Here is a 72089-nt window from a genome sequence, read left to right on the forward strand (position 1 = left end):
TTCGCGAAGGGTACCACCCCTAATGCTTCGCGTTCACGAAGAAGAAATTTCCCCTGCCCCCATTTTACCTTTCGCGTTCGCGACACTACTTACGCAAAGGCGAAGAAGGGCACACCAGAACAGCTGTTGCAGCAAATATCTCAGATTTTCTAAGTGCAAATCACCCCGTAGCCTATCCGAAACTCACCCGAGCCCTCGAAGCTCCAAACCAAACATGCACATAAGTCTAAAAACATCATACGGACCTGCTCGTGCGATCAAATTGCCAAAATAATACCTAGAACTCCGAATTTAGCACCAAATCGAATGTAATTCTCAAGAACACTTTAAAATTACTATTTTCTCAACCAAAGGTCCGAATCACGTCAAATCAACTCCGTTTCTCACCAAATTTCTCAGACAGGTCTTAAATATCATAATGAACCTGTACCGGGCTCCGGAACCAAAATACGGATCCGGTACTAACAATGCCAAACATCAATCAATTCTTAAAAATAATTAATTTTCAGACTTTTAATTTTCATCAAAAATTCATAACTTGAGCTAGGGACTTCCGAATTCGATTTCGGGCATACGCCCAGGTCCCATAATTTGATACGGACCCACCGGGACCTTTAAAACATGGATCCGGGTCTGTTTACCAAAAATATTGACCGAAGTGAACTAAAATAAACTTTAAAGGTAACAATTCTTATTTTCATTAGTTTTCAACATAAAAGCTTTCCTGAAACCTGCCCGGACTGCGCATGCAAATCGAGGAGGGTAAAAATAAGATTTTTATGGCTTAAAAGTGTAGATTCGAGTTCTAAAATATAAGATGACCTTTTGGGTCATCACAATCTCCACCTCTAAAACAACCGTTCGTCCTCCAACGGACATAGAAAAGTACTTGGGCTGGTGAAAAGGTAGGGATATCTAATCCGCATATCGGACTCAGACTCCCAAGTAGCTGCCTCAATAGGCTGACCTCTCCACTACACTCGAACGGAAGGGTAAATCTTTGATATCAACTAGCGAACTTGCCGGGCTAGAATTGCCACCGGCTCCTCCTCATAAGTCAATTCCTTGGCTAACTGGACAGAGTTGAAATCTAACACATGGGACGGATCACTGTGATACTTTCGAAGCATGGACACATGGAATACCGTATGAACAGCTGCTAAACTAGGTGGTAACGCATTCATGTAAGCCACCTCTCCCACTCTCTCCAGAATCTCAAAAGGTCCGATATATCTAGGGCCCAACTTGCCCTTCTTTCCGAACCTCATTACACCCTTCATGGGTGATACCCGAAATAACACTCTCTCTCCGACCATGAATGCAACATCACGAACTGAGCTGTGCGGAGTCGATCATGAATAATCTTGAAGTTATCCAAGGCATCCTGTACTAAGTCTGTGCCCAACAACCGAGCCTCTCTCGGCTCGAACCACCCAATTGGCGACCGACACCGCCTACCATATAGTGCCTCATAGGGAGCCATCTGAATGCTCGACCGGTAGCTGCTGTTATAGGCGAACTCTGCAAGGGGCAAGAATTGATCCCACGATCCTCCGAAGTCTATAACACAAGCGCGGAGCATATCCTCTAAGATCCGAGTAGTACGCTCGGACTGCCCGTCCGTCTGAGGATGGAATGTTGTGCTCAACTCAACCCGCGTACCCAACTCACATTTTACTTCCCTCCAAAAGTGCGAGGTAAACTGCGTACCTCGATCAGAAATGATAGACACAGGCACACCGTGAAGACGGACGATCTCACGAATATAAACCTCTGCTAACCGCTCCGAGGAATAGGTAACTGCAACAGGAATGAAGTGCGATGACTTAGTCAGCCTATCCATAATAACCCATACGGCGTCGAACTTCCTCTGAGTCCGTGGGAGTCCAACAACAAAGTCCATAGTGATACGCTCCCACTTCCACTCAGGAATCTCCATCTGCTGAAGCAAACCACCGGGTCTCTAATGCTCATATTTTACCTGCTGACAATTTAGGCACCGAGCTACGTAAGCAACTATATCTTTCTTCATCCTCCTCCACCAATAATGCTGCTGCAGGTCCTGGTACATCTTGGCAGCGCTCGGGTGAATAGAATACCGAGAACTGTGAGCCTCCTCAAGGATCAACTCACGAAGCCCATCCATATTAGGCACAGAAATACAACCCTACATCCTTAAAACTCCGTCATCTCCAACAGTAACCTGCTTGGAACCACTGTGCCGCACTGTGTCTCTAAGGACAAGTAAATGAGGATCGTCATCCTGTCGATCTCTGATGCGCTCAAACAAAGAAAACCGAGCAACTGTACAAGCTAGAACACGGCTGGGCTTAGAAACATCTAACCTTACGAACTGGTTGGCCAAAGCCTGAACATCCAATGCAAGCGGTCTCTCACCAATTGGAATATATGCGAGGCTACCCATACTGACTAACTTTATACTCAAAGCATCGGCCACCACATTGACCTTCCTGGAATGATACAATATGGTGATATCATAGTCTTTCAATAGCTCCAGCCACCTCCTCTGCCTCAAATTGAGTTCCTTCTGCTTGAACAAATACTTCAATCTCCGATGATCAGTGAATACCTCACATGGCATGCCGTAATGATAGTGCCTCCAAATCTTCAGTGCGTGAACAATGGCTGCCAACTCTAGATCATGAACATGGTAATTCTTCTCGTGAACCTTCAGCTACCGTGAAGCATATACAATAACCTTGCCACCCTGCATCAATACCGCACCCAGACCAATACGAGATGCGTCAGAATATACTGTATAAGTTCCTGAACATGTAGGTAACACCAATACCGGTGTCGTGGTCAAAGTAGTCTTGAGCTTCTAAAAGCTCGCTTCACACTCGTCTGACCACCTGAATGGGGCACCCTTCTGGGTCAATCTGGTCAACGGGGCTGCTATGGATGAAAACCCCTCCACAAATCGACGGTAATAGCCCGCCAAACCCAGGAAACTACGGATCTCTGTAGCTAATGTGGGTCTAGAACAGTTCCGGACTACCTCAATCTCCTTAGGATCCACTTGAATACCCTCTGCTGATATAACGTGACCCAAGAAAGCAACTATACCAAAACTTGCATTTTGAGAACTTAGCATATAACTGACTGTCTTTCAGAATCTAAAGAATGATCCGGAGGTTCTTCTCATGCTCCTCTCGACTGTGGGAGTAGATCAAGATATCATCAATAAACACAACCACAAAGGAATCCAAGTAGGGTTTGAACACCCGGTTCATCAAATTCATGAATGCTGCTGGGGCATTTGTGAGCCCAAATGACATTACTAGAAACTCATAATGCCCATACCGAGTCCGAAAAGCTGTCTTAGGAACCTCGAATGACCTAATCCTCAACTGATGGTAGCCAGATCTCAAATCAATATTTGAAAACACCTTGGCACCCTGAAGCTGATCTAATAAATCATCAATCCTCGACAATGGATAATTGTTCTTGATGGTGACTTTGTTCAACTGCCGATAATCTATACACATCCTCATCGATCCATCTTTCTTCTTCACAAACAACACAGGTGCACCCCAGGGCGAGACACTAGGTCTAATGAAGCCCTTATCAAGCAAATCTTGCAACTGCTCCTTCAATTCTTTCAACTCTGGCGGGGCTATGCGATATGGAGGAATGGAAATAGGCTGAGTGCCTGGAGCCAAATCAATGCAGAAATTAATATCCTTGTCGGGTGGCATCCCCGGCAGGTCTGCAGGAAACAACTCTGGAAACTCACGAACAACTGGCACCGAATCCATGGAAGGAACCTCCGCACTAGAATCATGGACATAAGTCAAATAAGCTAGACACCCCTTCTCGATCATATATCGAGCCTTCACATAAGAGATAATTGTGCTGGCAGAATGGCCAAGATTCCCTCTCCACTCTAATCGAGGCAACCCCTGCAAGGCTAAGGTCACCATCTTGGCGTGACAATCTAATATAGTATGATAAGGTGATAGCCAATCCATACCCAGTATGATATCAAAATCAACCATGTCGAGAAGTAGAAGATCTACACGAGTCTCAAGATTCCCAATGGTGACCACACACGAACGATAAACACGATCTACAATAATAGCATCTCCCACTAGTGTGGACACATACACAGGAGCACTCAAAGAATCACGAGGCACAACCAAATAGGAAGCAAAATAGGATGACACATAGGATTAAGTAGATCCCGGATCAAATAGAACTGAAGCATCTCTACTGCAAACTGAAATAGTACTTGTGATAACAGCGTCAGATAACTCAGCCTCAGGCCAGACCGAGAAAGTATAACACCGTGGCTGGGGCCCACCACCCTAAACTATATCCCTAGGACGGCCTCTAACTGGATGGTCTCCACCTCTAACAGTCTGGCCTCTACCTCTAGCTGCCTGACCCCTACTTCTGGCTGGCTGAGCAGGTGGTGCAACAACTGGTGCCGGAACCATGGCACGAGAACTCTAATGTTGTGAGCTGCCCGTTGCTCAAGGACAAAATCTAGAAATGTGCCTCGGATCACCACAAGTATAACATAACCTCGGCTGATGTGACTGTTGACCCTGAAACTGACCCTGTCGACCTGAATAATCACCCTGATAACTTTGGAGTGGAGGTGCACTAATAAGAGATGGTGGTGTTCTGTAGGCTAGCTGGTCGGAATAATGCATCTGAGGGCCATGACCACCTGAGGCACCATGGGATGCCTGGAGTGCTGAATAAAATGGCCTGGGAGGATGGCCTCTACCAAAAGGACTCCTGCCTCTAGATGAGGCACCTATGAACTCACCGGAATGACGAGGTCTCTTGTCAGACCCCTGACCTCCCTGAGTAAGAACCATTTCGACTCGTCTGGCGACATTAGCAGCTCCTAAAAAGAAATCTCACTCCCAGTCTCCTTAGCCATTTGCAATCTGATAGGCTGAGCAAGTCCATCAATAAACCTTCTCACGCTCTCTCTCTCGGTGGGAAGCAGAAGAATAGCATGACGGGCCAAATCCACAAAACGGGTCATCATACTGAATAACAGTCATACTACCCTGCTGGAGATGCTCAAACGGACGGCGACGCTCCTCTCTCAATGTGATAGGTAGAAACTTCTCTATGAAGAGCTGAGAGAACTGGTCCCAAGTAAGAGCAGGCGACCTAGTTGGTCTGGTCAACAAGTAATCTCTCCACCACTTATTGGCGGAACCAGTCATCTGAAATGCAGCAAAATTGACCCCATTGGTCTCCACTATACCCATGTTTCGTAGAAGCTCGTGACAACTGTCAAGATATTCTTGGGGGTCCTCTGAAGGAGCACCACTGAAGTGAACAGGAAAGAGCTTGGTAAACATGTCCAATCTCCATAAAGCCTCAGAAGACATAGCTGGCCCATCTTCGACCTGTGTTGCAATAACCGTCTGAACTAATCTGACTGGCTGAGCTGCTGGAGCCTGATACTGGGGAGTTATCTACTTCAGAGCGGGAGTGGTAGGAGTCTGGGCTCCTCCTCCAGCCTGAGAGACTGCTGGTGCCATGGGAAATGCGCTAGTCTGGGCTATACTCTCCATAAGGCCCACCAAACGGACCAAAGCGTCCTGAAGTACTGGGGTGGCAATGAACCCCTTCGGAACCTGAGCTGGTCCGGTAGGAACAGTCTGGGCTGGAACCTCCTCGTCAATCTCTATCTGAGGCTCCACTGCTGGAACTGCTACTCGGGCTCTAGGATGAGCCCTGCCCCTGCCTCGGCCTCGACCTCTGCCCCGCGTAGAAGCTGCCACTAGAGGCTCTGGCTGATGCTCAGCTGAGGAAGCAGTACGTGTTCTCGCCATCTACGAGAGAATAAGAGTAGAAGAGTTCAATCAGTATTGAGAAAGCAAAATCGCACGACAAAGAAGAATAGAAATGAAACTTGTTTCTAAACTTCATAGCCGCTGGAAGATAAGCACAGGCGTCTCCGTCCCGATCCTCCAAACTCTACTAAGCTTGCTCGTGAATCGTGAGACCTAGGCAACCTAGTGCTCTGATACCAACTTGTCACGACCCGAAGTTTTCCACCGACGAGACCGTGATGGCGCCTAACATTTCACTTGCTAGGCAAGCCAACGTTAGAAAATCGTTAAACCAATTCCTTATTTCCATTCAGTAAATAACAATAATTAACTAAGATGAAATATAATAAGTACGGAATATTATAAAACTGTATTAATTACTACCACCCGGATCTGAAGTCACAATTCATGAGCATTCTAGAATTTGCTACAAGTAATAGTGATAAAGAAATACAACTGACCTTGAGTCTACCTTGAGTCTCCGGACAGCGGACCAATAGCAAAATCTCGATCAACCCGACCTGGTATCAAAATCTGCATAGAAAGTGCAGAGTGCAGTATCAGTACAACCGATCCCATGTACTGGTAAGTGTCGAGACTAACCTCGATGAAGTAGTGACGAGGCTAAGGCAAGGCACCTACAAATCAACCTGTACAATTTAACAATGTATATGCAAATAACAGAAATAAAGACCTAAACAGGAAATGTCAGGAGGGGAACATACTGAGGGGAATACAAGATAAAGAACTACAACAGAATGATCAGCAAAGCAGTCAATATACCATAAATCAACAGAAATAGTGAATACAGTAAGGAAAAATGCATGGAATCACCCTTCGTGCTTTTACTCTAAATCTCACCATAAAATTAATAGAAACGGCACGGCATCACCCTTCGTGCATTAACTCTCATATCATGACACGACATCACCCTTCGTGCATTAACACTCACAATATGGCACGGTATCACCCTTCGTGCATTAACACTCACAATATGGCACGGCATCACCCTTCGTGCATTAACACTCATAATATGGCACTGCATCAACCTTCGTGCATTAACACTCTCCCTTACCATAATGCAATGCATAAATAACAACAGAGAGATAGAATAACAAGTACAAGCCTTATTTCAACGTTTGGTTCCATAATATCAATCTCAACTTTGAAATAAAAACTTAATTATCACCATAAAATCCGTAAACTTGATAAGAACGATAAATCGAACAACACTAGTATAACATGTAGAAATTTGGCATACGAATGAGACAATATAAGAAAAATAGAGAAACATGGAAAACAGGTAAATTGGCGGCGCATAAGTACTCGTCACCTCACATATACGCTGCTCACATGAATTTCACTTAGCAAGTAATCTAAGGTTCCTAATTCCCTCAAGTCAAGGTTAGACACAACACTTACCTCGCTCCAAAGGCCATTTAATTCTCAATCACAGCTTTTCCTTTGGAATTCACCTCCAAACCACTCGTATCTATTCAAAAATGATTCAATAATATTAAATATTGCTAAAGAAATCAATTATATTGCATAAATTAAATTTCCCAAAATTTCCTCCAAAAAGTCGAAAAATCAACCCCGGACCCACTTGGTCAAAACCTGAGGTGCGGACCAAAATCCTTTTACCCATTCACCCCCGAGCCCGAATATGTAATTAGTTTTGGAATCTGACCTCAAATTGGGGTCTAAATCTTCAAATTTTCGAAATCCCTAGTTTCAACCTTAATCCCTAATTCTACCATGAAACTCTAGATTTTAGGTTGATAATTCAAGAAATGTAATGGGTAATTGAAATAAAATGGTTTAGAATCACTTACCAGCACTTTGGGGAAGAAAATGACTCTTGAAAATCGCCTCTACCCGTTTGGTTCTTGAAAACTGTTGAAGAAATGGCTTAAACCCGTGTTTGGAGTCTGTTTTAAGTCACTGGACAGGCCTTTATCGCATTCGCGAGAGGCATGTCGCGATCGCGATGCACAGCGGCCTAAGGCCTTCGCGTTCGCGAGTCTTTCTACGCATTCGCGTAAGGCATCCCCCCCAAGCCTTCGCGTTCGCGACCCAGTGGATGCGTTCGCGTAGAAGAACATGACCCCCTCCCCCAGGTCCCTTAAACTATCAAGTTCGCGTGAGACAGATCACGTTCGCGATGGGTACCACCCCTAACGCTTTGCGTTCGCGACTAGTCCTTCCTGTTCGCGAAGAAGAAATTTCCCCTGCCCTCATTTTACCTTTCGCGTTCACGACACTACCTACGCGAACGCGAAGAAGGGAACACCAGAATAGCTGTTGCAGCAAAAATCTTAGATTTTCTAAGTGCAAATCACCCCGTAGCCTATCCAAAACTCACCCGAGCCCTCGAAGCTCCAAACCAAACATGCACATAAGTGTAAAAACATCATACGGACCTGCTCACGCGATTGAATTGCCAAAATAACACCTAGAACTCCGAATTTAGCACCAAATCGAATGAAATTCTCAAGAACACTTTAAAATTACTATTTTCTCAACCGAAGGTCCGAATCACGTCAAAAAATCTCCGTTTCTTACCAAAATTTTCAAACAGGTCTTAAATATCATAATGAACCTGTATCAGGCTCCGGAATCAAAATACGAACCCGGTACTAACAATGCCAAACATCAATCAATTCTTAAAAATAATTAATTTTCAGACTTTTAAGTTTCATCAAAAATTCATAACTTGAGCTAGGGACCTCCGAATTCGATTCCGGGCATACGCCCAGGTCCTATAATTTGATACGGACCCACCGGGATCGTCAAAATATGTATTCGGGCCCGTTTACCAAAAATATTGACCGAAGTCAACTAAAATTAACTTTTTAGGCAAATCTTTTTTATTTTCATTAGTTTTCAACATAAAAGCTTTTCGAAAACCTGGCCGGACTGCACACGCAAATCGAGGAGGGTAAAAATGAGATTTTAAGGCGTAAGAGCACATATTCGAGTTTTAAAACATAAGATGACCTTTTGGGTCATCGCACGTATAATGGTGATCGTAGGGGTAACAGGTCTGGACGAAACCCTGTGAGAAGTGAAAGGAGAAGCTATCGAGGTCAAAATAACCGTGGACTCATGAGTAAAACATTTTTGACGGGCCAATCGGGCCAAAGAAAGTGCCGAGGTTATCAGAGTACAACTTCAATGTCGATTTTGTTGTTATTGTATCTACCATCGGACGCATCAAAGACACCAAGTGGCCTCGACCTATATAGTTTGATCCAGTCCAAAGGGATCCCAACTTAATATGTAAATATCATGGAACTCACATCCACAGAATAGAGGATTGCCGATAATTAAGAGATAAAGTAGCTCGGCTATTCAACAACAGACATCTCCGAGAGTTCCTGAGCGGCCGAGCCAAAAAACATTTCCGGAATAGAGATTTTCGTAAGTAGATCGAGGAGGAGGAGCCTCAGCACATCATAAACATGATCATCGGTGGGGTCGATGTTCCCTAATGATCGATGTTAAAGCGCACCAACGTATCCATCACGAGGGAAAAACATTCTCGAGATTACATACCAAGAAACATTGTCTTTCAATGACGAGGACACTGAAGGCATCGTACAGCCTCACAACGATGAATTGGTAATATCTGCACTAATAAATAAATCTCGAGTTAAGTGTGTGTCAATTGATCTAGGTAGCTCGGCCAATATCATTAGATCGATTGTCGTGGAACAAATAGGTCTACAAGACCAAATCTTGCCCATAGTCATGATTCTAAACAGATTCAACATGGCATGTGAGACCACTAAAGGGGAGATAACATTACTGGTGAACATCGCTGGAACCATTCAGGAAACAAAGTTCTGTGTGATCGAAGGAAACATGAGGTACAATGCTCTGTTCCAGAGACCATGGATTCACAATATGAGGGCCGTATCCTTGACGCTGCACCGAGTGCTGAAATTCCCGATGCCAAGAGGGACCAAAACAATTTATGGAGAACAACTGGCCGTAAAAGAGATATTTGCGGTCGACGAGGTGATCACGATATCCGCACTTTATACATCGAAGGGTCTAGGTCCGGTGGCCAGAGACGAAATCAAATAGTAATTACCGATACATGCCTCGATTGAGCCGGAGAAGTAGGGGACGGATGAGGACGATGATGACAAAGTTTCTAGGTCTTTCATAGTCCCTGATGATTCTGACGCCCCCAAATCAACAGCCAAAGAACTGGACCAAGTCATATTAATCGAACACCTGCCTGATCGTAAGGTACACCTGCACACAGGGCTAAGTCCCGAGCTTAAGAAAAAACTCATTCAATTCCTTATATATAACATAAATTTTTTCACTTGGTCCCACCTCAATATGACAGGGATTCCGCCAGAGATAACTACTCACAATCTAAGCTTGGATCAGAAGTTCCATACGGTCAAGCAGAAAAGGATGCCTCAGTCCGAAGTCAAGCATGCATTCATCAAGGATGGGGTATCTAAACTCCTTAAAATAGGGTCCATCCGGGAGGTTATAAAGACTTAAACAAGGAATGCCCCAAGGACTCTTTTTCTCTACCAAACATAGATCGCATGATCGATGCCATCTCCTACTCCGGGTACAACCAAATTGATAGACCCGGACGACCAGGAAAAATGCCTTTCAACACTAAATACGGTACCAACTGCTATACGGTACCACTTATCAACGCCTAGCAAATCGAATGTTCGAAGAACAAATAGAAAAATCAATGGAGGATTACATTGACGATATGTTGGTTAAGTCCCTCCGAGCAAATGACCATTTGAAGGAAACCTTCAATATATTAAAGAAATACAATATGAAGCTGAACCTGAAAAAATGCGCATTCGAAATCGGGTCCGGGAAATTCCTCAGATTTATGGTGTCCAATTAGGGAATTATATTAATCCCATTGAGGACATCACCATTGTGGATATTTTCAAGACCGTTCTAAGGTTAACCGGGCGCATAGCCGCTTTGGGTCGATTCATCTTGAGGTCCTCCGACAAGAGCCATCGATCTTCTCACTATTGAAGAAGAAGAATAACTTCTCATGGATCCCGAAGTGCCAACAAGCCTTCGAGGAACTCAAATGATAACTCTCGAGCCGACCTTTGCTTTATACTCCAAAGGCAGACGAACAATTGTACTTGTACTTGGCGGTATCCGAGGTAGCGGTAAGTGGAGTCCTTGTCTGGGAAGAGGAAGGTACGCAATTTCCTATATATTATGTTAGAAGAACCCTAGGCGAGGCCGAAACTAGGTATCCTCACTTAGAAATATTGGTGCTCGCTTTGCTAAGGGCCTCTAGGAAGCTAAAACTATATTTTCAATGTCATCTCATATGTCTTGTGACTACTTACCCATTAAGAAACATAATGCATAAGCCCGAGCATTCGGGGTGATAGGCCAAATGGGTCGTGGAGATCATCGGGTACGATATCAAATATCGATCCCGAACCGCCATCAAATCTCAAAGGCCTCCATCAAATCTCAAATTTTGCCGGACTTCGTGGCCGACTTCATACCGGTCCTAATTCTTGTAGTCGAGAAGGAGTTATTGAACTCGGGGACATCTTCCGAAATCTGGACCCTCTTTACGGATGGTTCCTCGAATGAAAAGGGGTTCGAATTTGGCATCGTATTGAAGCCACCTACGGGTAATATAGTTAGGCAATATATTAGAACTGTATAATTGACTAATAACATAGCCTAGTATGAGGCCATGATTGAAGGTCTTGAACTGGCTAAAAGCCTGGGGGCCGAGGTGGTCGAAGCTAAGTGTGACTCTGATATCGCCCAAACTCGCACCTGTAATTTAGGTTGCGAGGCAGTCGATGCAATAATAAAAACCCAACGCGAGTCAGGGTCAATTCCACAGGGAGCTTGATGTGGGATTAGGTATATACCTAGTGTGAATGTATGACGTGCCTAAGATTACACTTCCACATTTTCAATTGTTGTTTCTACTTTTACTTTTATGCTAATGCTTGTAATTGTAAAGCCAAGAGACAATGTTTTGGTTTTGGTTGTTTTTCAAGTTATAAAAGATCTAGGGTTGCGACTTCTGCCTAGTTGGTTACCTAACAGATTTATATCTTTAGGGCATGTTTGGTTTATCGGGATACAATATAGCAATCACACGTAATTACTCACTCTATACCTCTCGGTAGTTTGAGTGATTTTTCCTATTTTGGCTTTATCAATTCCAAATGGGTATCTCACGAAACAAGTGATAAATGCTCAAGTCGGGTCTTACTATCTCTAGATTCGACCCTTTAATTGGGGCTATCAATTTTTTGAATTTACCCCAATTTCTTGTTAGCCAAGATTTCCTAGACTTAGTCTCACTTTCTCAAGTATAGACTAAGTCAATTAGGCATGAATCAATATTTGCAACCATCAATCCTCAGATTCAAGCAAGAACTAGGCAAAATATCATATACCCAATCATAAATAAGCCCTAAATCAATCACCCATTAAGTACCTATATTAGGGTTGGGTCACAACCCTAGCTAAGGGTTTAGCTATTCATGGAAAATGAAGAAATTAAAGAATAAACTAAGATAAAATGCATAATAATTGATTAAGGAAAGAAAATCTAATGTTTAAATGCTAAAGTAGTACAAAGTTACCCAATACAGTAAATAAAAACAACTCTAAGCGGTCAGGTGCACCAAACTTAACCTAAAAATAATAAAGAGATCTATTTATATCCAGCTGAAAATATCTGAAAAAATTACCCTTGCGAAGGTTGTGAGGCTGCATAATTTTGTGTGCGGTCTGCACTTTGATACTGACTAGCCATGTTGTCTTTCTGCGGTAGCATAAAAGTGAGATGCGGCTGCACTTCCTCTAATTGCGCGGACCGCACATTTCTAAGTGCGACCGCACTCTTGCTCTTGGACTGGATATGGGCTTCATTTTGCGGACCGCACATTTATGAGTGTGGCCGTATTTTGGCATCCCGCGACCGCACAATAATAATGCAGTCCGCACATCTTCAAGCTACCAAACTACAAGTCTCTGAATCTAGTCTTCTACGGTCCGCACTCTTTGAAGAAATTCTATCAGTGCATCTTCAGAGTTTGCGGCCGCACACAGTATTGTGCGGTCCGCACTATAGCCATTTTTGCCTTGTTTTGGTTCTTGTCAAATCTTACTCCTTTTTGAATTTATTTTCACTTCTTTGGCTCGTTTTCCAATATTCCTGCAAGAAAGCACATTTTATTAGTTCTCGGGAATACCTTTAAGTATTTTTGAGCTAAACCGTAAGTAAAAGAGAGCAAATAAGTGGTCAAAATCCCTACTTATCAACTCCCCCAAACTTAAGTTTTTGCTTGTCCTCAAGCAATTAAGACAATTTCCCACCTCCACTAGAAAAGGGCTATTTCAGCTGGCCTAAGTTGAATCAAACATAAATCAATTGGGATCAACAATTACCCACACACTCATGAATCATTAACAAGTCAATGATTTGAATGTTAAAGCACAAATGGCTCTAATGTGACGCTTGAGCATCAAGGGTTGACTTTGTTGATCAAGGAAGCTCTCACTTTCATGCATGTCACTGTGGATCCCATACTCCTCCTCCTATACTCTCCGGAAGCTCATCTCACTCACGAATGAAGAACTCAATTCAATGACTCGAGAAAGATTCGCTCATCACTCTCAAAAGAATGTCACAAGCCCGGCTCTGAGTACCATATGCTTACCCCTCATGTAGATCACCACTAATGTAAGCTTGCTCGGCTTGAAATCACGTAGGGCTTTTTCGGCATGTAATGAAATCTTTTGGACTAAGGAGGGAAATATCGGAATAGAATTGGTTCATCTTTCCTTTAGCACTTCATATTCTCTTTTTGGATCTTATTTTGCTGACTCTTTGAGTCATTTTCTTTTCCTTTAGGGGGATTAAAGAGACTTGACATCACTCTTTATTTGTCATGTTATTCATACTTTCCTTCTTTGTTTTCTCCATGCTTTGAACTTTTGCTTTCTTTTGCATCTTTTCAACCATTTCACATTATTCACTTTCTTTTTGTGTGTTTTCTTTTGTTCTTCCTTTCTTTTTCTTTGCCTTTCCTCTTCTTCATTTATTTTCTCTTTTTTTGTGCCTTGAAACCATATTTAAACTCCTCGTCTCTCCCCCAAACTTGTTCTTTTGCCATTTGAATCACATGAGTGGTAAAGAAAGTTCGGGTGCCAAGAGAGAGTCACTATAAAACAGGTAAAGGCTTGTAATGTGGTTATCAAATAAAAAGGCTTTAGGTTCAAAAGGGTTTACTAAGGTTGATATCACTGGTGGTCCATGGAAGGTTCAAAACGGTCAAGGAACTCCTACAATCACTTCTCAAGCCAGACTAACTTAGAATTTCACCTAGAAATACATTCGAGGCAAGTTCTAGACCACTCGCACGGGTACTTGTACTTGTAACAAAATACCTCACCTCTCACACAACCGGATTGTCAAAGAGAATAGAGTCGTGGGCCCACAACAACCGCATTCAAGATTGAAAATCGCTAATGGTTCAACTAAACCACCTGATGATTGCCTAAGTCAATACAAGAGTCACAAGGTCACTAACTAGGGCTATTTCTTTACAAAAACTTATTTTTAACCATAAGCGCGTAGTTAAGTGTGTTGGCACCAAGTGAAGCATGCTTGACCCTTATTAATTCCTTAATACTACTTGTTTCTACCTAATCATCAAAAACTGACTCGATCTCTTAAGAAGGTTTTCATGCCATCCATCGTTGGGAAGAGCCACCCGATTCACACAAGACCCACCTTTGAAAAGAACCGTAGCATTAAGAAAACCAAAGGCTTATTGTTCACTAAAACATAAAAAAAAAAAGCTAACAAATCAAAAAGAAGCTAATAAAGTAACTAAGAAGCTATACTATTAAGAAAACAAAATAAAGAAGCTATAAAATAAACTACTGAAAGTAAGGCAAATGAATATACAAACCGAGGGGAACATAATATATACAAGAGGGATGAATATATACATAATGAGGGAGAAAATAAAAAAAATAAAAGAAAAAGAGTATTAAAGTTATTACAGGCCAAAAAGTAATCAAATGTCATCACAGTCATCCAAAATGAACCAAAATAGACCACCCCCCAGAATAAGAACAAGCATTGTCCGCAATGCTTAGCTAAATCAAAACAAAATAGGGTAGAGAGTAAAGAAAACTCCCTATGTGGTCTCAGGGTGACTGGCAGCATCACCACCCTCAGTCTTCTTCAACTGTATTACATTATCACCGGGCTGAGGGAGAACATGGTTGGTGAGCATCTGAAGCATCTCCTCAGCAGTGGGGGCAGTGAGATTTGGCTCGTTAGATTGGCCAGCTGGTGCCTCTGCTGATGGTGCTGATGGGTCAGCTGGTACCGATTGATCTGTATCCATCAGTAGGTCAAAAGGCAAATCACCTGCTACTGCTATCTTTGTCACCTCCTTTCTCAAACTCTCCACTGCTTTCTTTGAAGCCTGGGATTTCATTATCTTCTTCACCTGCTTGGTCAACTCCTCAATAGCACCCTCGTGAGCCACCAATGTATCCATAATAGTTTTTTGGTTATCCAGAATCTTCTTCAATGTTTCCTCCACTGACGAAGGGACCTGTGGTGCTGCTGGGCTAGAGGACTGTGCTGCAACAGTACTGGATATATCAGACAGCTTAGAAGTGGTTGTTTGGATTCAGTTGTTGAGGCTCACCAAAGTCTGGGAGACTCATAGCACAGTGAGAGGATAAGTGGGTGAGGCTGACACTAGTATTGCAACTGATGGCCTAGAAGGTAAAGGTGGTGGCATGGCGGGTGTCCCGGTTGAAGGCCCGGCTGCTGTGGAAGGAATGGGAGTTGTAGATGGCTTAGCATCAGCCTCGGAACCTACCACTAATGGCTCGTCAGACTGACCAACGGTGGTAGTAACCTTACCCTTGAACTTTGGGTTATCAGCACCCTGCAGGTTGTACCATGAGAGAGGCTTCTTGGCCTTTACTTTTGTGTCATATGGCCTCGGCTCCACCTTGGCATCATTGATATACTCTGTGAGAGTGTTTGTATAAGAGTAGGACTTTTCATTTTTTTGAACTGCCAATGTGATATTGGTTGAAATAATGGCACCCACATTGATCGGGTACCCCGCCATAATAGAAGCCACCAGAACTGTCCGGGGAAGTGGGAGGTTGTTCTCATTCAAACTCGGATCAATTCGGCTACACACAAAGGTTTGTCACCCTTTAGCTTCAAAATTGAGGGTGGCCCGGAGGATAGGAACTCATGTTGTAATCCATGGTGGTGGTGGTGGTCCTCAGGCGGCCAAAATCTCAGCTAGCCAAGGGCGAGCTGCATCACCCAGAGCCATCTTCTCTAGGTACCGGACTGCCTCCACTTCTTCGAATCCCACATGAGTGTTCAAAGAGCAGGCGTCGAAGCGGACTTTCAAATTTCTCACCTTTGTCACTTTTTTCACCTTCTTGATGTGAGCCACATTGGCGTAGAACTCTCTGACCAAGTGCTCATTTGCATCGTCGACACTGTGGGTGAACCACTTCCACCCCTTGCGCTCCCGAAACTGTCTAAGGACATTTGGATTATGAATATCCAAATCCTTCATTAAGAACTGTCGCTCAAGTGTGAGCGACCTCTGGGGCCACAATTCCCGGAACCTGTTGAAGGTTGTTAAGCTCACGAACTGATCCTCCCATATTTCCTTTTTGTTCGACCACTCAAGGCAAGCCACTTGAGTGTCCCCCCTCTACCATCATCCGGGACATCATCATAATCGACATCAATAGCTACTGATGTCGGAGGAGTAGGCGTAGAGGAGGGTTCGAAACCTTGGCTTCCTGCATTAGAACCCCTAGAAGAACTAGATGTAGGTTCGTTGCGCAATTGATAATACCCAGTTGGTTGGGACTGGGCCTCAGATTGGACCTCCATTGAATGAACCTTGAAGGCTTCCCTGGATGGGGCATAGGAACTGGATTCTGAGGGCTCTATGGCCCTTCCACTCCCGGTGGTCGGCTTTTTAGCAATAGGCTTTGATTTCACTCCCCGAGGGTGAGTACCTTTTCCTCTGCCTCGGGAGGATTCACCTCTCCTTTTTGATGTAGAGCCTCCACCACGTGATCTAACCATTATCTACAATACAAGGTACATAGGTCAGTTGAGTTCAAAACAATTCAAACATTTGTAGAACAATTGCAGCACAACAGTCATCAAAGGAGACATTGCAGACCGCACAATTCTGAGTGTGGCCGCAGACTGTCTAGTACGGACCGCACAATTTTGAAGTGCGATCGCACACCCTGAAGTGCGGACCGCATAATTGTGAGTGCGGACACACATCCTGAAGTGCGGACCGCATAATTTTGAGTGCGGCCGCACAAGTCCAATCCTGAGATACTGATTCTCTGAAGTTCAAAAGTACGGTCACACATATTTTTATGCGGCCGCACAATTTTCTGTAGACCGCACAATTTTGAGTGCGGTCCGCACTTTTCAAGCACAATATTTGCCCTAATCAAGTGGTCTGCGGACCGCATAAAATTATGTGCGGACGCACAATTTGAACATTTACGATAGTAAGGTTAGGGTTAATGCAATTTTTCACAATTTAGACATGGTATGCACAAATTAACATGATTAATGGTATATCCAGTCCCTAATGAACATATATGAAACTACTCACATGAGTTTTAAGCACATATTAAGCACATTTGACATTTTTAGGCCGAAAAATAACTAAACTAATCAAATAAAACAAAAACAAAAATTAAGGAAAATGGACAAAAATCTAACATGGATTGAACATACCAGTAATGAATGATGCAGGTGAGAAACTAACTTGGTGAACTGAGTGTGATTTGTGAACTATTTTAAGATGCACAGTGTTTTCTTAGGGCTTGGAAATTCAGAGAGCGTAAAGGGTGAATAGTGTTGAAAAGACCTATTTATAGTTTGACCAAGTCGGTTAAAAAGTTAGCTGAGTGCGGCCGCACAATTTTGAGCACGGTCTGCACTTTTTACCTACAATTTGAACTTAACTTCTATGGTCCGCACAAAAGTGAGTGGGGCCGCATAAATTTGTGCGATCCACACAATTTTATGTGCGGCCGCATTTTGGCCAATGTTTTGCAAATCCAAACTTCATAGAGTTCATGTTTTTGGGTCCCCAGTTGTGCGGCCGTAGAGCCTTCTCTACGGTTGCAATCATTTTTGTGCGGTCCGCACAATTTTGGTGCGGTCTGCATAATTTCAACACTTGGCCAATTTTTTTAATTATAGTCCCTGCAATGCACAGTCATTCCTGCAATTCACTTCAAAACCAGTTAGCTCAATACAAAATCTATCTAAAAAGGAAGAAAATAAAAAAGAATGAAAAGAAATATAGGTTGCCTCCCAAGATGCACCTGATTAAACAACGCGGCACGACACAGGTTACCATCAATCACTTGAAGTGAATCAATGCCACAACGTGGCTATCACACCCCAAACCCAGGGGAGAGACCGACACTCGGTGCCTCACCTAACCTAGACAATTTACGAAGCAAAATATAAAACTGAATGTAAACTAGCACTGACTAAACATCAATATAAAGCTGGGCCGACAAGGTCGTCATAACTACTACAGCTGACAAACCAACAAAATATGCATACCAGCCCTACAAGCCCAACATACTGCACTAACTGACAGGATATGTCTACAAGCCTCTAATGATGGATGTATTGTGATCGGAACAGGGCCTCGACCTACCCATAAAAAATATACATACATACAAAAGATGTACACAAAACCCTAGACCCAGAAACTTCGAAGGACGTGGAGCTTATCGGTCAGGCTAAACTCAGGAAACACCTACTGAGGAGGTCTACATGTCTGTCTATCTGAACCTGCACGCATGAAATGCAACGTCCCTAGAAAAGGGATGTCAGTACGAAATAATGTACCGAGTAAGTAAGAAAATAACATACTGAAAGTTGAAACTAAACTGATAATATAATAATTGAAAGTAACTGGGAGTCAAAGATGATTTGGAGATATACTTACCTGTTGATACTGACTCAACTCCTTCAATATAGTTAGTAAAATAAATGGTCGGCCCTATAAGGTTTGGTACGTGTAACTGCTCAGCCGTAGTAGCCTTGCTCATAGGCGCTTGGCCATACTAAGCTATGTATATCGGCCATCCTAGGCTCGCTTATAGGCGCTCGGACACAATAGGCTTGATATATAACTTACCATCTTATCAGAGGTTGCCCAATAGGGGCCTGCCCATCGATTATAGCTCGATGGTGGTGAAAATATTATAAAATTATCACGATCCTCCACAATGAATGGTGAATTTGGTCGAGATATATATATACACACACACCCTCTGCTCTCATGACTGGAAGAAAATAATACTTAACTGAATATAAAGTCCCGATAAGGGAGAATACTGTAACTTCTGAGACTATGATAAAGTGAATAAATTCATGAATACGAACTTCTCTTTATGTCTCGTTGTCAAACCTATGTTGTTACAGGATCATGCCAAAATGAAGGAAAGGTTTAGACTTAACATACCTTATCACAATCTTTTCAATCACCAAGTGAAACTCGCCTCTTCTCACCTTAATCTACAACAACGATAATAAAACTATCATTAAGTTACGAAAGGTACAACTATCACACAACGAACGACAAGCTTATTTTGTATTAAAACGGGCAGCATCTCCCCTATAATCCTTACTTCCTCCAAATTCAAGATAAAACCAACAACACAAGAATGCAACAATAAAAAAATATATACATTATTTTTCAACCTTATAAATCCCACAAAATACTACAAAACAACCCAACACACTTGAATCTCTTCATACACAAAACGACCACCGTAGTAGTGTCAAACAGCCCGAAAATATTACGACGAACGACCAGACCACCACTCTGAATTTATGTGGTGTTTATCCACACCCTTCCTCCTCCAAAACTCTACAAAATAGTAGTAAAACACACAGCCCAACAGCAACACAAAACAGTCCACAAAATAGTCCGCTACAAGTGAATAACGCGAACTCACGGCTTCCGATCACCGTCCCGTGAGTTCTTACAAATATAGAATGACTTACAATGCATTTACAGCTGAAACAAAATGTATTAAAGATAGCAGTACACTTACCTTATTTGTCGGATAACTCAGCTCCTATCGCGGTTCTTCAAACTCTAGGCTTTACCTCCAATTAGAACTTGAAAGGGGGAGAAAAGCAATTAGGGTTTGTGGGCAATATTTGGGAGGATATTTGAAGAGCTTATGTCTAGTTATTATGCCCTATTATCAGTTTAATATATGAAGTAAATAGGCCTTTATAAGGCCTCTTTGGATGACCCGACTGGCCCATTTTTGGACGACCCGAACTAGCCCATTTTTGGACTCTCGTTTAAGCAAGTAGGTGACACACCTACTTGTCACCTCGCAGCCTGCGCAGTCTCGTAAAATGCCCATATCTCTCTTCTCCAATATCTTATTGACAAACGATATAATACGTTAGAAAATAGACTCTGTATCTTCAATTTGATGGGTGGAACACCCATAACTCTAAGTATATTGGGAGAAAATCACAGTTACATTTGACCCAAAGTTTCAGTAAAACTTATGAACATAACTTGTGATGACTTTCATCAACTTTTGTTCCACAACTCGCTTGACTTCAAAACATAATACACGACTATCATACGACTAACATAACTCCTAACATAACCTCCTTATCATGTTAAGCACCCTAGTCTCACCCCAAAAGTACATGTTATAACATTCCCAACTTGTCGACTTTCGACGAAACATTATTTTCTTCAATTCCTTTAGCTTCTGAACCTTCCAACCCTCTTTCAGTATGTAAGGAAATAACATACTGAAAGTTGAAACTAAACTGATAATATAATAATTGAAAGTAACTGGGAGTCAAAGATGATTTGGAGATATACTTACCTGTTGATACTGACTCAACTCCTTCAATATAGTTAGTAAAATAAATGGTCGGCCCTATAAGGTTTGGTACGTGTAACTGCTCAGCCGTAGTAGCCTTGCTCATAGGCGCTCGGCCATACTAAGCTATGTATCTCGGCCATCCTAGGCTCGCTTATAGGCGCTCGGACACAATAGGCTTGATATATAACTTACCATCTTATCAGAGGTTGCCCAATAGGGGCCTGCCCATCGATTATAGCTCGATGGTGGTGAAAATATTATAAAATTATCACGATCCTCCACAATGAATGGTGAATTTGGTCGAGGCATACATTATACCTCTTGCAAAAGTCTATGATGACCGAGTCTATCGGGCCCAATATAAAGGGATAAGTGTAAACACTCAGATATCCCACGACATGGGTGGTGATGTCCTCTTCGGAGTCATGGACCACGATGTCCTTGTTGGCCCAGTTGTAGTCTTTTCGGACTATGGGGAGGTCCTCTCCGGTGATTGAACAAATGAATCCCGAGGCATCCTCATGCCGACCTTGTACCGAAGAAGGCTTCTCGAACTTGAAGTCACCAGCGATCAAACAACCCCGGGGAATGAACATTTTCAATGGAGGTTCATGAGCTGGTTCATCGGTAACCACGTTAGCAGCGGATCGCTCGAGGTCGACCACATCAGAAGTGGTTTCGTTGGTTCCGGCAGTCGTTTGGGAGGTAGAAGCGACATTTTGGGGAACATATTTGAGGTTTTTGCCATTGTTATAAGGGAAAGCTTGAAGGACAAAGATGAAAAGATGGAAGCTCAGATGTGTTGGCTTGAGTGGATAATGAGTAAAAGTTTCAAAGAAATCTCGAATAACAGAGGTAAAAAAGATAGAATATGAAAAGGAGTAGTGAAATCCTGAGGGTACGAGGGTAGACGGTTTGATGTAAAGTAAAAATGAACAAAATAGGGGCTATTTATACTGGCTCTACGGCATTTCACCTCAAAGGACAGCCAACCGCCGGCTGACGTACATTTAATGCCATTATGACATGGCTGACGAGATATTTCGGGCATTTTATCATTTATGTCACGGCGTATTGAAGAAGGAATCGGAATGCTCATGTTGTTTCTCGTCATCTTGCTCTCCGAGAAATGAGTGGACTATCTGTATACGGGTAAAAATCGAGCTCATAATACACACCGACCTCCAATAGGGTAAAACGAGCTCGAGATATAATTGCGAAGGATCGGAATCGAAGCAAAGGTCTCATCTTGTCAGAATCGGGGGGGCACGTTGTCCGCCTTCGAGAATATCGGGGTCATGATTCGAAATCGATCCAAATCCTGAAAGACTTCGGAATACATTGTCGGGCAATCAAGCACGACAAGCAGAAGACCATAATATCTGCGACCGGCCGGATATCACAGCATGGATCTCGGCACGTATCATTGAAGAACCGGCAATCAGTTAAACAGAAGATTTTTACCTTTTATAGAGTTGTACTTAGAGTATGATTCCCCTACTATATAAAAAAGGCATGACAATTCACTAGGCACATTGTAACACGCAATCCAAAGCAATATACTACTATTTTCGTTGTTATTGTAAGCTTTTCTCTCGTTCATAAAATTTGTCCGTTGTGAGCCCGGATCGAGGGTGAATGCTTCACTAAGACTGAAATCATCCTCCTCGCGTGGTTTGAATTTACTGTATCTTTATTTGTCCATTCTAACTCGATTTATCGTTTTGTATCAAATTAATCCGCATATTCTTAAAACCACTTATAAATTTAATTGTTATCTGATTTTGAGGGTAAACAAGCTCGTAGATTTTATAGGAGAGAATTTATATATGAAAAACTAAGAAAAATTAATAAAGTTCTCTCTTCTTTTTTGCTTTCTCAACTAAAAGGGACATAGTAAATGTAACCTAACCCTTATAACATGAAAAATTCGGCCGCAAACATTATTTGACAATACAGACGAAGATTTGTTTTTGTTTTTTTACCAAAAGTTGCCACTAGGTTTGAACGAAATTTTCTTACCAATTGTTGACAGTCAATTGATTCATCAGTAAAGCCTTAGCCTTATGGTTAATTAAAGTCAAAATATATTGTAGTTAAAATTGATCGCAAAAGAAAGAAAAGAAAACCTATAAAATTGCACAAAGACTCAAACTAGATTGTGACACAAAGAAATATTTTAACGATTTTCTATCATGATTTTCACCTTTATGTAAGGGCTGAACGAATTAGAAATTAAATCATTGCAACTTATACTTTTGTTGTTAGTAATTAATATTGTTGAAGTAATTTTTATCTTTGCAAAGTAATGTGTGTTATTCATCTTTAGATATTTCTTTGACATGTCAATTGAACAAGTTTCTTATGTGCAAAGTAACATCTGAATTGTATATATTACAGAGTGTATTTAAGTAAATTGTTTAAGGAAAGTTATTATATGACATTGTTAATTATCCCTCCAAAATATCACAATCTAATAAAAAAGGCAATGCATAAAGCATTATGTGTTCACATAAGGTGTTGGCCACCAGCTTGCACTACTTCAGGCCCAAAGCAGCAACACACTTAAGCTGGCCAACCTATTTATTTCATACTTAGCCTTTTTTTACTAGTTATTCATTCTTTGTTTAAAATAGCATAGTAGTTATTCATTTAGTGGTTAGCCACTTTACATTGTATAAGAAAGATATAAATAAAAGAGGCCACAAGGGTTAAGGTTTGGCCGGTCATTTCTAATCTCTCTTCTCTTTTGTTTTCTCTGATGAAGAACAAGAAAGCCCTAATCTCCATTAACGGGTTTCTCTTTTCCAACATATTTTTACTAGTTTAACATGGTATCAGAGTAGGGAATCTGTTAGATCTTGTTCATCTATGTCGTGCGGTGTTACTCCTATTTGATTTCATACATTTTTTATCAGGATTCATCTTCGTCGGAATTTCGTGATTCCTTTGTGGTTTTCCGGCAAATACATTATGTTTCTTTGAGACTAATTCAACTTTGTGGTGTAGATTGCACTGAATCTCTTTCCGACAAATAAATTCTGTTGATTGGAGGCTGAGATTTCTGTTTTGTTAGAGCTACGGTTTCTTCGATTTATCTCGGAGCTAGGGTTTCCTCGTTTTCATTGCTTCGCTAGAACTTCTCTACTATATAAAGGCCTTACTTCTTCAGGTTGCGAAGAAGGCTGGTAATTTTCATTTCTCCTTTGCATACGTTGGATTTTGATTTCAATGTAAGGTTATTAATTGTTGTAATCATGACTGGTTCTACTTCTTCTTCCGCGTACACTCCTGACTTTACATCTCCTATATTCCTTTTGTCGTCTGATGTACCTGGTGTGTCACTGGTCCTTGTTCCATTTACGGGGAATGAGTTTGGAGGTTGGAAATATGATAGTGTCGTTGTCTGCTAGGAATAAAATTGCATTTATTGATGGTTCGTGTCCTAAACCTGCTGCAACTTCTCCTGATTATAAACAAAGGGACCATTATAATAATATGGTGGTATCTTGGCTAACAAGCTCATTATCACCAGATATAGCCGAAAGTGTTCAATACTCTGAGACGACTGAAAGTATATGGAAATAATTAAATAATAGGTATGATAGTGTAAATAGGACCAAAGTTTTTGAGATAAAAAGGGAACTTGTCTCTACCTATCAAGGATCCCTTGATATTGCCTCATATTTCACCAAACTTAAGAGAATTTAGGATGAATTGGGAGTAACGCGCAGCAGTCATGCAAATTCTTGCAATTGTGCTGCCAAAGAGGGTCTTCAAAAGGAGAAAGAAAAGGACAAAGTCCATCAATTCCTCATGGGATTGAATGAGGTTTATGTTGGTGTGAGAAGCAATATGTTGATGATGCAACCTCTATCATCCCTTGATAAAGTCTATAACATTCTTTATTCAAGATGAAAGGCAAAGACAAGTCAACCCACCTCCTCAATTTACCTCTGAAGTAACGTCTTTCAATGTGAATTCACATAATAAAACTACTTAACCACAACTGAATATGCAATTCCAGGGTCAGCAGAGACAGTTTACTCAAAGAGTGAATTTTGATAATCAGTCCAAATCCTCTAATCTCTTCTGCAAGTATTGCAAAAAGCCTGGGCACTTAATTGATAAGTATTTCAAGTTTCATGGCTTTCCTGCTAACTTCAAGTTTACTAAGGGTAGAAAGGTAGCTGCTAATATGGTGACAGATTCTGATTTCTCTGCTTCTGAGTCTTCCAATCAAACCTCAATTACACATGTTGCTGAAAATGTTTCTGTGATGCCCGGGCTGACAAAGCAGCAATACTCTCAACTGCTCTCCTTATTGCAGCAACACATGTCTCTGATCCTGCACCTCAACTCAATATCATGAGTTCTGCCAACTTTGCTCGTACTCTATTGCCTAAGAATGTAGTATATAGTTTCAACTCTACTTTGTTAAATCAATCTGATTCCTTAACTTGGATAGCTGACTCTGGTGCTTCTGACCATATGACTTCTAATAAAGAATATCTCATTAACATTACACCTTTACCTATTCCTTTCCTAGTGTCTCTACCAAATGGTTATAAAGTAAAAGTTACTTGCACATGCTCCTTTGTTTTGACTGATTATATAATTCTTCAAAATGTCCTTTATCTACCTTCCTTTAAGCATAATCTCATCTATGTATACAAACTCACAGACCAATTTGATTGTATAGTTCAGTTTACTAGATTTTCATGTCTCATACAGGGCCCTTCTCTGAAGAAGCCTCTGGATCTTGATAAATTATACAGTGGATTGTACAAATTTGTGTGGGAAAACCCCTCTCAACCTCAGGTAACTTTGTCAACTGCCTGCAGCAGCTTGTCATCTTTGTCTATTTCTGATCATCTTCCTTGTACTGTAAATACTGTTTCCCCCTCTTGTAATAAAGCTGCTATGAATAAAATGGACATTGTTTGGCATCAGATACTTGCACGTGTTCCTTTTATTAAAATGAAAAGCATTTCTGAAAATTCTTCTGATATTTCCTCTACACAGTCTTTTCCATGTACTATTTGTCCTATGGCTAGATAAACTAGATTGCTATTTTCTGATAGTTCTATTCATAGTTCTAAGCCTTTCCAACTTATTCATGTTGACACTTGGGGACCATATCACACTTTTACATATTCAGGCTCAAAATATTTCCTTACCATTGTTGATGACTTCTCTAGATGTACTTGGACCCATTTGATGAGGTCCAAAAGTAATGCCTTTCCTCTCCTAAAAGCCTTTGTATTGATGGTTCAAACTCAATTTCATGTCACCATTCAAAACATAAGGTCTTATAATGCACTAGAATTAAGGAATAGCAATGTTGCAGTTTCTTTCTTTTCTGAAAATGGAATTATTCACCAAACCAGCTGTCCACACACACCTCAACAAAATAGCGTGGTGGAGAGGAAACATAGAACCCTACTAGAAGCCTCCAGAGCTTTAGTTTTCCAATCCAAAGTACTAATAAGATTTTGGGAAGATTATATACTCACATCCACATACATCATTAACAGACTTTCCTCTAGGTTACTACAGAATAAATCACCTTATGAGTTGTTATTTGGCAAGACACCTAGCTATTCACACCTGAGGACTTTTGGTTGCCTCTGTTTTGCCATTGTTCCAATTCCTCAAAGAGACCAACTCAAACCTAGAGCTATCCCATGTGTTTTTCTTGGCTATCCTTTTGCAAAGAAAGGTTATAAGTTATATAACCTTCAGTCAAAGCAGTGTTTTGTCTCTAGAGATGTCATTTTTCATGAACAAATCTTCCCTTTTTCTTCAGGATTTTCCCTTCCAATTGTGTCAAAGTCCCCATTGTCAACCACTTCATCTTCTGTTTCAACTTCTGTTCCAATCTATTGGTCTAAACCTATTCTTCCTCCTACTACTACCAATTATTCTACTCCTCTTTCAACTTCTTTCCTATTTGATAATCCTTCTTTCCTTTCTGATGCTCCATCTTTCCCCAATGCTTCTGACAACCATCCTTTACCTTCTGACAACTACTCTTCACCTTCTGATGCTTCACCTTCTCATCATCTTACTGATGCTTTCTTTGACTCTACCCCTTCTACTTCTTCTCCTACCACTATCAGTCCTGCCACCTCTATTGCACCATTTAGGAAACACACACTCATCCCTCTTATCTTAAGGATTACATTTATCAACTGCCTAATTCTCTTTCCTGTTCTGTTGTCCAATCTGTAGAGTTTGAGCCATATACTTATTCTCAAGCAGCCCTTCCAGATTGGCAAGATGCTATAAGAAAAGAGTTCGAAGCTCTAGAAACTAATAACACTTGGTATATTGTTGAATTACCCCTAGTTAAGAAGCCTATTGGTTTCAAATGAGTCCATAAAGTTAAATACAAAGCTAATGAGGAAGTAGAAAGATACAAGGCTAGGCTTGTTATTAGAGGGGACACACAGGTTGAGGGGTTGAATTTCAATGAGACATTTTTCCCTGTAGTGAAGATGTCTATTGTCAAATGTTTGATTCTTGTTGCTATTAAGAAGAATTGGTCTTTATTTCAACTTGATTTTAACAATGCATTTCTTCATGGTGAGTCGGATGAGAAGGTCTATATGAAATTACCTCCTGGCCTTTCTGTTTCATCTCATTCTTCTTCTGCCCATTTGGCTTGCAAGTTAAAAAAGTCTCTTTATGGGCTTAGACAAGCTTCGAGGTAATGGTATGCCACATTGTCTCAAGCACTTTATTCTAAAGGTTTTTATCATTCACTCAATTATTACTCTCTCTCTTTATCAAAGGGTCTCCTAGTCATCTAGTAATACTAGCTATTTATGTGGATGATATCATCCTCACTGGTGATGATTTGCATGAGATTTCAGCTTTAAAATAATTTTTAAATTTTGAATTTAATATCAAAGACTTGGGTTTTCTTCATTATTTTTTGGGTATTGAGGTTACTGTATTCCCTAATGATTTTGTATTGAATCAGAAGAAGTTCACTTCTGATTTACTCAAAGACTATGATTGCTTGAATGTTCATTCTGTTGTTAGCCCATTGGAATTGAATCAGAAACTTAAAGCTGATGTTGGGGATCTTTTACCTAATCCTTAGAAATACAGAAGCCTTGTGGGGAAGTTGTTTTTCTTAACTTACACCCTGCCTGATATTTGCTTTAGTGTTCAGCATCTGAGCCAGTTTATGCAGGCTCCTCAGCTTCCTCACATAATTGCTGCTCTTCATTTGCTTAGGTATCTCAAGGGTACTCCTGACCTTGGCCTTTTTTTACTCTCACTCTACTTATTTTTCTATCAAGGCTTACTCTGATAGTGATTGGGCAGCTTGCCCTGACACTCGCAAATTTGTTTATGTTTTTGCATTTTCTTGGGTGATAGCCTTATTGGTTGGAAGTCGAAGAAACAACCTGTGATTTCTCTTTCTTCCGCTGAAGCTGAGTACATAGCTGTTAGTAAGGCTATTGCTGAATTGGTTTGGCTATCCAGATTATTACATGATCTTACTATTGATGTTTTCTTTCCTATCTATGTCTCCTGTGACAATATGGCAGCTATTCACATTGCAAAGAATCTTGTATTCCATGAGCGCACTAAACATATTAAAGTGGACTGTCATTTCATCCGGAGTTAATTGACTGAAGGTTTCATCCAGTTGCTGCATGTCCCCATCTCTGATCAGCTGGCAGATGTATTTACCAAGCCACTACCTGGTGTTCTCCATCACTCTTTTCTTGGCAAGTTGAAGGTTGTTTCCCCCTCCAACTTGAAGGGGGTGTTGGGCCACCAGCTTGCACTACTTCAGGCCCAAAGCAGCAACACACTTAAGTTGGCCAGCCTATTTATTTCATACTTAGCCTTTTTGTACTAGTTAGCCATTCTTTGTTTAAAATAGCATAGTAGTCATTCATTTAGTGATTAGTCACTTTATATTGTATAAGAAAAATATAAATAAAAGAGGCCACAAGGGTTAAGGTTTGGCCAGTCATTTCTAATCTCCCTTCTTTTTGTTTTCTCTGATGAAGAACTCTCTAGAAAGCCCTAATCTCCATTAACGAGTTCCTCTTTTCCAGCCTATTTTCACTAGTTTAACATAGGGAACGTAAAAGGGTTGCGACCCAAGGGGTGTGATATACGCAATCTACCATGATGCAAGTATTAATGACTAATTTCACGACTCGGGCTGATGACCTATAGATTATTATTATTGGAGGACTGAATAACTTCTCTTTGACAATTATTTTAAAATATATTTAACCATTAAATTTATGTTTTATAGTAAGTTTATAGAGCTTTTAATTATAAAAATTTTATTTCAAACCTAATAAATGAAAATTTTAAATTTACCTATTGTTCCAAATTTCGTCCATTCTTTGTTATGAGACATCTTGGAGTAGATCATCTAAAACTCCCCAAGATTATGGACCCATTTGGCCATAGATTTTGCCAAAATAAACTTGGATTTTATTTGGCAAACACATGTTTGGCCATAGATTTTGCCTACATTTTGGCCAAATTCCAACTCCCAAATCTCAAATCTCAAAACCAGCTCAATAGCTGGTTTTGGGCTAAAATATCACTATTATATTTCTTAAAAATTACCCCAAACTTTTGTATTTTATAAAAGAGCTCACCATTTATTATTTCGTAACGATGTTGCTTCGTATTCTCGGTCATCTGATAGTGTATCATGTAGTTCATTATAAAAATGATAATTTTGTATCAAATTTATTTATGTTCAGGACTATGGTTTGCGATAATATAATGAATGTTATTGATAATGGTATTGTTGGGTATTTGTGATAGTTTTTAGAACTTATGGGTATAAGTCATATTTCATATTTTTCCAAACCAAACTTCACCCAAAACAAATGTCCAAACACATTTTCATTTTCAAACCAAATTTCACCCAAATTAGATTTTTCAGAATAAATTTGGAAATATATGGTCAAACGCTAGCTATAAATCCGTGAAAATAATTTGGGGAAATACTATACAAAACGACAAAACAAGGGTAAAAGATTTTTTTAAAAAAAGAAATGGAAAATGGAAAATAGGAGATGAGAGTTAAGGTAGAGTCCAAAATAGGGATAACGTGGCATTCAACTAAGCATTACAAGTTTAGATCATTCGCTACGCTACTCGTCCTTTCTTACTGCCAATTTCTCTCTGCTGTAGCTGTAGGGATACCCCCACCCCCCCTTTTACCCACTCCCCTACAATTACAATAATCTTCACCCCCTTCTTTTCAGCCAACTCCTATTTAGCAATATAAATCGTTGAAGCTTTTTAACACAAACAAAAATATATATTTCCCCATAAAATTATCACTACACCGCCCTCCGCCTTACTCCGCCGTCAAAAGGCCATGAGATGGTGGGACTCAGTGTAGTACTCGAAGGTTATAGAGATATTAGTTGTACTGCTGCTGGTACTACTATAACTGCTTCTACTTGGCAGATTGTTAACAAAGCTAGTATGGTTATGAAACCTACTTCTCCGACCACTCCCTCTTCTCCTTTTTTCCGGCGTAAATCTACGGCGGCGTGTGGGTTTCTCGATTATTGTTTCCTTTGTAAGCAGAAACTCTTACCTGGAAAAGATATCTACATGTACAAGTAAGCTATATATACTCTGCTCAAATATATATTCATCTCTAAATTAAAACTTTTATTATTTAGTGTTGTGATTATAACTAGTGGTATGATACAGGGGAGAATGGGCATTTTGTAGCGTGGAGTGCAGGTGCAAACAGATTTTTAAGGATGAAGAAGAGAGTTTTAGCACAAAGAAAAGGGATAATATGAAATCTCAAGCATCTAAATCTTGTACTTGTACTTCTTCTTCTTCTTCTTCAACGACGTCGTCTTCACGGAGTAGGAAAACGGCAGCGAGAAACCGACCAAATGGATTTGCATATTGAAAGAGAGGAGTTTACTGTCCGAGGAAAATTTTGCTGCTTTCCAGTTTTGTCCTCGCCACATTTTGTAATGACTATGCTATCCCTTTTTTTATTTTTTGGGTTTGTTTCTTGGTTTTTAATTTATTAGTAATATTAGGAGTATGAAAAATGAGCCAACAAACTGCTGCTAGTTTTCATATATCAGCCCATGGGTTGTGGTGTCCAATCGGCAGGTAACCAAATTGCATTAAATTTCAAATAATGATATTGAGAATCTTTCTTTTTAAAGGTTTGGGGTGGTGGGGACAGTTAGGGATATTTTGGGTACTTAATGGAAATAATTGGTAAATTATTCCCATTATATGGTACGGTAAATTCGAATTGTAACTCTATAGGCACTTGTCTTATCTTTTGATTTTTGTTTTCACCACTTGACTTAACTTGTCTGTTAAGACTGAAAAAGTGTCAATATTAAATAATCGAAGTTCTGAATATTTTGAGATTGTCATAGGATATGGTTAAGATATATTGGATAATTAATGAGAAAATATTGATAACCTTTCCCGTACTCGGATTGTAATCTCTTGGTCACTAAATTATTTTCACTAATTAAAGCATAAAGGTGAAAATTTGGAGTTAATAAGTAATAAGCTAAGAATATTTTGAGATCCTCATAGGATATGGTTAATACTTAAATATAGAGTTCATTCATGGGCGCACGTGTGGGGGCATGGAGCAGGGACTGAGCTAGCTCGGTTTGGCGGAACCCAGTTATTTTGGTCCAATCTATGTATTTGTCTTAAAAAATCTATTGAATATGCGTAAATTATTAATTTAAAATTAAATAACTTGAAAGAATTAAAATCTTGAACTCATAAGTTTCAAATTCTGCTTTATTTCTGCACGGATCACTAGATAACAATGAGATGCTCATTCGTTGTTTACTTTGCTAGTTTTGATGCGCATTTTAGTAGTTGCAAAAGTTTTATATACTATCAATATATATATATTTTACATTGTCAGGTTACATGCAAGTCTCCATTAAAAATGAGATTTAAAATCTCATCCATTTACACAAAGAGCATTTACATACAACATACAACCTAATAGTGTAACAATTTTTTTTACATTAACGATATTCTATACAACTTAAACTTATTGTTAATTCCTTGAGCTGAAGGTGTATCGGAAATAGTTTTTTACCTTTTTAAGGTAGGGACAAGGTCTGCGTATACATTACTCTTCACAGATTTCACTTGTGGGATAACACTAGGTTTTCTGTTATTGTTGTTGTTAAACTCATTGTTAATTCATTTTAAAGAGGTAAGCGTAGTATGGGGCAGGAAAGAGTTAATATAAGAGGTTACTGAGATTGGAATTTGTGACATTTCATTTGGAATTAGTTGTAATATATTGAATATTAGAATGTCCGATTGGAATTGAAGAATCATATTCAAATTTGGAAAATTGTAATCGATAGGTTTTTTGGCCGATGCATACCTTATACTAGTATTTCGTTTTTTATTCCTTCGTTCAAAAGATTGGATGTGTGGACCAGCAAGTAATTGATTATGATTGGTTATCTAAGGCAAATGGAAAGGGATAGTAGGAACACAAGAACTCATTAATCTCTTCAATTTCGCTACTTTTTCTTATTTTAAAATTCACTCAAAATATGTGTACACATATAATTCTTTATAAGAACTGAGATTTGAAATCTTAAAATACGGATAAATATTATCTATCTGATAATGTAAATATTTTTTTATATTATCGGTGCTTATTAAATTAGTTAAATTCTTTTTATTTTTATCTTTATTATCTCATCATCTTGTGTATCTACTTTTGCTTTTCTTTTTATTCCCACGAAAGATCATATCGTTGTTAGTTGTTTAATTTATATGTATAGACCATTTTCCTTCTTAAAGGATGAAAATATCTTTTATTTCCCGTTAGATTGTGGTATAAATTGCAATTCCCTCCCCACTCCATTAGTCTACATCTAAATTTAAACCAGAGTTCTTTCTAATGCTGACTTTTAATTGCTTATTTCAAAAACTTAAAGAGGAGAAAGCGCAGATAATATAAAGAATAACTCTTGGATAACGAAATATACCAATTTCCTAGAAAATGACATTCTTTCATCTATAAAATTCAACACTGAGCTTTAACGGCTCATTATCAATCATGGTATGGTATGAATAAGATCTCTTCATTTCTCTGTTAATATATTTTACGTTGTACAAATTCAAATTAATCGGATCTCTAATGCGGATATTGGACACGATGGAAAACCAAAAAGAAATGCTTAGAACCTGAAAAGTCTATCCTTGTATCCACATTTTTCATTTTCATATAAGAAGTAGTGATAAATCTTAGTGCCACTTAAGAATATTACTCTATATTCTATCAAAGTTTATGCTTTTGGCTAAGCAAATGCCATTGAGAAAATAAGAGGAAAAGCAGTTCAAACAAAAAGACAAGAAAGATACATCACTGGTTTCTAGTAAGATAATTATTGATCAAATTGACTAGCTAGAGGATGTATGGCTTCAAACTGATCTTTTTTCCCCCATGTGATAATCTCATGTGAGATTCCTATTAAAATTGTTGTATGAAACAAAGCAAACTAAGCTCGTCTTCCGATAGAAAGCAAGAAGTTTTTCCACCTTTCCTTTCCCTCTCTACTCACAAGCATATTGACAATCAAATAGCAACAATAACAGTACGTCTTAATCCGGATAAAAAAAAAAGCATAAAAGAGGAGTGTATACGGGTGAAATCGGGCTAACATACGCCCTGATTTCCCGGTGGGTCAAAAGAAGCAAGGATAATATGAATACATGAGATCGAGATCGAAGCTGAGAACTTCTTGTACCAAAGCGCGAACAGAGTGCTCGCCAGCGAACTTGATAAAACAACGTGCCCCGGACCCGGGGTGAGTTCTGAGACTCCGGGAAGCGCATGAACGATTGTGGGCAACAAATAGAGGGCCGTGATATTCGGAACCAACTGGATATCACAGTGCGAATCTCACTCAATGGCGGTTACAGATCAGTAATTAACGAGAAAGGAGGTTTTTTACCTTTTTTAGATTTGTACCAGGGGTGAAACTCTACTTCTATATAAAGGAATTTTTTTAATAACATATATTGTAACACGCAAACCAAAGCAATATAAGTCCTTTTTCTGCTTTCTAGCTATTGCAAAGTTCTTATTTCATTGTTGTTTTTCATACACAATTGGCTTCGAATTGAGGGTCCGGTCAAGGATAAAACTACTGTTCAGCTTAAATCCGAGCATGGCCTTAACGTTACAACTGGTTTGGCTATTCATTTTATCTTTAATTCGTTTATCTAACATTCTTGATTATTTGTGTTGAATCAATCCACATATCTTTAAAACCGCGTATAAATTCAATTGTTATCCGTTTTAAGGGTAAACAAAGAGAATTGTGACAGACTGATAAACTAACGGTCAACGTAAAACCAATCAATTTACTATGGATTTTGACTAATAGTCTCATAGAAAAAGGTATAACCAATCTCATTTATCCTTTGAATATTACCCCCTTTAATTAATTTTTACGATACAATTACTATAAGAAGAATCAAATAATTTTTTGTTCAAGTGTATGATTATTATGAAACTAATAACGACTTATGTATTCATATTTCCAAACGCTGACTACATACTTCTTACATTTCTCTTTTTATTGTCGGCTAGATGCTATTGTAAAAAATAAATGAGAAGTTAACCAAAAGCTAATTACCAAAAATGAATGAAGTTAAACAAAAGCAATTTTCGTGCCAATAATCAAGCAAATAAACAAGATTTAAGAAGAATCTTTTTCTCTTTAGGTAGGCATTTTCGAAGAATCCAATTGATATAATTCCGTACTTTTGGTGGGAATCATTTGGGCCTTGAACTTTTTTGCCAGTTCGGAGTCTTTTTGCCCTTTGCCATTTTGGTCCGCACAGCTCTCCCCTTGGAAAGGGACGGTTTGGCCCATCTTTTGTCTTCTTTTTTTTCTCTACTTTACTTACAGCTGATGAGTAGTCATTTTATTTGTTTTTATTCCATTTGCTCTAATTTATGTGGCTTTTGACTCGAAACATAACTTAAGAAAAAAGAAAATTAAAATTTATAATGTTAAATATGTTATGATATTTTTATAGCACAATATTAAAGATTAAATAAAAAATTTAAAGTTAAATTATTTTCAAATATAAAAAAATATCATTCTTTTTTGGACGAACTAACAAGAAAGAATGCCACATAAAATGAAAACATAGGGAGTACCTTTTGTGGATATTTATTTCATTTTATCTGATTTTCTTCTTCTTTTCAGTCTCCATAAGAAACACATTATACAATTTAAATTAATATCTCAAGTTCAAGTCCTATCAAATAGTATCACATATAATCAGATTTTTGTTTTCAAACACATAGTCAGATAGAGAGTAGTTTTTTTTTTTTTTTTAATCACAGAACTTACAACTTTTGCTTTCCCAAAAATTACCATTTTGTTTGAACTATTATTTACTTATAATAATCTTTTTGGAAGTAAAATCACCACAGTTTAACATTTCCCATAGGTGCCATTTGCCCTTTAAATCCTGCTGTCAAACAAAACCAATGTTATCACTGCAGCTATTTTTAGCTTTTCTAAGTTCTTTTCTTTGCTTTTCAAGAGTAACATACTTGAAGCTAGAGGAAGAAATTCCTATTTTGTTAAATTCTTTCTAAAGCTAAGAAGTAAATTTTCTTCTTCAACTTATTTGTACCCAGTTAGAAAACACAGAGGCTAAAAAGATACAACTTGAATCGCAAAACGACAGAGTTCAAAAGTGATTGTTACAAACGAGGGTCGTGGTGGAATGATAAATACTCCTTCATCCTCAACCAGAAATATCGGGTTCGAGTCCCTGGGTATGAAGTCACATTTGTTAGGGAGCACTTTACCTCCCAATATGAGACTTCCCATCGCGAATCTGGATTTAGTCGGGGTCCAATGTGGGTACCGGACACCGGATGAAAAACCCAAAAAAAAGGTGAATGTTGCTCGAATAGACCTTCATTCTTCTCTTGTCATGTATGTAATGTGAAAAAAAAACTAAAAAGGAGGACGCACCCTATATTTATACCAAATCATACTAATTTATCATGATTAAGCAATGATTTAGTAATAAAACATATATAAAGACATGGCATCTTAGGTTATTGTAAACATGGAATGCGAGTAAGGTTTTTAGCCTGCTAAAATGTCAAGAGAGGGGCATATTCAAAGTATGGGGGTAGCCATCACACCAGTCCAATAATAGCGATTGAAAAAACCTTGGTGGATAACAGATAACTGCATCGCTTAAAAATTTTCTACTTGCGTTCTTTTTCAAAATTTAAGTTTTCAAATTCCTAATAATTAAAAGCCAAAATCACTTTATTTCCCATAAAAACAAACCGTACAATCTCAGGGACAATTCATGAGCAAGAGCTCAAATTCAAGCCACATTGTACGAGTTGGAATCCTCAATTAGACCTCCCCTACTCCAGTCAAAATAAATGATTGACCAGAAAATACATTAACTTGGTTCTCATCCACCTTTGGATAAGATAATTCGCCGATTTATATGAGGACTGGGCAATTTTTTTTAACAAAGCGGATTGGGATATAAACGCCATAAACAACCACCATTTCCAATTCAAGCCTTTCACCAGATATTAGAAGTTTCTCATTCTTCTCGCGAGATTGCCAAATGCTTTACGAAAGTGATGACCGTTCCCACTAGACAAAACCTTAATCATATGATCAAATACCACTCGTAAAAGTTTTAAGCCAATAGTTCTGTAACACAAAGTTTAAGAGTCTTACTGAGCTAGAAATCTTCAGCGCATAGTCCGAATCTGGCCACTGGCTTTTCTCGCCACAAAATAAACCCATAGTTTCTGTTTTGCCTCAAGTTATCAAGCATAAAAGTACAACTTAAAGAACAATGTGATCAAGTTTAGAATTGTTTGCACAAAGTAAATACAGGAATATACAGGTACAAGAATTTTCCACCTAATAGTTGCAGCTTGGAATTATCAAAAGAATACGTGCAAAGGCAAAATATAGCATCATCATCCGCCGTAAGTCTAATTAGCTTCTCCATCTATATCAATACCAAGCTCAGCCAGATTTGAACAGAAGTACTGCTTTTGAATCCAAATAGAAGTAGACAAAGTGGTTTGTCTCATGAGTTACATAAGAGCCTACAAGACACAAAGCACAAATATCACCAGTGTAACTGCAAAATGAGCTGTAAATCAAGCTAGTCAATTATAATTAATCTTCTATGCAAACATATTTGCAGAAGAATAATGTGCAGCACAAGTTTCATCCTGCCAAACTCTATAACCTGTCAGCACTACAAAAAACAATGACACGGCAAAGCAGCAAACCGGTGACTCTCTTACCTTCTTTTGAATGACTTCGCCAACCTTTATCACAGCAAAATTTGTGAGTTGCAACACTTGAGTCATTTTCTATAGTATGACCAACGAGCGCTACAAGCACTATCTATCATCCTCCACTCGATCATAACACCGAATGAAAAAATTGAGGTTAATTAATTCAAAATAAAAGCTAGACAGACCAAAGAGATCTTGGCAACAGGTTGGTGTTATTACTGCATAATTTCACTGTAAAACACTAGAGACCTGGCAGAACTTTTTTCATCGCCATCAACCTACGGAATAACAGGTATATACATTCTTAAAGTTCAGCTGTCTTGAACTTCACACGAATGAGGGTTAAACTGTCTAGCAGAACCTGACATGGGACCAACTAAACCACTAAACCTGAAACTGTAAAAGGGATGCCGACAAACATTACAAAGGTATTGCTTTACAGAGTCCAACAAGTATGACAGATAGAAGGCATCTGGTAGGTTGAAATATCTTTGATATACCAACAACACCTTACTCAAATTTGTCCAGTTAGTGACCATAGTTGAACTTCGGTCTACTCAAAGACAGAGAAAATACAGTGTTCTTGTTTTCGCAATTGAATACTCACTTTGGTCATTCCAGATAATATCGACATTCATAAAAAGAGAAGTTCTATCAGTTAAACATAAGACGCCTTGATAGAGATCAAATTTCTACTTTCTACATCTTAGATCTTAAAGGCATTTCCACGTTCATTTCTTCTTTCAAGCCCAAATCTCTAAGAAAATCATTTCCAAACAGTCCAAGTAATATAGAAGGTTGGCCTTTTCTAGCTTTTGCTGAATGTTACTTGTCACTCGCAAACTCCTATGAACTAGGGCCACTGTCTCATTGCAACTAGCATTGACCAAACGACGCAGGAAAGAAAAGTGATTGTCTGGTTATCAAGGGGAAAAAATATGATATCCACTACAAGTCAACAAAGAATACTGTTCTTATTATTTTATTTTTTAAATTTTCTTTTTGATAACCAACAAAGAATACTCTTTAACTGCAGATTTTCCACTCTAAACAAGCAAGTACAATTTACAGACTGGGAGGCACAGATGCTTTAGAAAGGTCACAAGAAACAGTCAAATTTAGGTTAAAAATCATTATCTTAGCACTTACCAAACTGACGACTCTGTCAAACCAGCAGAGATCAATAAATGAAAGAAGCAACTAATTAGTTTGTACAATTGTAAATATATTCAAATTTTACACTGAGGCTTCAAAACCATTGGCCTAGTGTACACATAGTTGCAAATCTGCTGTTTTTTCGATTAGTATTCTTCAAAAAACAGAAGGGAAACACAAAGCCATGACACATTCCATATGCTACTCACAAGTACAGAACTGAATGAGATACTTGTTTAGACACATCCAACTAATCGCCGCTGCATCATCCACCATTTGAGCTTCTTTGAAGAGCATACAAAAAGGTAAATGGCTTACATATTACCGCATTATCATTAATGCTCATTCTCGCAAGACCATTGCTAATCACAAGGTATATTCATTATATAAAGATCAAACAAACACTAGAACAATTTCATGAAAAGGGTCCTTCAGTCGCACTTTTTCAAGTAACTACAAATCCATGATGTTGTTTCTCACTTTTAGTATACAATATTTCTTATGATGATGGTGGTTGGGCCAGCTTGCGCGCACATCAACTATTCCACCGGGTAGTTACTATCTCCCACCAACACAGGTACCAGGTAACTCTCCCAACCAAGTTTTAAGTAGATGAGAAGAAAATCACCTAATGATTTATTGCCTCTGCTGAAATTTGAACTTGAAACCTCATGGTACTTACAAATTTATATTATTAGAGATTAGTCATTAGAGATTATGACCTTTTATGGATAGGATCAACACCAAAGAGAAGACAATACCCCCCTCCCTTCTAACTCCCTAGATAAGCTTTTCAACATGACCTTGAAAAGATCACCTAATACAGGAAGATCAGATCCATCCACCAATCAATTTTTTTACAAGGGTGGATATTTTAACCAGCTTGCGCGACAGCTCAAATTTAGTCTGGTAACTGCTACCTCCTACCAGCATAGGTACCAAATAACTCTATCCGTACAAGGCTTAGAACTCGCCTAGTGACGCCTCTTACGATCCATCCACAAATCATTGAACATGCATAAGTAATTATTTTCGGCGAAACTCGAGACAAGGCTTTGTGAGGTGCTAGATCCACATCATTTCGGATATATATTGCATACATCCCATCAGATCACGGAAATACTATAAATTAAGTTTCAGTTGTCATACAATATTATTTTCCTATCAACTAATTCTAGTAACAATGAAAGTTGATATCTTCTATAAAAGCTGCATTAAGTAAATCATGTAAAACCTCCGAACCTTACCGAAGTTTTTGCCGACAATGCAATGCCAAGTAGGACCGTACTTCTTATCAAACTCCTTCTTAATCTGTTCAGCGACATCTTTCTCTACATTATACTTCTCAAATGCCTAATCACATAAACAAACAAGCACAAAAAAAACGCATAAATTCATAGAACTATAACAGTAAATTCGGAGTAGAATACGAGAAGAAAATAATCAAACGCATAAGTGCTTGTAATCGAATATATACAGCAATAGCAATGTCGACGGCCTCCTTTTGAACATCAGGTTTCATATCGGCACTTTTGATTGTGATTTTTTTGCCGATAGGAGACGGAACGGAACCTGAGGAGCTTCTCCGATCATCGGAGGTAGGCTTTGCCACCGGAGCTCCTCCGGTCCTTTTCGCGTCTTCACTCATGCCTTCAAAATCCTTCGCCGGAACTGTAGAACAGCTCCTCTCCGGTGGCCGGTGATAAAAGGAATGAATGAGTATGAGAGAGAAAGAGTTGAGAGGGGGTGGGGTGGGGGTGGGTGATGTGTGTATGTGGTGTTTCTGATTTCCAAGAGATTGTCCTTTCTCCTTTGCTTTACGCGACAGGGAAAAATGTTACGAGTTGGTAAAAAGCGGGAGTGTGGGAGAACGAATTTAACTTATTACTGTCACACTGCTCTATTGTCGTCCACTTCCTTTTTCTTTTGTTTTTCTTCAAATAATCATATGATATTTGAATTTTCATTACTGAATTAATTTAAATTCAGATCGTATAAGATACATTAAAGAGTGGATTTTTTTTATTTTCTACCATAAATTATTACTCCCTCCATTTTAATTTATGTGAATATATTTCTTTTTTAGTCCGTGCCAAAAAGAATAATTTTTTTTCTTATTTAGAAATAATTTACCTTTATGGAATGATTTATAGCCACACAAAATATATGTGCCTCATTTTATACCACAAGTTCAAAAGTATTCTTTTTTTTCTTAAATTTGGTGTCCAATTAAATATGTTCACATAAATTAAAACGGATGGAGTATTAAAATTGAAACTCAAGACATCGGATCTAAGGTTAAGAAAACTTTCTCCATCCTACTACACTTTTCGATGGTCCCAAAAAAGAAAGACCGATTTACATGTATTTAATTTCCTGAGAATTCAAAGTTGATTTCCATTTACTTGTATAAAAATATTACAAATCACAAATCTCATAGTTAAAATTTAGGACCCGCTTGCTATAGATTTTGGCTTTTTTTTCAAAAATATTTTTAAAATATTGTCATGAAATACGATCAGTTTTTAAAAAAAATCTAAAAATATTTTTAAGTTCACAAAAACTAGTTTAGTGCAGTTTTGGGTGAAATTTTTTCTTCCACTCACAAAACTTTAACTTCTTTTTCAAATAAAATGCATATGCAAACACAACTTCAACTTTCATGTATTATTTTTTAGTTAATTTTAAAAAAAAAAAATTCAAGTTCTAACCAAATTTATGTCTAAACGCTAGCTCAAAAAGTATAGGGAGAAATGGTAGTATAACTTAACCGACTCTTTACATGGAACTAATGTTATCCTTTTTTCTTTAATGAATACATCATTTTTAAATTTCACTCGAGTGGGGTCACCTGCTTCTTTTTCTTTTTCTTTTTCTTTTTCTTTTTTCTTTTTCATATGTTAAGCAGCTCTTTGTATTCGAAGAGAATAATGTATGTTTGATATATAAAAATAACTTATTGTTTAAAAATCATATTAGATCTCCTCTGGTGAAGCAAGTACTAGTAGTAATTTTGCCCGTTTTCTCTCCATTTCATATCATGATTGTATTTTCAAAAATAAAATACAGACCGTCAGAGTTTGTTGGGAAAAAAAGGGTATTTTAAGAGAGGTATCCAAGATTTGATTCAATCAGGCTGAATCAATAATTCTTATAGGAATTTAAGAAACGATTTTAAAACAGAATAGAATATACAACTTCAAATTCTTATAGGAATTTAAGAAACAATTTTAAAACAGACAAAAGAATGTTCACATTAGGACTCAATAATTCTTGTTGCAACATAACTATCACTTCAAGGATCACACCTTCCCGTAGGAATATGTTAGTTGCATGGTCACTATTTATCAAAATAATATAGAATTTGTTCTTTTTCTTCTTTTAGATCCTTTGGCATAAAAATTTAAACTTCCCATGCACAAAAAGTAAAACTATGCGGATATACACAATCAAATACATTTTTCTTCACCTCAATTACAAAGAAATTTCCTAAAAGCTGCTAGAAAATGGAGTTAGAAACTGGACTGCTGGCTGCCATCTTTCAAAGACGTGAAAAACTTCAAACTGTTTCTTCATATTTACATGAATCCTAGTTTCCAGACAACAGCTCACAGCTTTAAAATTTGACAATTCTGCCTCTTTTATGCTTCTTCATCCGAGTCCTCAACAACCCTCGTCATTTTTGCTCTCTTTGCCTTAGGAAGATCAGCTTCAGCTTCATTTTCGGACTCAGAAGCCTCTACTGCTGGTGGACTATTGTATGCAGCCATTAATGCATCTTCCACTTCATTTCCTTCATCATCATCTTCAGCTCCAACCACTGATTCGTCTTCTGCTCCATTTCCTTCTTCATCACGAGGGTCTTCTTCATTCTCACCTCGTGCTGCATCATTATCTTCTGCATCTTGGCTTCCAGCACCTTCCTCTACGGAAAAACTTTGTGGCTCTATTATCTTGAAGTCCCTGGAGGTGCTTCGTTTTGCATGCCTCAGCAAATTTATTTTTGTAGCCTTGCTAATTTGTATGAGATATTTCTCATAATCTTCTATTTGGTAAATCAAGTCGGGGATGCATCTGTTCTCCCTTTTGATTTTATTGACGAGTGCTTTAGATTTCGTGCTCTCCAGTTGTTTCTACAAGTCAAGCAGGTAGAATAAACAAAACCATTTCAACAAAAGAAGTGAAGCTTTAGCTTAAACAAGAGTTTCCAAAGCCTTTACCTTTTGCATCACTACCATAAAATTGTAGAGTGGAGCTGTTAGCTGGCTACAAGTTACTTCCACAAGCTTTTGATACTTGAGGCTTGGTAAAGGTTGTTTCACACCTTTGGAAGCAATTAGAAGCTTTGACATTTGGGCTAAGTTCTTGTAAAACCTTGCAGCTAACTTCACCAACTGCTCTGCCTGAGGATCTGCTATTTGTGTTGGTGTTAAATGATTGGAACATGATTAAAAAAAAAAGTAGATTAATTAATAACAAGAATATCTAGATTCTTTTTAACATACCCTTAAGGTCCATCATCACAAAAGAAGATAACACCTTTACAACTGCTTCTGCTCTTGAATAAACAATCTCTTCCAGCGCCAATCCTGGATCTCTTTCACCATTCTGATTAACTAAAACAGCTCTTGTATTTGCAACAGAATATATCTTCAATTTCCTTATGACCCATTCAGTGTCGAGAATAACTGATTCAACTAAGTGCAGTATTAGTGAAGCTACTGCAGCACTGGTTGATTTGTTTATAATTGAATACGCGTCCAATGTCACTTGTGAATCAAACTTCTCTGATTCTGATCCCACCACTTTCAGAAGCTCTGCAGCCATGTCTTCAGCAATAATTAAGTCACTTGGTGGTGATGTCAACAACATAGCAATAGATACAATACTTTTAGCAGCCTTGGGATTTGATATTTTACTGGTCTTGCAGATGCATTTAGCCCAATTACCAACAAGATTCCTTTGCTCCTCTGGCAGTTTATTGCTAATTAACATGATAATATCACAAAGAACCTGGCAGCAAACATAACATAGATGCTATTAAATAGTATAAAGAACTAGGCTATACATCACGCAAAAACTCCCAATCATACGCATTTACCTCAACTTCACGGAAGAAAGAACGTGCAAGAAGCATAGAAATCAGTGGCCTTATACTGTTTTTGATGAATAATTCTTCACTTGTATATTTGTAAAGAATGTCATCAGCTTTTTCACATTCGGTATCAATATCGCCATCCATAGCATTGCCCACTTCATCCCCAGGACCAGAAACTGCAGCCAGGTCATCTATCAGAACAGAATAATCCAACTCATGCAAGATTAATGCCAGCAATTCTTTCAAGGAAAGAAGTGCCGAATGGATATATTCCTTCCTGTCATCAAGATCTTTCTTCACATTAGCATCTTTTTTCCTACTATCTGTCATAGATTTTGGTTCAGAGAGGAGCCACCAAATCATTTTCAGCAAAGGGGAGCCCAACTGCTTGATCTCCCCATAGATCAACATTTTTAGAGGATCTTGCTGTCGCACAACAGAGGATGCTTTTAGCTGACGGAGGCAAAGGTTAAGAGTAAACGAAAGAATTTTATAATACTGAGTTGGTGCCTTTCCAGATGATAATTGGCTATGCTTTTGAGAGGCCACATTGTTGTTAAAGCCATCATATCTCCATGATTCTATAGTGTTTTGCAACAGCTGATAGATAATTGAAGTTGCTAAGAGAGGAATTCGTTCCTGACATAATTTACTGCCACTAAATTCAAGCTCTTCTGAAGTAGTGCTTGCAGTAGGCCGTATAAAACCTCTTTGAGTTGAACCACCACCCTGTCTACATATATTTCGGTCCAGAGATTCAAAAATACCAATGAAGTCAAACAGCTCTTTTTCCAACTCAAACTTTTTCACATCAGTTGTTTTTCCAAACTCAGTCCCTACTACATTCAACATCACCTCAATGATTCCTAATAAAATTGAAGAACAGCATCTCCGTTTTTCCTCTTCTAAAGGAGTAGAGCCTGTATCCTGATTTTTGCCAAGTAAGCCTGATTTAACATGCAAATAACAATATCAAACAATCATTAGCTTCACTAAACAACTAGCAACGAATTTTCTGCAGTGCAAGGAAGTTAAAAATAGCTGTAACTCAATAGCAAGAAACATAATCAGAGTCAACAACACTAATTTTGGTGTGGAGTAAGAAAAATGGTCAACTAATACTGTTTGGTGTTCAACATAAGCTGCTTAGGTCAAGAAATATCAACAATAGCAAAATTAACTGCCCTCAAGTTGAACTTTATTCAACCTGAACTCAACAGTTTCTCGCACCTTCCATATCTGCATTTCTTAGGAAGTCCCGAATCTTTGATAACGCATTGGACAGTGACTCTTTGGACCACGCTTTTCCAGGCTGCTGCAATTTTATCAAATGCCAAAATAGTAGGTAACAAGCTTTGAATCAGTGGGGATATCTTGCCTATTTAACTAGAATACCTCATTTTCTTGTGTCAGAGAGAAGCCAAAGCAAGTCCATGAATCTGAAGGATGGTCAGTTTTCCCATGTGGCTGAAGAAGAAGCATCCAGGAGATACAGGAGAGAAGGCAGTCTAGTGGCTCTTGAATATACACTTTCCCACTCTCTGAATTAGTACATTGGTTAATATCCAGTAGAACATCTGCATCCTGAAACAAACAACCATGCATCAAGAGGTAAGGCAAAATCATAGGCAGGTAATATCACAAGAAAGTCAGATTAACAGTTAGAGAACTATCCATACCTCTCTGTAAAATCGCAAGAAATGGGGGAAGAGAAAATCAAAAACAGCTCCAGAAGTTAAAGGATCCACCAAAACAAGCTTAAGAAGTCCATGATATAGAATCTCTCTGACCTTTGCCTAAAAAGGAACATTTTTCCATGAGTACTATTTTCACCCCTTAAGCAGAAAGCTCATTGTCAAGATGTTCATGGGAGAAAACCAAGAAAAGACAAGGAGAGAAAAATATGTAAGTGCTACCTGCTGATAAAGGCACCTCTGCAACAAACCATTTAGCTCCTGGAAAAGACTAGATCCAAGTGCACGGTAAACTTCAGCTTGCTGGCTGCTACTCGCTTGACTGCTTGAGTCTTGACACGAAAATGGTCCATCTTTCTTTGATTGTTTTTCAGCCAATATCAAATTGACAATTGAACTTGTTGCAGCAAGACGAATCGAGTCTTCTCGTCTAAACATTGCCTTACGCAAGACCAAGATGGTATAATCCTGCACCATTGACAAGATAGGATAAATAACAAAGGAACAAAGAAGAAATAGAAAAGGATGTAGATTTTAACCTCAAAGTTGTGATTCCAATGAAGAATGTGCAGTTAACTATTCACCACGGCAAGAGAAGAGAGAGAGAGAGTGCTGATTGAATTAGGAAGCAAATTTGACATGTTTCATTCTATAGTTCGTTGAAAGAAGATAGTAAACAGCTTCATTAAGCTTCTTAACTGATTCAGAATCCTTCTCAACAGAAACGATTAATTTATTTTTGCTATTGTACATCTGTGATATCCTTAAGTTCCAGTACACTATTTAAGTTTTTCAATATCTGAATACATAATCGACAATAGAAGAAACAGTAAGATATCAATGAGTACCTGAAGATCACGGCTTGATCTGATTAGAGGCAAAAGGGCAGCAACAAGATGAGAGGAGACCTTTTCATTCATGAATGTGAAATAATCCAACAGTTCCTTCAGATGTGAAATGTGCTCCAACATTGGGTATGGATAAGTACAGATAAGACAACCAAGCAGTCTATCAAGGACAAATAAATTGATTATTGGTAAACACTACCAAAAAGTGTGGACCAAAATCCTTAGCTAAGACTTGCAATCACCTTATTACAGGAAAGCTTTGTTCAGGCTTCAAAGAGAGGATACGTAATTTGCATTGCTCTATTATCTGCAAGAAATCAGCAAGTGAAAGTAATTATAAGTTGCAGCGTCCTGTCCTTGTACCTTAGAATTTAGATATAAGAAGATCTACTAACAGAATCAAGAACGAGACTTTTTGGAAAATGATGCCAAGGTTGGATGAACATAGACCTTTCATACTGACCTCATTTCTTGCCATATCATGAACCTCAAATAGACTCTTGAGAACCTGAGTACCTAGCTCGTCAGGACCTATCATATCATCAGACTTTTCATATTTTTTAGTTCCTTCTTCGATTCCTTCAAGCAACACAAATCCAAGTTGTACGGTACTTGGCACCACGTGTTCTCTTCCGCAGTTGCTCTCACTAACCTACGGATAAAGAAAAAAGACATAATAAACCCATGACTCACTGAGAGGACCAGAGATCGAAATATGTAGCCAATGATACATGTTTCATCATCTTCAGTCTGTTCACAGCTATAAACTCCAGCAAATAAATGTTGGGCATCTCTTGAAAAAAGGCTGCCAAGTTTATAGCGCTAACAATGAACTGTATCTTATGTGTTATCATCTTCTTGCATACCAAAGAAATCATGCAGTCTTCCTTCTCATATTTTATTCTGATCAGGAATGTATGTATATTTGCTCAATGCATTGTGGAAGAACCTCTGAGCAATCTCCTCTCGCAGATCACAAAGGCATGCAGAGGAATAATGATGTAATTAGATGCATGAGGTAAAAAGTCGAAAGGAACTTACAGCTCTTAGCACAGCCTTCTCCATGTTTCTGGCAGTATGCAAATAGTGTTCCTTCAAGTCAGATGATAGCCATTTACAGCTCCTGAAATGCAACAACATTGCTATGGAACACGGCAGTAGTGTCGATAACAGTTTAGAGAATTAATGATGGCGTTAGGGGTACCATTCTTTTTAGCAAATATGATATCAATGATCATGGCAAAGGTCTTACAGTTTAGAAACAGTTACACTTTTATGGAAAGCTTCTCATACATTCTAGGGATGGATCGGAATCGGGCTTATACTTGTACAAACAAATAATCCCTCATCCAAAAGATGACATAGTACAAAGTATGTGGTAAAATGATATAATTTTTGGTCTCTATTCAGACATTGATTCCATAATTTGCCTAAAATAAATGAACATATTTAGATTATATCACATTTTTAATTACAAATATTTACGTCTTTGAAAAATTACTGTCAACAAAAAAGCTGTTTATATAGTAGTAATTAATATCATATAAATTGGAAAACAGTATTACATCCACATAGTCATCAGAACTTAATGCAAAAAGCACCTGGCAAATTTCAAGTCTTTATACGCAGCAAACAGTGATGTTTTCAGAACCGCAATGGAGCTGTCAGCGAGCCTCTTAACTCTAGCAACTGACAACAATATTGCAACAGTAAAATGATTAAACACCCGATAATCGGACCTCACTAACCCTAACACCTCTTGTCCTAAAGAAGGATCCTGCTTAACAGCAAAATTCACATGAAGCAACACAGTCCCTTCAACTTGCCTCATTATTGAACCACCTGACTTCACCCCACCAAAATACATCACAATCCCTTCGACGACTTCCTTCTTACCAAAACCCTTTGATCCCAATATCAACAATTGATACACCAACCCGGGCAAATCCTGCAAGTCCACGTTCCTCATTCCACTAAACACCCGCTCCAAAAATTCCCTCCTCTTCCCCTTCTCAATGAAATTCAAATCCTTCACAATTTCTACCAATTTTAACAACAAAACCTTACTCCAATCACAGCTAAGAATTTTATCAAACACCTTATCGACATATTCCAAAGGCTTATCAACATCATTTGAAAACCTAATCAGCTCTATACATTTAGCAAGTATAGTTAATACATGAGTATCCTCAGAATCAATAATCTGAGGTAAATAAGATATAATCAAATCTACTATTGTCGTTAATTCATGGACTTGGACTGTTTCGATATGGGACACGAAAAGTTGGAAAATGGAGAGAGAGGATTTATCGTGGAGGATTTTATGGGAAGTGAAAAGGGAAATATAGGAAGAAAGAAGAAGAGGGACGAGTGGGGAAAGTGAAGCGTGGAGTTGTGTAAGGGAGAGGAGAGCTGAGAGGTATTCGGAGACAGCGAGTGAGGGGTTCGGAGAAGAGGCGCGTGAGTGGAGATAGGATACAAGGGTCTGGTGAGAGTCATCGGAGAGGAGAAATTGGGGGAGTGGAGTGGAGGATTGGGGGTGATATAGTTGAGCTAATTGAACTATGTCTACGTCGGTCAATGATGGTGGCGGTGGTGGTTGATGGTGGCGGACGGCGGAGGGGTTTTTGGTTGCGGCGGAGGTCATGGCGGTTGCATATGCGTGCGTTGGAAGTTAGTGGTAGTGGGAAAAAACGAAGGCTTATATTGGTTCGTTTTGCGCGGGAAATTGAAAATGCGCGAAAACACCAGATAATGAGATTTTTTATTCTCTTCGGTGCTTGAATAATAATAAAAAAATAGGAATACTCTTCAATCAATTTTACATTACAAGTGTACTTACTAGTTACTCCTTCAGTTTTATTATTTTTTTGAGGTTTTAGGTTTTCTTGACCTTTTACAATATTAAATTTAAAAAATTATCTTTTTTAAATCTTTTATGTGTAAATGAAAGATCTCTTATGTGTAAAAGTAAATCTCTCATGTGTAAAAAAAAGAGGTAGGATCATAAAACTAAATTTATTTTTGTAAAAGGCCAAAAAACCAATTGACCCACTATGTAATGTATTTGATTGATACGAACTTTCAGGAAAAAATTTTAAGAATACAATAAAAAGTTTAAAATTATATTATTTTTAAATATACAAATATGTTGTATTTTTTAATAACCTAAAATTAAAGAAGTGTCATTCGAAATAAAACAGATGGAGTATTATTTAAGAAATTAAATAATATTTTATTACAACTTTGTGTACATTTTTAAATATCTATAATTATAAAGTTGTGAAGTTAAGTTTAGCTTTTTAAATAGATAAATGTTATTTCATTAAACAATATTGAATCAACATTCACATATAAAATTAGATGTTTTGACGCATACGCTCCAAATGCTATATAGCTTTCCTTTTAGATATATGTTGAGGGAGCAGTATATATTCCTTTTATTTTCTTCTTTTGCTTTGGGGGTGAGAACTACTCCACTTAACTAAGTTATTAAACGAAATAAATTACATTTTAGTGATGATGGAATGAGATTGATTATCTTTCGCTTTAGTCTAAGAATTCAAGAGATAATATGGCCCGTATGTATAAAATAAAGTTACTTCGTGTAGCTGCATATGCCCCTATGCGAATGAGAGTATAGATTAAGCAGGCATTTGAACATAACGTGAGATTTGGAAAAAAAAGTAATTTTTTTATGTTAGTTGAAAAAAGGTATTTAAAAATTAAAATTGTATTTGGACATGTATTTCACTTGAAAAAATATCACATTTTTGTGAGAGAAAAATATTATTTACTTGAAAAAAGAGGTAAACTCACTTTTCAAATTTGAAACTTATCTTCAAATTTTTGAAACTCATCTCCAAAATTCAGGTATAACCCAAAAATTAGATCTAGGTTTTTATACAATTAGATTTATAGAAAAAGAGGGTTAATCAAAGTCATTATTAATATTCAATAGCAGATTTAATGCTTTTATGGCGAATATTTAATATGAGCTATTAGTTAAGAATATCTAGGATAATAATGGAGCAATAATGGCTTTAAAAAGTGAAACATAGCAATAAATGATAATAAATGGCTTTTAAGAAACAAATGGGACAAAGTTCACCCGGCAAGGGTGAGATTTTTCACTGAGCTTTCTGACAATGATGGATGATGGTAAGCGGTTGAATATTCCGATTCTTCTTGGTTCGGGATAAAAGGATAAAGGAGAAAAAGTGCAAAGTTAGGCTTTGTATGTATTCAATAAAGCGAGAATCTTCACAGAGAATGTCAATGATGTTCTTTACAAAAATGTTTCCCCCTTTCTGGAACATCTCTTCTTATTTATAAGAGTACATGGGCCAAAAAACCCTATATAGTATAATAGAAAGGAATATTCACTAGAATATTCTCTAGGAAATCTAAATCTTTAAACTAGTCGTTACTGCGCGCCGAGAATGAGTGCTCATCCTCGTCCTCTTCTTCTATTAAGCCACCTCGACCTCGACGACAATATGCCTTCTTCACATAACCTCGACCTTTTGGGGTCAGGTTGATACGTCATAACGTCGACACATCACAGCCTTCAACGACTTTATCTCTGTTGACCAGGTCAAAGGCATGACATAAAGTTTTTCGCCCATACAGTTAGTCCCTCCGCTTGTCGAGGTCGTCCTCGTGGACGGACTTTATAAGTGGATAATAGCGGTCGTGGTCGTCATAAGAGGCGGATGATGTGGCACTTTGAGAGTCACATATTTCGAACTTTTAATCTTCCCGGGTGACCTTTAGAGAGAGTCTGACATGGATGGGATGTGACGTCATGACGTCATTCGTCATGATGATATATGTTCCTTATATATCGCATCAAGACACGCGCGACTTTTGGATTGGTTCTGCCATTTCGATTTCGGCTGTTATTATGACAAGATGCTTCAATTTCAAGGTTCCTCTGTATAAAGAGGGGGATGATAACCATTATTTGAGTTTTACCGTCATTGCTGCGGTTAGAATTGCCTTTGCTTTCTTTGAATTTTCTTCTTTAGCTCATCATTCTCTAACTTTCACTCCCATTTTCTCAACTCTTTTCCTCCCTAACATTCTTCAAACTTTACAATCATATTTGACTTACCTTCTGATACTTGTGGTGGAGAGGTTTCTGGTGTGAATGAGGATATTCTGGCTACCTCATTGGTAGTTATGGCCTCCGTTTGTAGGGGAGATACCATTTTCACTGTTGAAGCGGAGGCTCTTCCATCAGTGGAAGAAATTATTCCCCGCAACCCCGACGCGAAACTGGATTTGCAACGGCAGCCGGAGGCGGTGGCTGAGGTTTTATGATCCTCTCTGACGGCCAAATATTTAGAGGAATTCAAGGCTAAATATGGCCTTCCTAATCAAGTGGAGCTCGTACCCGTCGGTGATGATAAAGTGTACACTCACCGCCTAGGGTAATGTACTCTTTTTGCCTACCCTTTCACTGTAGGCTATTCGTTTCCTCTTCCCCCTTTGGTGAAAGAATTTTGCCGTTATTACTGGGTCTGCTCGCGCCCTTGGTCGACAAATTGATCAAGATGTTGTCCAAGTTTGCCGAGATGGTTAATTTTGAGATCACTCTGCGATACTTGGCGCACATGTTCATGCCCAACTTCTATCGGGGCACGATGTTGAACATTCGGCATCGTGGAAGCAAGTCCCTGGTCATTAGAATGGAAGACAAGGGTAGTCGATAGTTCTACTTGACTTCTTTTTGTCAATACTAAGGCCGTCATAGCCGATATCGTTGATTTTCCTAAAGCTTGGAACCGTACCCGTACGTCTTCATACTTACCTTTGCCCTTTCACTTAGTCTTGTATTTTGAGTTTGTGAGTTAACCCTTCTCGTTTTGCAACTACTGATTGACCTCTTCAGTTGGCGACACACCTCGCCGACTGGGTTAGTCAAGTCTTCCTTGCACTACATGGATCTGCGATTGGTCAAGCTTTTGGCAAAAATTCAAGCTGACTCCTCCTACTAAAGGTAACGTTGTTCTTTGGATGGTGTTGTATTTGTACTCGCCCATTTTATTGTGCTCATCTTTGTATTTCTTTCTAGGCCCCGCCAAGGAGGTCGCTAAAAGGAACCTGGCGTCGACGCCTTTTTTAAGAGAAAGAGGGGTGTCGCTTCCTCTACTCCTGCCCCTAGTTCAACCTCTACGCCTGTTCTTCCCTTGGCTCCTCCCTACATTGAAGATAAGGAAGTTGATTCGCGCTACGCGGACTTGTGGCCCAGGAAGAGGAAAGACGTAGATGGGGGAGACGGTGTATAGGTGGCGGTTGATTTGTCAGAAATCTCTCCCGAGGTCGTGGTGCAAGGCACCATGGCGACGCGGGCTGAGGGAGATATAGAGGCAGCCTCATAGGTTCCTAGCTTGGAGGAATTTGATGTTGCTGCTTCCCTTCATCTTGAAGAGGATGAGGCAACCGTGAATGCTTCAAACGATGGTCATGCAAGTTCCCGGGTGTGGGAAGGCTTTGTATTCTGGACTAGTTTGGTAAGCTTCCCCCGCCGACATGAGAAAAGACAAGATGCCCGCTGAACAAGGATAAGGAGCGAGCCGAGCTTATCAACGATGAATCCGATTCTGACCTCGACTCTGAAGATCATGAGATGATTGACAGTGGGATAACTCAGATCGAAGTCAGGGTGGAGGGAGGATTGAGGACTATCACGATCCCAGTGAGTCACGGCATGCTTAAGAACACTGAGGATGTGATTCAGGCCTTTGGCCCCTTCTGCACTAATTCCGAGCATAGGACTCTTGGGCAACTGAGTGATAGTACCCTTTCCAAGAGCATCACCGGCCTCTCTCTCAGGGTAAATCGTTTCCATCCTCTTTCTTTTTCTCCTTTTCTTTTTGCTTTGATTTGCTTCTAGATCTCACCTTGCTTACTCTTCTATTTTTTCGTGCAAACGGTTATCCTGGAGATTGAGAGTGTGCAGAGAGTGAGGAGGCGGAAGAAGATCTACCAAAAAATATGGTCGAAGTATGAGGAGTATTGGGGGTGGTATAAGGAGGCCGAGAAGCGGCTTCGTGGGGAGGGTGATGTGCCCGCCCTGAGGGAGGAGCTGAAAAAGAAGGATGAAGAGTTGCTCGCCTCTGTGGAACGGCTAAGCACTCTCGAGGGGTCATTGACGAAAAGAGAGGATGAGCTTGAGCTTAGCAGGGGCGTAGAAGCCCAGTGTCGCAACCTCCAGAGCCGAGTCAATCAGCTGCAAGGTTAGTTGAATGAATGTTAGTTCGAAATAGATAAGCTTAGGGGAGAGGTAGCTGGTAAGCAGCAGCGGCTCAAGGAGGCAGAGTCCTCTAGGATGGAAACTCGAAAAAGAGTCGCTCTTTTAGAGTTGGCGAACAAAAGCCTCCGCGCCGATTGGGACAATGTTCGGTCGACGGCTGAAGCTAAGGAAGTGAGGCTCGAGGAGAGGATTGGCGAATTGGAGAAAGAGAACACTGAGCTAGTAAAGTTGGTTTTTGTTGTGGAGGGAGAGAATGCCAAACTGCTTGAACGACCCTCTACTTCTTTTGCCTCTGAATTCCCGGCCCTCCCTCAAGAGCGATACGAGGAGTGGATCCTCACTGAAGCCTGAGTAGAGGTGGTTCGCGAGTTGGGTCAGACGGGCTTCATCTCTGAAATAGCTTTGGAGAAAGCTCGAGCTAAGGCTTATAAAGCTCAGCTGGCATACGGCTATAACCCCCACACCTCAGCCTGATGCCGAGGATGATGATGATGAAGGAGGCTTCGACAAGTTCTAAGACAGTGCCTGGTGCGACTCTACTTATGACCGAGGCGAGGATGGGGAGGATGGTGGAGACCAGGGTGGTGATGGCCACTAGATATTCAACCTTTATTTTTGTTTAACTTCTTGTACTTTTATATTCTTTTTGTTGGCGTCTTCGTGCGCCTTTGTAAAAATTCTTTATCTAAATATTAAAGTTGGTTTTTGTTTATACACACCTTTATTATCTTTGCATGTTTTTTTCTGTACTTGTGTATTTTACTTCTGTACTTCAGCACTACGTTGTTATCCTCTGGGTTTCGATAGTCATGGGGTCGAGTGGCCATGGGTCATATCGGCCCTTGTTCGAATTAGTTAAATGTGCCTCTTAGTTGAGATGTGGCCAAAGGGTTTTGTTTGAGCTGGTCAAACATACCTTTTAGTTGAGTCATGGCCAAGGGCCAATAGGTGTTGTTTGAACTGGTTGAACATACCTTTTAGTTGTATCATGGCCAAGGGATGATAGGTGTTGTTCGAGCTGATCGAACATACCTTTTAGTTGTATCGTGGCTAAGGGCCGATAGGCATTTTCCGCGCTAGCCAAATGTACCTTTTAGTTAAGTCGTGGTCAAGGGCCGATAGGTGTTGTTCGAGTTGGTAGAACGTCCCTTTTTGTTAACTCGTGGCCGAGGGTCGATAGGTGTTGTTCGGGCTGGTCGAACGTACCTTTTAGTTAAGTTGTGGTCAAGGGTCGATGGGTGTTGTTCGAGCTAGTCGAACGTACCTTTCAGTTGTATCGTGGCTAAGGATAGATATGTGTTGTTCGAGTTGGTCGAATGTACCTTTTAGTTAAGTCATGGCCAAGGACCGATAGGTATTACTCGAGCTGGTCGAACGTACCTTTTTGTTAAGTCATGGCCGAGGGCCAATAGGTGTTGTTCGAGCTGATCGAACGTACCTTTTTTTAAGTCGTGGCCAAGGGCCAATAGGTGTTGCTCGAGCTGGTCGAACATACCTTTTAGTTGGGAGACTTAGGAGAATAGTTTTGATGAATGACTATCTCATTTATTTCAACATCATTGCATCGATTACATCATTTTTCCCTGAGGCGTTTTTGGAGAAAATTACAAGTTTTGGGTGTTGGCTGTGATAAGTAGGGATTTTGACCGCTTATTTGCTCTCTTTTACATGCGTTTTAGCTCAAAAATGCTTAAAGATATTCCCGGGAACTAATAAAATGTGCTTTCGTGCAGGAATATTGGGAGACGAGCCAAAGAAGTCAAAATCAACTCATAAAGGAGTCAAAACTGGACAAAGACCAAAACAAGGCAAAAAGGCCCATAGTGCGGACCGCACAATACTATGTGCGACCGCAGAACAATGAAACTTCCGATGAGATGGCGGATACCTCATCGTCATGGCAAAGTAGGGCCAATGTTCCGCAAGGTGACTCCAATGTCATTCACCTACACAAGGAAATACATGATCATGGGCAAGCTATCACAGAGTTAACAACCACAATGAACCAATTGGCCAAAGCTTAGCTGCAACAAGTTCAAGGGCCGAAACAAGTGAATGCGATGGAGGGTGTAAATATGATGATGAACAAAAGGACGGCAAAAAGATCAACAAGGGCAAAGCCGTCCGGAACAATTCATGCAAGATGATAGTGGGTATGACCAAGGTGATTCGTATAATGAGCAAGAAGAAGAAGTGCAATACGTCAGCAATTATCAAGGTCAAAGAAACAATGCTCAAAATCAACAACAATGGAGATCACAAGGAAATCAAGAAAATTGGAACAACCAAGGCCACCAAGGCAATTGGAGTGGTGGCAACAACAATCAAGGCAATTGGGGAAATAACAATAATCAAGATAATTGGAATAATCAAGGAAACCAAGGCAATTGGGGTGGCAACAATCAAAGTAATTAGGGAGGTAATCAAGGAAGGTGGAACAACAACAACAACAACAACCGGGGGTCGGGTTTTCAAAGTCCCTCGATGTTCCAACAACCGATCAATCCACCTCCCTATCCTTCTCAAGGCCCGAGCTCTTCTAACAATGAGATGGGACAGAATGAAAATATGTTCAAACAAATAATGGAGAAAAATGCCGACTCCGATGCTCAATTAGCCTCCGACAACACTTCAATCCGCAATTTGGAGGTTCAACTTGGCCAAATCTCACAAGCATTGAACATTCATCCTAAGGGGGCACTACCAAGTGATACGGTGGTGAACCCAAAGGGTGGGAATAATGCGGGACATGCTATATCCGTGACTATGAGATGTGGAAAAGGTAGAGATTCAACCACCTCAAATCAAAGAATAATTGTGGATGATGATGTTGTGGTTCAAGAATATGAAATTCCAAGCAATGTGGTTCAAGCTAATGATAAAGTGAGAATTGATATTGATGAAAATGTGGAGGAGCTGCAAGAAGAGGTGAACCCGTCTAGAGAGCACGTGATTGACATACCGGAACCGGTAGTGCCAAAGGCTAAGGCACCAATGCCAAGGCCTCCTCCTCCATACCCTCAAAGGATTGCAAAGCATAATAGTGAAAACCAATTCAAAAAGTTTATTGACATGATGAAGAGTTTGTCTATCAATGTATCATTGGTTGAAGCATTGGAACAAATGTCGGGTTATGCAAAGTTCATGAAGGACTTGGTCACCAAGAATAGGTCGATGAATTGTGAAACTATCAAGATGACACATCAAGTGAGTGCTATTGTGCACTCAATGGATCCGAAATTGGAATAACCAGGTGCTTTCACAATCCCTTGCACTATTGGGCGTTGGCTTTGCCAAAACTTTATGTGATTTGGGGGCAAGTATCAACTTGATGCCCTACTCTGTGTTCAAAACTTTGGGAATTGGGCAACCTAGACCCACATCTATGAGGTTGCAAATGGTGGATCGGACTATGAAGAGGCCATTGGGAATTATTGATGATGTATTAGTCCGTCTTGACAAGTTCATCCTTCCAGCAGACTTTATGATCCTTGATTGTGAGGTTGACTACGAGGTGCCTATTATCTTGGGTAGACCTTTCCTTGCTACGGGGAAGCCTCTTGTTAATGTGGAAGCCGGTGAGCTCACTTTCTGGGTGGGTGGCGAAAATGTGGTTTTCCATGTGTGCAAATCGATGAGGCAACCAAATAGCAACGAAGTTTGTTCATTCATGGATTTAGTGATCGAAGTAATTGTTGATGATGCTAGTGCCACAATGAATGTTGAGGATAATTTGGAAGCAGTATTGCTCAACCTTGATGATGATGTGGAGAAAGAAGGCTATATGGAGTGTGTGAATGCATTGCAAGGGATGCAGTCATACACTTATGAGCCCCGCAAGCTATCTTTGGATCGTGAAAACCGGAAGACTTCTCCAACAAAGCCCTCAATCGAGGAGCCTCCCACTTTGGAGTTAAAGCCATTGCCTCCGCATCTCAGGTATGAATTCCTTGGACCTTTTTCTACTTTACCAGTTATTCTTTCTTCTTGTTTGACTAACATACATGTAGAGTCCACATTGGAGGTGCTACAAAGGAGGAAAAGAGCAATCAGATGGACCTTGGTGGATATCCAGGGCATAAGCCCCACCTTTTGTATGCACAAGATTATATTGGAGGAGGGTGCCAAACCCTCCGTTGAACATCAAAGGAGGCTAAATGAAGCAATAAAATAGGTGGTCAAGAAGGAGATCATAAAGTGGTTGGATGCCGGGGTTGTTTACCCCATTTCCGATAGCTCATGGACTTCTCCGGTGCAATGTGTCCCAAAGAAAGGGGGCATGAGTGTGATAACAAATGACAATAATGAATTGATTCCCACAAGAACTTTCATCGGGTGGAGAGTGTGCATGGACTATAGGAAGCTCAACAAAGTCACTCGGAAAGATCATTTTCCGCTTTCATTTCTTGATCAAATGTTGGATAGGTTGGTCGGACGTGCTTTTTATTGCTTCCTGGATGGATACTCCGGCTACAATCAGATTCTTATTGCTCCTGAGGACCAAGAGAATACCACTTTCACTTGTCCATATAGTACCTTTGTATTCTCGAGAATGCCATTTGGGTTATGTAATGCACCGACGACTTTTCAACGATGTATGATGGCTATTTTCACCGATATGGTGGAAGATATTCTTGAGGTCTTCATGGATGATTTCTCCGTCGTTTGGAATTATTTTGATGATTGATTGAACAACTTGGACAATGTATTGGCAAGATGTGAGGAAACTAACTTGGTTTTGAATTAGGAGAAATGTCACTTCATGGTCGAGGAAGGCATTGTCCTCAGTTTCAAGATTTCAAAGTATGGTATTGAGGTTGATAAAGCCAAAATTGAAGTGATCTCCAAACTCCCTCCCCTACATCCGTGAAGGGAGTGAGGAGCTTCTTGGGTCATGCGGGGTTCTATCGCCGATTCATCAAAGATTTTTCCAAAGTGGTGAACCCTTTGTGTAAACTTTTGGAGAAGGATGCCAAGTTCCATTTCAATGAAGATTGCATGAAGGCATTCGAGTTGCTTAAGTTCAAGTTGACTACTGCTCCTATTATTACCGTACCGGATTGGAGCTTGCCTTTTGAGCTCATGTGTGACGCAGGTGATGTGGTGGTTGGAGCAGTGTTGGGGAAACGTATCAACAAAATCTTCCATCCGGTCTATTATGCAAGCAAGACCATGAATGATGCCCAAGTCAACTACACAGTGACCGAAAAAGAGCTCCTTGCTATTGTCTTTGCTATGGAGAAGTTCCGCCCGTACTTGATGGGTACAAAGGTGATTGTTCACACCGACCATGCGGTGCTTCGGTATTTGATGAGCAAGAAAGATTCTAAGGCAAGGTTGATGCAGTGGGTGCTTCTATTGCAAGCGTTTGATCTAGAGATTCAAGACCGCAAGGGTAGCGAGAATCAAGTGGCGGACCACTTGTCCCGATTGGAGGAGGAGGGGAGGCCACATGACGGCCTTGAGATCAATGATTCATTTCCCGACGAGCAACTCCTAGCCGTTTCAATGACCGGGATGCCATGGTTCGCCGACTTAGCAAACTATCTTGTGAGTGGCATTGTACCGAATGAGTTCTCTTCAAACCAAAGGAAGAAGCTCAAACGGGATTGCCTTGACTATTATTGGGATGAGCCGTATCTTTTCCGAATATGTACCGATGGTGTGATCCGACGATGTGTGCCGGAGGAAGAACAAATGGGTATTCTTGAGACTTGCCACTCTTCACCGTATGGTGGTCACCATGGTGGAGCAAGAACGGCGGCAAAAGTTTTGAGTTGTGGATTCTATTGGCCTACTCTCTACAAGGATGCTAGTGAGCTTGTCAAGCGGTGTGATGAATGCCAAAGGGCCGGTGGGATCTCAAAGAAGAATGAAATGCCTCTCACCACCATTTTGGAGATAGATATCTTCGATGTGTGGGGTATTGATTTTATGGGTCCGTTTGTTAGCTCTTGTGGGAACACCTACATTCTAGTTGCGGTGGATTATGTATCTAAATGGGTTGAGGCCATTGCTTTGCCCAACAATGAAGCAAGGAGTGTGGTGGCATTCTTGAAAAAGAACATCTTCACGAGGTTTGGTACCCCAAGAGCCATTATTAGTGATGGGGGTTCGCATTTTTGCAACAAGGCTTTTGATACCTTACTCACAAAGTATGGTGTCACTCACAAAGTATCAACCCCCTACCATCCTCAAGCAAGCGGACAAGTTGAAGTCTCCAACCGGGAGATAAAGAGTATTTTGTCAAAGACAGTCAATGCCAACCGGACGAATTGGTCAAGAAATCTTGATAATGCTCTTTGGGCTTATAGAATGGCCTACAAAACACCGATTGGGATGTCTCCATACCGGTTAGTGTTCAGGAAGGCATGCCATCTTCCGGTAGAACTTGAGCATAAGGCCATGTGGGCTTTGAAGAAGTTGAACCTTGAATGGGATGTCGCGGCAAATCTAAGGATGTCACAATTGAATGAGCTTGATGAATTCCGGTATCATGCCTACACAAGCTCGTCTCTTTATAAGGAGAAGATGAAGTACCTCCATGACAAGTACATCCACAACAAGGAATTTAAAGAGGGTGATCTTGTGCTATTGTTCAATTCCCGGTTACGGATGTTTCCGGGCAAGTTGAAGTCAAAATGGAGTGGCCCCTTTGAAGTGGTGAATGTAACCCCCTTTGGTGCTCTAGATTTGAAAAATAAGAATGATGAGGTGTTTAGAGTCAATGGGCACCGGGTTAAACATTATCTTGGCAAGGTTGATGATGGCCACATTGTGGCGGTTCTTCATTTCAAATGATTGGTAATCTGCGTCGTGCCGCGACGTTAAATCAGGCGCTTCTTGGGAGGCAACCCATGTATCTTTTTCTTTTTCTTGTTTTTCTTCTTTGTTAAATAGCTTTGTTTTGTGCTAACTAGTTTTGAAGGGTATGCAGGAATGGGTGTGCATTGCAGGGACTGTGCAAGAAAAATTGGCTAAGTGTCACAAAAGTGTGGACCGCACAATCACTCTGGGACCGCACAATCACTATGCGGCAGCACAATTCTGTGTGCGGTCGCACAACTGGAAGATCAAAAATGCATGGTCTCTGAAGTTTGACCTGTCAAATTTCCTTAACAATTTGCGGCCGCACACAAAATTGTGCGGTCCTCATAAATTTTTTGACCGCACTCACTCTTGTGCGGACCGCAGAAATTCTTCCAAGGTACAGGTAAGGAGTGCGGACCGCACTCAGGTAAGTTCTGGGTCCGACGGGTCAACCTATAAATAGGGCTTTTCATAACTTTTCATAATTTACACTCTGAAATCTCAAGCCCTAAGCAAGCACGGTGCATACCCCATTAGCTCTAAATATTCTCTCATTTCATCAAGTTAGATTCTTACATGTATCATTCACTACTGGTATGTTCAATCCATGTTAGATTTTTGCTCTTTCTTCTTAATTTGTGTTCTTGTTTTCTTTGATTAGTTTAGTTATTTTTAGGCCTATAAATGTCAAATGTGCTTAATATGTGCTTCAAAATCATGTGGGTAGTCTCATATGTGTTAATTAGGGACTGGGTAGACCACTAAGCTTGTCAATTTGTGAACCATGTCTAAATTGTGAAAAATTACTTGAACCCTAGTTTACTGCCCGTGAAATTCAAATTGTGCGGTCGCACACAGTTTTGTGCAGTCCGCAGTCCTTTAACTTAGGGCTTCTGTGTGCTTGAATTGTGCGGACCGCACTAAAAAATATACGGTCCATAGTGAAGTTGTGCGGTCCGCAGCAAAATTGTGCGGTCCGCATTGATGAATGATCTATGAGAACCCAGTCTTCTGAACCTAGGGCTGTGCGGCCGCACTCAAAATTGTGCGGTCCGCACTTTTGGCTATGCAACCGCACTCAAAATTATGCGGTCCGCACTTTTAGTTGTGCGGCCGCACTCAATTTGTGCGGTCCACACTTGGCAGTGTGGCCGCACTCATTTTTTGCTGTCCGCAATGCCTCTTCTATTTTTCCACAACTGGCATGCAACTGTCATGCATATTTCTATGTCCTATGAACCTGAACTCTAACTAATTCTTATTGTTATGAATTGCAGACGATGGTTAGATCACGTGGTAGAGGAGATACATCAAAAGGGAGGGCAGAACCCTCCTGAGGCCGAGGCAAGAGTAACCTACCACTTGCCATTCAGAGGACCATAGGAAAGAAACCAACCGCCAACAGAGTTCCTGAACCCTCTAAGACCAGTGAGTATCTCCCATCTGGGGAAGCTTCTGAGGGTAACTCCATGCAAGTACAGCCGAAAGCCCAATTACAACAAGTCCCGGGTAGATTCCAATTGGTAGATGAGTCATCTTCCGCTGCTAGTTCTTCTGAAGGTTCAGAAGAGGGTAGCCCAGATTCCGAGCCCTCTTCCTCATATGCTCCGGCTGCACCAATCAATGTTGATGATGATGATCATGTCCCGGACGATGGTAGATGGGGTGATGCTACAGTGGGGGGTTTAGATAGGTTGAGGAAAATGGAGATGTGGGAAGACAAATTTGTCAGCTTGACTGCCTTCAACAGATTTAGAGAGTGGTGGCCCCATAGATCACTCACTCTTGAGCGACAATTCTTGATGAAGGATTTGGACAAGCATAACCCAAATGTCCTCAGACAGTTCCAAGAGAGAAAAAGATGGAAATGGTTCACCCAAAGCGTCCTCGATGCAAATGAGCACTTGGTTAAAGAATTTTATGCCAATGTGGCTCACATTAAGAAGGGTACCAAGGTGACAAAAGTGCAAAATCTAAAAATCTGATTCGACTCCTGTGCTTTGAACTCTTATGTGGGATTTGAAGAAGTGGAGGCAGTCCACTACTTGGAAAAATTGGCTATGGGTGATGCAGCTCGCCGGTGGCTAGCTGAGATTTTGGCTATTCGAGGATCAACACCTCCATGGCTTACAGCAGGGGTTCCCATAGTTCGGGCCACCCTAAATTTTGAAGCAAAAGGGTGGCAAACATTTGTGTGCAGCCACATTGATCCATGCCTAAATGAGAACAACCTCCCACTTCCCTGTGCAGTCCTGGTGGCTTTGATTATGGATGGGTATCCGATTAATATTGGTGCCATCATGTCCACCAATATCACATTAGCTGTCCAGAAAGATGAGACATCATACCCGTACCCGAACTTCCTCACATAATACTTCAAAGATCAAACGGTGGAGCCGAGGCAATATGATACAGAAGTAAAGACCAAGAAGCCTTTCTCATGGTACCACATGCAAGGTGCTGACAACCCGAAGTTCAAGGGTAAGGCAGCTACCTCCGCTGGCCAGTCTGAGGAGCCAACGATAGTATTTACTGATTCAGGTACTGAGCCTTCCATAACAGCCGGTCCTTCTACCGGGACAGCAGCCATGCCACCACTGTCGTCTTCTAGACCACCAACTTCATTATCAGTGCCATTATCAGTACCGGCTTCATCCACTTTTCCACAAACTGTGCTGCGAGTCTCCAAGACATTGGCGAGTCTCAACAAGTAGATGCAGGCAGCTACTTCAAAGCTGTCTGACATATCCAGTGCTGTTGCAGCACAGTCAGCAGCCCCAGCAGCACCACATGTACCTTCGTCAGTGGAGGAAATGTTGAAGAAGATTTTGGACAACCAGAAAACCATTACGGAGACTCTAGTGGCGCATGGGGAGGTCATTGAGGAGTTGGGAAAGCAAACAAAGAAGATGCGGAAGTCTCAGGCATCGAAGAGTCAGTGAACAAGTTGAGAAAAGTGGTTGCCAAAATTGCATCTGCCGGAGATCTACCACTGGACTTACTATGGAGGGAGCACCTTCAGATCCAGCAGCACAGGCAACACTAGCAGTACCGGAGGCTTCACATATAGCAGCCGGCCATTCTGAGGAGCCGGTTGCGACTGCCCACACCACTGAGGAGATGATCCAGATGCTCAGCAACCCTGTTGTCCCTCAGCCAGGTGATGATGAGATACAACTAGAGGAGACAGAGGGTGCTGTGGATCCCATGCAGACTGAGACCACATAGGGAGTTCTCTTAACTCTATACCCTTCCCTGTTCTTATTTTTGTTAAGCATTGGGGACAATGCTTATTTTTATTCGGGGGGTGATCTATTTTGATTGATTGACATTGACATGTGGCCTGTAATAACTCTTATACTATTTTTTTCCTTTATATTTATTTTCTCTTTGGTACGTATATATTCTCCCCCTTCGTTTGGTGTATATATTCAGTCTCCCTTATGTATATATATTCATTTTACTTCGGTTTGTATATTCATTTATCTTGCTTTCCGTAGTTTATTTCGTTGCTTCTTTACTTCGTCTTTATTAGTAGTATAGCTTCCTATTTACTTTAGTAGTTTCTTTTTAATTTGTTAGCTTCTTTTTACGTTTGAGTGATCAATAAGCCTTTGGTTTTCTTAATTCCACGGTTCTTTCCAAAGATGGATTTTATGTGAACCGGATGGTTCTTCCCAACGATGGATGGCGTGACAACCTTATTAAGGAATTGAGTCCGTTTTCTTTTATGTTTAGGCAAATATAGTAGTAATGAATAAAAGGGTCTCAAGCATGCTTCACTTGGTACCAACATATTTACCTCCGACCTTATGGTTAAAAACAAAGTTGTTGGCATAAAATAGCTCTAATTGTGACCTTTTGACTCTTGTGTTGACTTAAACAGTCATCGAGTGGTTCAGTCGAGCCATTTATTATTCTCAATCTTAACTAGGGTTGTTGTGGGCCCTCGACTTCGTTCTCTTTAGCAATCCAGCAACGTAAAAGGGGAGGTATTGAATTGCAAATCCAAGTTCCCGTGCTAATAGTCTAGAACTTACCCCGAATATTTTTCTAGGCGAAATTCTAAGTGTAGCTTGGCTTGAGAAATGATTATAGGCTCTCCTTGATCCGATTTGAAGTTTGAAATCTTCCATAACCTACCAATGTGATATCCCTAGTCAACCCATTTAAGCCTAAGCTTTTTTTTTTCTTTTAATAACCACGTTACAAGCCTTTATCCATTTTGTAATGACCCTCTCTTGGCACCCAATCTTTCCTTAGCATTCTTGAGAAACAATTGGCAAAAACATAAGTTTGGGGGAGAGACGAGGAGTTTGAAAGTGATAAAAGGTACAAAGAAGAGAAAGAAATGAAGAAAAGGGAAGGTAAAGAAAAGAAAGAAAGAACAAAAAGAAAAATGCCAAAAGAATGTGAATAAGGTAGAAAGTTGAAGGGATTCAAAGAAAACAATGATGAAAGTCATGGAGTAAATAGAAAAGGAGAAAAATGAATGACATGACCAAGAAAGAGTGACGTTACGTCTCTCTATTTCCCCGTAGAAAAAGTAAATGATTCAAAGAGTCGACAAGAGCTTAAGGAAAGATGAAACCATTCTATTCCAACAAGTCCTACCTTAGTCCAAAAGTTTTCATTACATCCCGTAAAAGCCTTACATGATTTCAAGTTGAGTGAGCTTACATTAGTGGTGATTTACATGAGGGGCAAGCTTATAGTACTTAGAGCCGGACTTGTGACATTCTTTTGAGAGAGATGAGCAAACTTTTCATAATCCTTGCATCGAGTGTTACATTCTAAAATGAGATATGCTAATGGAGAGTAGAGGAGGAGGAGTTTGGGATCTACAATGACCTACATGAAAGAGCGAGCTTCCTTGATGAATAAAGTCAACTCTTGATGCTCTAGTGTCACATTAGAACTATTGTACTCAAAAAGTCAAATCATTGCATTGTTGATAATTCATACGTGTTGTGGGTAATTGTTGGTCCCAATTGATGTGTGATTGATTCACCTTAAGCCAGCTGAAATATTCCTTTTTCTAGTGGAGGTGGGAATTTCCTTAATTACTTGAGGACAAGCAAAAGCTTAAGTTTGGGGGAGTTGATAAGTAAGGATTTTGACCGCTTATTTGCTCTCTTTTACTTATGTTTTAGCTCAAAAATGCTTAAAAGTATTCCCGGGAACTAATAAAATTTGCTTTCGTGCAGGAATATTGGGAGACGAGCCAAAGAAGTCAAAATCAACTCATAAAGGAGTCAAAAATGGACAAGGACCAAAACAAGGCAAAAAGGCCCACAGTGCGGACTGCACAATACTGTGTGCGGTCGTAGAACAATGAAACATCACTGTCAGATGTCCTTCAGAGTATGCGGACCGCATAATTATTGTGCGACCGCAGAAGAGGAGATTCAGAGAGTTAGTTTTTGGGCAGGCCTAAGATATGCGGACCGCACCATAATTGTACGGCCGCACTCATAATTGTGCGGTCCGCAAAAGAGAAGAATCAGAGAGCTATGTTCCAGTCCAAGTTCAAGTATGCGGCCGCACTCAGAATTGTGCGGTCCGCACAATCAAATGAAGTGCAGTCGCATCCCACTTTTATGCGACCGCAGAAGGTCCAGTTGACCAGTCAAGCTTAGAGTGTGGACCGCATACAGAATTGTGCGGCCGCACAACCTCTGCAAGGGCATTTTTGTCAGATATTTTTAGCTTAGTATAAATAGAATTTTGTGTCATTTTTAGGATAAGTTTTGTTTTGGGAGAGTACCTGAGCCATTTTTCTTTACTGTTTTGAGTAATATTGTACTAGATTAGCTTCTAAACATTAGATTTTCTTTCCCTAATCAATTATTATGCATTCTATCTTAATTTCTTCTTGTATTTCTTCTATTTTCATGAGTATCTAAATTTCTAGCTAGGGTTGTGGCCCAACCCTACTGTGGGTACTTAATGGGCATTTGATTTAGGACTTGTTTATGATTGGGTTAGTGATATTTAGCCTAGTTCTTGCTTGAATTCAATAATTAATGGTTGCAAACATTGATTCATGCCTAATTGACTTAGTCTCTACTTGAGAAAGAGAAACTAAGTATAGGAAAACTTGGCTAACAAGAAATTGGGGTGAACTCAAGAAACTGATAGCCCCAATTAAAGGGTTGAATCTAGAGATAGTAAGATCCGATTTGAGCATTTATCACTTATTTTGTGCAGTACCCATTTGGACTTGAGAAAGCCAAATTGGGCAAAATCACTCAAACTACCGAGAGGTATAGAGTGGGTAATTGCGTGTGATTGTTATATTACAACCCCGACCAATTAAACTTGCCATAGAGTTTACAACCCATTAGGTAACCACCTAGGTGGAAGTCACGACCTTAGATCTTTTATCATTTGGAAAACAACCAAAACAAAAAAAATTGTCTTCTAGTTTTATAATTCCAATCAATAGTTTAAAGTAGAAGTAGAAACAACAAACAAGAATGTGGAAGTTTAATCTAAGGCATATCGTACAATTACACTAAATATATACTTAATCCCAATTCTATCTCCCTGAGGATTCGACCCCGACTTGCGTTGGATTTTATTATTACTTCGACCACCTCACTACCTATATTTGTGGTGTGAGTTTGGGCGACATCAGGCTGGCATTCCAGTCCAAGTCCTAGTCCCAATATATCTAGTCCCTTCATTGTTCGACTTGGAGATTCTTGAGGAGTCGGGCAATGAAATGTGTTTGTTCTCACGTACTCCAACTCGAAGTGTCTCATCTGTCACCTCGTTAAAAACCTCCTTGAGAAAACCCTATTGGGATAAAACTCAAGCGAGGAAAAAAAAGTATGACTTACAGGGCACTCCTTGTTTCTCAGAAGTTGAAGTATTTGAGGTTGCTGATTTTCCAGTTGTTGGTAAGAGCTTCCCTTCCAACATTTTAATTTGGAATGAGCCCTTGTCTGCCTTGCTTATGATTTTGTACGGTCCGTCCCAATTGGCTCCTAACTTGCCTTCTCGGGTATCTTTTCCTGCTTGCGTCTTGGCTTTGAGCACGTAGTCTCCGACCTTGAGTAATCGTACTTTGGCCTTACTGTTGTAGTAGCGTTTGGCTTGCTATTTCTGTGCGGCCATTCTTATATACGCCATGTCTCTTCTCTCCTCGACCTCGTCGAGGTCTTTGTCTTCTGTTCTCATTATTGTCATTGCCACTCTCATTAGTGTATCTCAAGCTGGATTCTCTCGCTTCAACCAGTATGACCGCTTCAGTCCCATAAACTAAGGAGTGAGGTGTTTCCCCTGTGTTTGTTTTTGGGGTCGTCCTGTGTGCCCACAATACTCGCGGGAGTATCTCTGGCCACAATCCCTTGGTGTCTTCAAGCCTCTTCTTCATGATATTTAAGATCGACTTGTTGGAGGACTCTGCTTTCCCGTTGCCGTCTGGATGGTAAAGGGTTGAGAGTATCTTTTTAATGTGCCATTTTTCGAAAACCTCGGTGTTATTTCTTCCCCTGAACTGGGGTCCGTTATTGTAGCTTATTTCTTTAGGCGGGCCAAATCAGCAGATGATGTTCTTTCATACGAAGGTGATTACTTCTTGCTCGCGAATTTAGGCGAATGAGACTGCTTCCACCCATTTAGAGAAGTAGTCAGTTAAAACTAAAAGGAATTTAACATTACCTCATCCTGGCGGAAGCGGTCCCACGATGTCCATTCCCCACTTGATGAACGACCATGGAGAGGTGACTGAATAGAGGTTTTCGCCTGCTTGGTGGATAATTGGGGCATACTTCTGGCACTGTTCGCATTTCTTTACGATCTCCAGGGCGTCTTTCGTCATGGTGGGCCAATAGTATCCCGCCCGTATGAGGCACCTAGCTAGTGCTCGATCACCGGAGTGACTGCCACAATGACCTTCATGGACTTCCTCGAGGACGCGTGAGTTTGATTCGGGCCCAAGCATTTTGCTAAGGGGTCATTGTACGTTCTTTTATACAACTCGTAATGAAGGAGGTTATATCTTGCCGCTTGCATTCTTAGCTTGCTGGCTTCCTTTTATCATTTGGGAGGGTACCATCCTGTAAATAGTTTATAATACAATTGCTCTAATCCCAGTTTAGGTTTACAGATTTTAAACTCGACATGGTCTAGTGCTGAGCTGAGGTGATGCACGACGCTCCTGTCCCCAGGAATTATGCTTTTTGTTGCTGCATCCAATTTTGCAAGGTCGTCCGCCTCGATATTCTGAGTTCATGGAATTTGGTCGAGTTGGCATTCATCAAATTTGGGCAACAATTTGCATATCTCAGTCTGGTACATCTTCAACCTTTGTTCTTTGATATGGAAAGTTACTGTTACTTGGTTGACGACGAGCTGGGAGTCGCAGTGCAACCGTAGGCGCCTATCCCCATATTCGAGTGCTAGCCTTAGTCCTGCAATCACGACCTCATACTCGGCCTCGTTGTTAGTCATATCTGGGAACCTAATAGATTGGCGAACGACTTCGCCAGTGGGAAATTCGAGCACGAGTCCCAGTCCGTACCCACATGTATTGGACGCACCGTCAGTGTGCAAGACCCAGAGGTCCTGCGTCAGGTGAGAAGCTTGAGTGGCTTCCTTCTCAGCCTCAGGCATCACCTTGGCACTAAAGTCCATGACAAATTCAGCGAGCACTTGTGATTTTATGTGCGAGGCTGGTAAGTGATGTCGTGCTCACCTAACTCGATTGCCCATTTGGCCAGCCTCCCCGACAACTCGAGTTTGTGTAGTTTGCTCCTTAAAGGGAATGTGGTGATGACTAAGATTGGATGGCACTGGAAGTATAGCCTGAGCTTTCTTGAAGCTACGACAAGGGCCATGGCCAGTTTCTCGAGGTGAAGATACCTCGTCTCAGCGTCGATAAGTGTTTTACTGATATAATATATTATAGATTGCGTACATTTGTCTTCTCGAACTAGGATTGCACTTACTACTACTTATGAAACAGTGAGGTAGATGAGGAGACGTTTCCCGGGCTCGGGTTTTGAGAGCAAGGGTGGAGATGACAAGTATTCCTTGATTTACTTCAATGCTTGTATACATTTAAGCATCCATTCGAGGCCTTATCCTTTTTGAGTATGTTGAAGAACCTGTGGCACATGTCAGATGAACTCGAGATGAATCTAGACAGGGTGGCGATTTGACCCGTAAGTTTTCGGATTTGTTTCTTGGTGGTTAGATGTTTCGTTATTTCGTCAATAGCCTTGATCTGATATGGGTTGACTTTAATTTCGCTATGATACCATGAAACCCAAAAACTTTCCCGAACTTACGCCAAACACTCATTTTTTGGGGTTTAGTTTCATCCTGTATTTCCTCAATATCTCGAATGCTTCCTTCAGATGGTCGATGTGATCCTCGACCCTCTAGGATTTAACCAACATGTCGTCGATGTATACTTCCATGATTTTGCCGAGCTAGTTTTTGAACATCTTCGTGACCACCCTTTGGTAGGTAGCTCTCGTGTTCTTCAACCCGAATGGCATGACCCTATAGCAGTACGTCCCCCTGTGAGTGATAAATGTGGTTTTCTCCTAGTCATTTTCTTCCATGAGTATCTGATTGTAGCCCGAGTAGGCATCCAAAAAACTCAGTAGCTCATATCTCGCTGTGGCATCGATGAGCTGATCGATGTATGGCAATGGGAATGAATCCTTTGTGCATGCTTTGTTCAGGTTGATGAAGTCTACGTACATCCTCCACTTCCCGTTATTATTTATGACTATTACCACGTTGGCAATCCACTTAGGGTACTTCGACTCCCTAATAGATCAATTGGCCAAACATTTCTCTACTTCCTCGTGGATGGCCTCGTTGATGGTGGGGTTGAACTTTCATCGAACCTGCCTTACTGGGGGGTGGTAGGGTGTTTGTGGATATTAACTTTAGTTTTTATGTATTGAATTGTTTTGGGTGTTTTAATTGGTACATATATATTCACATGTTTATGTAATCTAAAGAGGCATAATTTGTGATGTTTTTGCATTATCTTATTGGTTGAATTCATTGATTCTTGTTAGTAATTGAAAGAGGCTAGTTGAATTAATGTTTATACCTAGTTAGGAGAATAATCGAAAGAGGTACTCCTAAGGATCAATCCACTACGAATTCTTGCAAATCTTCACCAAGCTTAACTTAGTTCATATCGTAAGGTTGAGAATTAATCAAGAGAGGAGTTTCTATTGAATGTCTGAACATAATAGAGTGAATTCGAGAGACTCACTTGAACCATAGAAGTGAAGTAACTAGAGTTAATTCCAAACAAGTATCTTACACCTATCCAATCAACCCCTATTTTCTCCCTTTGATATCTTCTTGCTTACTCTTGTTGCGATTGTCATTAGCCAATAGTTTAGACTTTTAGTAAATTTTAGTTTTAATTCACATAACTCTAAATAGATGATCATCTTGGATAGCAATTAAAACTATAAGCTACGAAAACACTGTTTAAATCCAATCCATATGAATACGATATTTTCTATACTATATTCGAGTAGCGAGCATAATTTTGTGATGTGTTTTTAGCTCGTCAAATTTTGGCACCGTTGCCGGGGATCGAACCCGGGTCACCCGCGTGACAGGAGAGAATATTTATCACTAAAAATTTGATGAGCTAAAAATACAACACAAAATTATGCTCGCTAGTCGAATATAGTATAGAAAATATCGTATCCACAGGGATTGGATTTAAACAGTGTTTTCGTAGCTTCTAATTTTAATTGCTATCCAAGATGATCAAAAATTTAGATTTGTGTGAATTAAAACTAAAATTTACTAAAAGTCTAAACTATTGGCTAATGATAATCGCAACAAGAGTAAGCAAGAAGATATCAAAAGGAGAAAATAGAGGTTGATTGGATAGGTGTAAGATACATATTTGGAAACTAACTCTAGTTACTTCACTTCTATGGTTCAAGTGAGTCTCTCGAATTCACTCTATTATGTTCAAATATTCAGTAGAAACTCCTCTCTCGATTAAGTCTCAACCTTACGATATGAACTAAGTTAAGCTTGGTGAAGATATGCAAGAATTCGTAGTGGATTGATCCTTAGGAGAACCTCTTTCGATTATCCTCCTAACTAGGTCTAAACATTAATTCAACTAACCTCTTTCGATTACTAATAAGAATCAATGAATTCAACCAATAAGATAATGCAAAACATCACAAATTATGCCTCTTTCGATTACATAAACATGTGAATATATATGCACCAATTAAAATACCCAAACAATTCAATACATAAAAACTAGATTTAATATCTACAAACAATTCTCAAAATACCAAATCCATCAATCTCTAAGGAAGAATTACTCCATGGATATGGAGAAATTCATCACAATTAAGTTTAAGTCAAAGAAAAACATAAAATACCCAAACCCTTGTCTTGAGTGAGGATGAATGGTGAAATCCTTGTGCTCTTGCTTCTCCCTCTTCTCCTTAGCTTCCTTAGGTCTAAATTATGTCAAAAGTCCTCAAAATACCATTTTCCATGTATATATACCAAGTAGGGTCGGGCCCAAATAAATACACCTTCTTCTACGCGAAATAGGACACTTTTATGGAGTTGGATGTGCGTGGCCGCGCACCTGGAAGTGTGCTCGTGCACTTTTCACCCTATTCTGCCTCATATGCGTGCCCAATATGCAGCCGCGCACGTGGGTGGCGTTCTATTGGGAATTTGAGAAAACGTAAAACATGAAAGTTGTAGCCCTTTTAAATAGATTTCTAACGATATATTGTGGAGTCCAAACGGAGTTTTGAGCGAAACGTTATGTGCATTTTACTGGACAATGCGCAAGATGCTTGCTTGATTCTTCGTTTCGCTCCACTATCATCCGTTGATCCCCGAACTAGATCCCAACTTAATCCTTGGGCTTTTAATCAGACTTCAAATCTCCAGAATAGCTTGAATTCATTCCATAACATCTACATAGATCGGAATCACTCCTACAAGGCATAAAACACACAATTAGTGCAAAACACTAGCGATTAAAGCTCCAAATCAATTAAAGTGCAGTA

The 72089-nt window shown here is 39.9% G+C and overlaps 2 protein-coding genes and 1 non-coding gene across 4 annotated transcripts; 1 reads left to right on the forward strand and 2 right to left on the reverse strand.

Annotated features, from left to right (window-relative positions):
• Nucleotides 1–30078: 30078 nt before the first annotated feature.
• Nucleotides 30079–31014, forward strand: LOC104111080 (uncharacterized). The gene is made up of 2 exons (XR_011411213.1): nt 30079–30442; nt 30537–31014. It is a non-coding gene; the product is annotated as an uncharacterized protein (transcript).
• A 5606-nt stretch (nt 31015–36620) lies between these two features.
• LOC104111079 (uncharacterized) lies at nt 36621–40203 on the reverse strand. 2 transcript variants are annotated; one of them, XM_009620681.2, is made up of 3 exons: nt 39809–40203; nt 39579–39684; nt 36621–36978 (listed from the first exon to the last, which is right to left on the reverse strand). In XM_009620681.2, exons 1-3 carry the CDS (start codon nt 39977–39979, stop codon nt 36896–36898), a joined length of 360 nt encoding a protein of 119 aa, XP_009618976.1. In that variant the 5' UTR covers nt 39980–40203; the 3' UTR covers nt 36621–36895. The 2 variants fall into 2 exon arrangements, with proteins under 2 accessions (XP_009618976.1, XP_009618977.1); XM_009620682.4 differs by having other exon boundaries at nt 39574–39684; nt 39809–40120.
• Nucleotides 40204–41621: 1418 nt separating this feature from the next.
• LOC104111078 (uncharacterized) lies at nt 41622–48658 on the reverse strand. Its single transcript, XM_009620680.4, has 13 exons — nt 47573–48658; nt 47013–47094; nt 46435–46623; nt 46214–46278; nt 45972–46131; nt 45346–45591; nt 45109–45225; nt 44825–45013; nt 44660–44744; nt 43433–44376; nt 42837–43344; nt 42552–42742; nt 41622–42464 (listed from the first exon to the last, which is right to left on the reverse strand). Exons 1-13 carry the CDS (start codon nt 48616–48618, stop codon nt 41973–41975), a joined length of 4314 nt encoding a protein of 1437 aa, XP_009618975.1. The 5' UTR covers nt 48619–48658; the 3' UTR covers nt 41622–41972.
• Between the last annotated feature and the right edge of the window lie 23431 nt (nt 48659–72089).

This window comes from Nicotiana tomentosiformis, chromosome 9 (assembly GCF_000390325.3).
Source record: "Nicotiana tomentosiformis chromosome 9, ASM39032v3, whole genome shotgun sequence".
Taxonomy (NCBI): domain Eukaryota; kingdom Viridiplantae; phylum Streptophyta; class Magnoliopsida; order Solanales; family Solanaceae; genus Nicotiana; species Nicotiana tomentosiformis.

Excerpts from the sequence above, each read along its gene's own strand:
- LOC104111079 (XM_009620681.2), bottom strand. The coding sequence starts at position 39,979 with ATGAGTGAAGACGCGAAAAGGACCGGAGGAGCTCCGGTGGCAAAGCCT. Across the intron at positions 39,685-39,808 it reads CCGTCGACATTGCTATTGCT|GCATTTGAGAAGTATAATGT; the intron begins GTATATATTCGA and ends TTATGTGATTAG. Across the intron at positions 36,979-39,578 it reads CATTGTCGGCAAAAACTTCG|GCTCTTATGTAACTCATGAG; the intron begins GTAAGGTTCGGA and ends TGTGTCTTGTAG.
- LOC104111078 (XM_009620680.4), bottom strand. The coding sequence starts at position 48,618 with ATGACCTCCGCCGCAACCAAAAACCCCTCCGCCGTCCGCCACCATCAA. Across the intron at positions 45,592-45,971 it reads GATCAAGCCGTGATCTTCAG|GATTATACCATCTTGGTCTT; the intron begins GTACTCATTGAT and ends TCAATGGTGCAG. Across the intron at positions 44,745-44,824 it reads CTCTGACACAAGAAAATGAG|CAGCCTGGAAAAGCGTGGTC; the intron begins GTATTCTAGTTA and ends ATAAAATTGCAG.